The 72,089-nt window shown below is 40.5% G+C and overlaps 1 protein-coding gene across 1 annotated transcript; it reads right to left on the bottom strand.

Moving 5' to 3' along the window:
* Positions 1-57,084: 57,084 nt before the first annotated feature.
* Positions 57,085-62,616, bottom strand: LOC143187570 (uncharacterized). Its single transcript, XM_076391799.1, has 5 exons — positions 62,417-62,616; positions 62,350-62,371; positions 57,996-62,304; positions 57,736-57,893; positions 57,085-57,681 (listed from the first exon to the last, which is right to left on the bottom strand). The coding sequence occupies exons 1-5, from the start codon at positions 62,614-62,616 to the stop codon at positions 57,085-57,087; spliced, it is 5,286 nt and encodes a 1,761-aa protein (XP_076247914.1).
* Between the last annotated feature and the right edge of the window lie 9,473 nt (positions 62,617-72,089).

Below are 72,089 nucleotides of genomic sequence, written 5' to 3'. Positions count from 1 at the left end.
AATCCTCAATCTTCAATCCTCAATAATCAATCTCCTATCCTAGATCCTCAATCCCCAATACTCTATCCTTAATCCTCAATATTCAATCCTCTATCCCCAGTCCACAACCTTCAGTCCCCAAAGCTCAATAATCAATCCTCAATCCACAGTCCTCAATCCTCAATCCTCAATCACCAATCCTCAACCTTCAGTACCCAATCCTCAATCCTCAATCCTCAATCCTCAATCCTCAATACACTATCTTCAATCCACAATCCTCAATCCTCAATCCGCAATCCTTAATCCTCAGTCATCAATCCTCAATCCTCAATACTCAATCGTCAATCCTCAGTCCTCAATTCTCAATCCTCAATCCTCGTTCCTCAAACCTCAATCCTCAACCCTCAGTCCTCATCCTCAATTCTCAATCCTCAATCCTCAAACCTCAACCTGCAATCCTCAATACTGAATCCTCGAACCTCAATCTTCAATCCTCAATACTCAATCTTCGATCCTCAATCCTCAACCCTCAATCCTCATTCCTCAATCCTCAATCCTCAATAGTCAATCTCCAATCCTAGATCCTCAATCCCCAATCCGCAATACTTAGTCCTCAATCTTCAATCCTCAATCCTATAATTCTCAATCCTCAATACTCAATCCTCAATCCTCAATCGTCAATCCACAATCCTCAATCTTCAATCCTCAATCCTCAATCCTCAAGCCTCAATCCTCAATCCTCAATCTTCAATCCTGAATACTCAATCTTCAATCCTCAATACTCAATCTTCAATCCTCAAACCTCAGTCCTCAGTCCACAATACACAATCCTCACTCATCAACCTTCAATCCTCAATACTCCATCTTCAATCCTCAATTCTCAATCCTGAATCGTCAATCCTCATTCTTCAATCCTCAATACCCAATCCCCAATCCTCAATCCTCAATCCTCAATCCTCAATACTCAATCTTCAATCCTCAATCCTCAATCCTCAATCCGCAATCCTCAATCCTCAGTCATCAATCCTCAATCGTCAATACTCAATCGTCAATCCTCAGTCCTCAATTCTCAATCCTCAATCCTCGTTCCTCAGACCTCAATCCTCAACCCTCAGTCCTCATCCTCAATTCTCAATCCTCAATCCTCAAACCTCAATCTTCAATCCTCAATACTCAATACTCAATCCTCAATAATCAACCATCAATACTCAATTCCCAATACTCAATAGAATATCCTGAATTCTCAGTATTCAATAATCAAACCTCAATCCTCAACCCTCAGCCCTCATCCTCCATCCTCAATCCTCAATCCTCAAACCTCAATCTTCAATACTCAATACTCAACCTTCGTTTCTCAATTATCAATCCTCAATCCTCAATCCCCAATCCTCAATCTTCAATCCTCAATCCTCAACCCTAAATCCTCAATCCTCAATTCTCAAACCTCAAACCTCGTTCCTCAAACCTCAATCCTCAACACTCAGTCCGCATCCTCAATTCTCAATTCTCAATCCTCAAACCTCAATCTTCAATCCTCAATACTCAATCCTCAATCTTCAACACTCAATCCTCAATCCTCAATCCTCAATCATCAATCCTCAATCTTCGATACTCAATCCTCAATCCTCAATCCTCATTCCTCAAACCTCAATCCTCAACCCTCACTCCTCAACCCTCACTCCTTATACTCAATTCTCAATTCTCAATCCTCAATCCTCAATTCTCAATCTTCAATCCTCAATAATCAATCTCCAATCCTAGATCCTCAATCCCCAATCCTCAATCGTTAATCCTCAATCTTCAATCCTCAATCCACAGTCCTCAATCCTCAATACTCAATCTTCAATCCTCATTCCTCAATTCTCAATCTTCAATACTCAATCCTCAATAGTCAATCCTCAATCGTCAACACTCAATCCCCAATCCTGAATCTTCAATCCTCAATCCTCAACCCTCAATCCTCAATCCTCAATATTCAATCCTTAATACACAATCTTCAATCCTCAATTCTCAATCCTCAATCCTCAATACTCAATCTTCGATCCTCAACCCTCAACCCTCAATCCTCAATCCTCAACCTCAGTCACGAATACTCAATCCTAAATCCTCAATCATCAATCTTCAATCCTCAATACTCAGTCTTCAATCCTCAATCCTCAATCCTCAAACCTCAATCCTCAATCCTCAATCCTGAATCCTCAATCCTCAATCCTCAGTCATCAATCCTCAATCTTCAATACCCAATCGTCAATCCGCAGTCCTCAATCCTCAATCCTCGTTCCTCAAACCTCAATCCTCAACCCTCAGCCATCATCCTCAATCCTCAATCCTCGTTCCTCAATCCTCAATCCTCAATCCTCAATCCTCAATCCTCAATAGTCAATCTCCGATCCTAGATCCTCAATCCCCAATCCTCAATACTTAGTCCTCAATCTTCAATCCTCAATCCTATAATTCTCAATCCTCAATACTCAATCCTCAATCCTCAATCGTCAATCCACAATCCTCAATCTTCAATCCTCAATCCTCAATCCTCAATCCTCAATCCTCAATCTTCAATCCTCAATAATCAATCTCCTATCCTAGATCCTCAATCCCCAATACTCTATCCTTAATCCTCAATATTCAATCCTCTATCCCCAGTCCACAACCTTCAGTCCCCAAAGCTCAATCTTCAATACCCAATCCTCAATCCTCAATCCTCAATCCTCAATCCTCAATACACAATCTTCAATCCACAATCCTCAATCCTCAATCCGCAATCCTCAATCCTCAGCCATCAACCCTCAATCCTCAATACTCAATCGTCAATCCTCAGTCCTCAATTCTCAATCCTCAATCCCCGTTCCTCAAACCTCAATCCTCAACCCTCAGTCCTCATCCTCAATTCTCAATCCTCAATCCTCAAACCTCAACCTTCAATCCTCAATACTGAATCCTCGATCCTCAATACTAAACCATCAATCCTCAATTCTCAATACTCAATAGAATATCCTGAATTCTCAGTATTCAATACTCAAACCTCAATCGTCAACCCTCAGCCCTCATCCTCCATCATCAATCCTCAATCCTCAAACCTCAATCATCAATCCTCAGTACTCAATCTTCGATTCTCAATTCTCAATCCTCAATCCTCAATCCCCAATCCTCAAACTTCAATCCTCAGTCCTCAATCCTCAATCCTCAACCCTCGTTCCTCAATCCTCAATCTTCAATCCTGAATACTCAATCTTCAATCCTGAATACTCAATCTTCAATCCTGAATACTCAATCTTCAATCCTCAACCCTCAATCCTCAATCTACAATCCTCAATCCTCAATCATCAACATTCAATCCTCAATACTCAATCTTCAATCCTCAATCCTCAATCCTCAATTGTCAATCCTCAGTCACGAATACTCAATCCTAAATCCTCAATCATCAATCTTCAATCCTCAATACTCAGTCTTCAATCCTCAATCATCAATCCTCAATCCTCAATCCTCAATCCTCAATCATCAATCCTCAATCTTCAATACTCAATCTTCAATCCTCGATCATCAATCCTCAATACTCAATCTTCAATCCTCAATCCTCAATCCTCAAACCTCAATCCTCAATCCTCAGTCATCAATCCTCAATCCTCAATACTCAATCGTCAATACTCAATCGTCAATCCTCAATCTTCAATCCTCAATCCTCAATCCTCAATTCTCAATCTTCAATCCTCAATAATCAATCTCCAATCCTAGATCCTCAATCCCCAATCCTCAATCGTTAATCCTCAATCTTCAATCCTCAATCCACAGTCCTCAATCCTCAATCCTCAATCCTCAATCCTCATTCCTCAAACCTCAATCCTCAACCCTCACTCCTTATCCTCAATTCTCAATTCTCAATCCTCAATCCTCAATTCTCAATCTTCAATCCTCAATAAACAATCTCCAATCCTAAATCCTCAATCCCCAATCCTCAATCGTTAATCCTCAATCTTCAATCCTCAATCCACAGTGCTCAATCCTCAATACTCAATCTTCAATCCTCATTCCTCAATCTTCAATACTCAATACTCAATAGTCAATCCTCAATCGTCAACACTCAATCCCCAATCCTGAATCTTCAATCCTCAATCCTCAACCCTCAATCCTCAATCCTCAATCTTCAATCCTTAATACACAATCTTCAATCCTCAATTCTCAATCCTCAATCCTCAGTCCTCAATCCTCAATCCTCAATCATCAATCCTCTGCCGTCAGTCCTAGTCCTCAATCCTCAATCCTCAATCCTCAATCCTCAATCCTCATTCCTCAAACCTCAATCCTCAACCCTCACTCCTTATCCTCAATTCTCAATTCTCAATCCTCAATTCTCAATCTTCAATCCTCAATAATCAATCTCCAATCCTAGATCCTCAATCCCCAATCCTCAATCGTTAATCCTCAATCTTCAATCCTCAATCCACAGTCCTCAATCCTCAATACTCAATCTTCAATCCTCATTCCTCAATTCTCAATCCTCAATACTCAACCCTCAATAGTCAATCCTCAACCGTCAATCCTCAATCCCCAATCCTGAATCTTCAATCCTCAATCCTCAACCCTCAATCCTCAATCCTCAATCTTCAATCCTTAATACACAATCTTCAATCCACAATTCTCAATCCTCAATCCTCAATCCTCAATCCTCAATCATCAATCCTCTACCGTCATTCCTCGTCCTCAATCCGCAACCCTCAATCCTCAATCCTCAACCTTCTATCATCAATAATGAATCTTCAATCCTCAATTCTCAATCCTCAATACTCAATCCTCAATCCTCAATCCTCAATATTCAACAGACAACCATCAATTCTCAATACTCAACCATCAATCCTCAATTCTTAATACTCAATAGAATATCCTGAATTCTCATGATTCAATACTCAATCCACAATATTCAGTAATCAAATCTCGATCCTCAAACATCAATCCTCAACACTCAATCCTCAACACTCGGTCCTCTCTCTTTATTCCTCCATCCTCAATCTTCTATCCTCAAGCGTCAATCCTCAACCCTCTATCCTCAACCCTCAATCCTCTGTCCTCAAACCTCAATTCCGAATCCTCAATCCTGAATGCTCAATATTCTTCCCTCAGTCCGCAACAACCAATTGTCAATCCTCAATCCTCAATAGAATATCCTCAATTCACAGTTTTCAATACTCAATCCCCAATCTTCAATCTTCAAATCTCAATCAACAGACATCAATTCTCATTACTCAACCCTCAGCACTCAGTCCTCAATCTTCAATCCTCAATCATCAATCCTCAATCTTCAATCCTCCATACTCAATCTTCAATCCTCAATCCTCAATCATCAATCCTCAATCCTCAATTGTCAATCCTCAATCCTCAATCCTCAAACCTCAATCCTCAACCCTCAGTCCTCATCCTCAATTCTCAATTCTCAATCCTCAATCCTCAATCCTCAATCTTCAATCCTCAATAATCAATCTCCTATCCTAGATCCTCAATCCCCAATACTCTATCCTTAATCCTCAATATTCAATCCTCTATCCCCAGTCCACAACATTCAGTCCCCAAAGCTCAATAATCAATCCTCAATCCACAGTCCTCAATCCTCAATCCTCAATCACCAATCCTCAACCTTCAGTACCCAATCCTCAATCCTCAATCCTCAATCCTCAATCCTCAATACACTATCTTCAATCCACAATCCTCAATCCTCAATCCGCAATCCTTAATCCTCAGTCATCAATCCTCAATCCTCAGTACTCAATCGTCAATCCTCAGTCCTCAATTCTCAATCCTCAATCCTCGTTCCTCAAACCTCAATCCTCAACCCTCAGTCCTCATCCTCAATTCTCAATCCTCAATCCTCAAACCTCAACCTGCAATCCTCAATACTGAATCCTCGAACCTCAATCTTCAATCCTCAATACTCAATCTTCGATCCTCAATCCTCAACCCTCAATCCTCATTCCTCAATCCTCAATCCTCAATAGTCAATCTCCAATCCTAGATCCTCAATCCCCAATCCGCAATACTTAGTCCTCAATCTTCAATCCTCAATCCTATAATTCTCAATCCTCAATACTCAATCCTCAATCCTCAATCGTCAATCCACAATCCTCAATCTTCAATCCTCAATCCTCAATCCTCAAGCCTCAATCCTCAATCCTCAATCTTCAATCCTGAATACTCAATCTTCAATCCTCAATACTCAATCTTCAATCCTCAAACCTCAGTCCTCAGTCCACAATACTCAATCCTCACTCATCAACCTTCAATCCTCAATACTCCATCTTCAATCCTCAATTCTCAATCCTGAATCGTCAATCCTCATTCTTCGATCCTCAATACCCAATCCCCAATCCTCAATCCTCAATCCTCAATCCTCAATACTCAATCTTCAATCCTCAATCCTCAATCCTCAATCCGCAATCCTCAATCCTCAGTCATCAATCCTCAATCGTCAATACTCAATCGTCAATCCTCAGTCCTCAATTCTCAATCCTCAATCCTCGTTCCTCAGACCTCAATCCTCAACCCTCAGTCCTCATCCTCAATTCTCAATCCTCAATCCTCAAACCTCAATCTTCAATCCTCAATACTCAATACTCAATCCTCAATAATCAACCATCAATACTCAATTCCCAATACTCAATAGAATATCCTGAATTCTCAGTATTCAATAATCAAACCTCAATCCTCAACCCTCAGCCCTCATCCTCCATCCTCAATCCTCAATCCTCAAACCTCAATCTTCAATACTCAATACTCAACCTTCGTTTCTCAATTATCAATCCTCAATCCTCAATCCCCAATCCTCAATCTTCAATCCTCAATCCTCAACCCTAAATCCTCAATCCTCAATTCTCAAACCTCAAACCTCGTTCCTCAAACCTCAATCCTCAACACTCAGTCCGCATCCTCAATTCTCAATTCTCAATCCTCAAACCTCAATCTTCAATCCTCAATACTCAATCCTCAATCTTCAACACTCAATCCTCAATCCTCAATCCTCAATCCTCAATCATCAATCCTCAATCTTCGATACTCAATCCTCAATCCTCAATCCTCATTCCTCAAACCTCAATCCTCAACCCTCACTCCTCAACCCTCACTCCTTATACTCAATTCTCAATTCTCAATCCTCAATCCTCAATTCTCAATCTTCAATCCTCAATAATCAATCTCCAATCCTAGATCCTCAATCCCCAATCCTCAATCGTTAATCCTCAATCTTCAATCCTCAATCCACAGTCCTCAATCCTCAATACTCAATCTTCAATCCTCATTCCTCAATTCTCAATCTTCAATACTCAATCCTCAATAGTCAATCCTCAATCGTCAACACTCAATCCCCAATCCTGAATCTTCAATCCTCAATCCTCAACCCTCAATCCTCAATCCTCAATATTCAATCCTTAATACACAATCTTCAATCCTCAATTCTCAATCCTCAATCCTCAATACTCAATCTTCGATCCTCAACCCTCAACCCTCAATCCTCAATCCTCAACCTCAGTCACGAATACTCAATCCTAAATCCTCAATCATCAATCTTCAATCCTCAATACTCAGTCTTCAATCCTCAATCCTCAATCCTCAAACCTCAATCCTCAATCCTCAATCCTGAATCCTCAATCCTCAATCCTCAGTCATCAATCCTCAATCTTCAATACCCAATCGTCAATCCGCAGTCCTCAATCCTCAATCCTCGTTCCTCAAACCTCAATCCTCAACCCTCAGCCATCATCCTCAATCCTCAATCCTCGTTCCTCAATCCTCAATCCTCAATCCTCAATCCTCAATCCTCAATAGTCAATCTCCGATCCTAGATCCTCAATCCCCAATCCTCAATACTTAGTCCTCAATCTTCAATCCTCAATCCTATAATTCTCAATCCTCAATACTCAATCCTCAATCCTCAATCGTCAATCCACAATCCTCAATCTTCAATCCTCAATCCTCAATCCTCAAGCCTCAACCCTCAATCCTCAATCTTCAATCCTGAATACTCAATCTTCAATCCTCAATACTCAATCTTCAATCCTCAAACCTCAATCCTCAATCCACAATACTCAATCCTCAATCATCAACATTCAATCCTCAATACTCCATCGTCAATCCTCAATTCTCAATCCTGAATCGTCAATCCTCATTCTTCAATCCTCAATATCCAATCCCCAATCCTCAATCCTCAATCCTCAATCCTCAATACTCAATCTTCAATCCTCAATCCTCAATCCTCAATCCGCAATCCTCAATCCTCAGCCATCAATCCTCAATCGTCAATACTCAATCGTCAACCCTCAGTCCTCATCCTCAATTCTCAATCCTCAATCATCAAACCTCAATCTTCAATCCTCAATACTCAATCCTCAATCCTCAATAATCAACCATCAATACTCAATTCCCAATACTCAATAGAATATCCTGAATTCTCAGTATTCAATACTCAAACCTCAATCCTCAACCCTCAGCCCTCATCCTCCATCCTCAATCCTCAATCCTCAAACCTCAATCTTCAATACTCAATACTCAACCTTCGTTTCTCAATTAATCAATCCTCAATCCTCAATCCCCAATCCTCAATCTTCAATCCTCAATCCTCAATCCTAAATCCTCAATCCTCAATTCTCAATCCTCAAACCTCGTTCCTCAAACCTCAATCCTCAGCCCTCAGTCCGCATCCTCAATTCTCAATTCTCAATCCTCAAACCTCAATCTTCAATCCTCAATACTCAATCCTCAATCTTCAACACTCAATCCTCAATCCTCAATCCTCAATCCTCAATCATCAATCCTCAATCTTCGATACTCAATCCTCAATCCTCAATCCTCAATCCTCAATACTCAACCATCAATCCTCAATTCCAAATACTCAATATAGTATCCTGAATTCTCAGTATTCAATACTCAAACCTCAATCCTCAACCACCACCCCTCATCCTCCATCCACAATCCTCAATCCTCAAACCTCAATCTTCAATCCTCAATACTCAATCTTCGATCCTCAATCCTCAGTCACGAATACTCAATCCTAAATCCTCAATCATCAATCTTCAATCCTCAATACTCAGTCTTCAATCCTCAATCCTCAATCCTCAATCCTCAATCCTCAATCCTCAATCATCAATCCTCAATCTTCAATACTCAATCCTCAATCCTCGATCCTCAATCCTCAATACTCAATGTTCAATCCTCAATCCTCAATCCTCAAACCTCAATCCTCAATCCTCAGTCATCAATCCTCAATCCTCAATGCTCAATCGTCAATACTCAATCGTCAATCCTGAGTCCTCAATTCTCAATCCTCAATCCTCGTTCCTCAAACCTCAATCCTCAACCCTCAGCCCTCATCCTCCATCCTCAATCCTCAATCCTCAATCCTCAATCTTCAATCCTCAATACTCAATCTTCAATCTTCAATCCTCAATCCTCAATCCTGAATCCTCAATCCTCAATACTCAGTCATCAATCCTCAACATTCAATACTGAATCGTCAATCCGCAGTCCTCAATCCTCAATCCTCGTTCCTCAAACCTCAATCTTCAACCCTCAGCCATCATCCTCAATCCTCAATCCTCGTTCCTCAATCCTCAATCCTCAATCCTCAATCCTCAATCCTCAATAGTCAATCTCCAATCCTAGATCGTCAATCCCCAATCCTCAATTCTTAGTCCTCAATCTTCTATCCTCAATCCTATAATTCTCAATCCTCAATACTCAATCCTCCATCCTCAATCGTCAATCCACAATCCTCAATCTTCAATCCTCAATCCTCAATCCTCAAGCCTCAATACTCAATCCTCAATCTTCAATCCTGAATACTCAATCTTCAATCCTCAATAGTCAACCTTCAATCCTCAAACCTCAATCCTCAATCCACAATCCTCAATCCTCAATCATCAACCTTCAATCCTCAATACTCTATCTTCAATCCTCAATTCTCAATCCTGAATAGTCAATCCTCATTCTTCAATCCTCAATACCCAATCCCCAATCCTCAATCCTCAATCCTCAATCCTCAATACCCAATCTTCAATCCTCAATCCTCAATCCTCAATCCGCAATCCTCAATCCTCAGTCATCTATCCTCAATCCTCAATACTCAATCGTCAATCCTCAGTCCTCAATCCTCAACCCTCAGTCCTCATCCTCAATTCTCAATCCTCAATCATCAAACCTCAATCTTCAATCCTCAATACTCAATCCTCAATCCTCAATAATCAACCATCAATACTCAATTCCCAATACTCAATAGAATATCCTGAATTCTCAGTATTCAATACTCAAACCTCAATCCTCAACCCTCAGCCCTCATCCTCCATCCTCAATCCTCAATCCTCAATCCTCAATCATCAATCCTCAATCTTCGATACTCAATCCTCAATCCTCAATCCTCAATCCTCAATACTCAACCATCGATACTCAATTCCAAATACTCAATAGAGTATCCTGAATTCTCAGTATTCAATACTCAAACCTCAATCCTCAACCACCAGCCCTCATCCTCCATCCACAATCCTGAATCCTCAAACCTCAATCTTCAATCCTCAATACTCAATCTTCGATCCTCAATCCTCAACCCTCAATCCTCAATCCTCAATCCTCAGTCACGAATACTCAATCCTAAATCCTCAATCATCAATCTTCAATCCTCAATACTCAGTCCTCAATCCTCAATCCTCAATCCTCAAACCTCAATCCTCAATCCTCAGTCATCAATCGTCAATCCTCAATACTCAATCGTCAATACTCAATCGGCAATCCTCAGTCCTCAATTCTCAATTCTCAATCCTCAATCCTCGTTCCTCAAACCTCAATCCTCAACCCTCAGTCCTCATCCTCAATTCTCAATCCTCAATCCTCAAACCTCAATCTTCAATCCTCAACACTCAATCCTCAGTCCTCAATACTCAACTATCAATACTCAATTCTCAATACTCAATAGAATATCCTGAATTCTCAGTATTCAATACTCAAATCTCAATCCTCAACCCTCAGCCCTCATCCTCCATCCTCAATCCTCAATCCTCAATCCTCAATCTTCAATCCTCAATACTCAATCTTCAATGTTCAATCCTCAATCCTCAATCCTGAATCCTCAATCCTCAATCCTCAGTCATCAATCCTCAATCTTCAATACCCAATCGTCAATCCGCAGTCCTCAATCCTCAATCCTCGTTCCTCAAACCTCAATCCTCAACCCTCAGCCATCATCCTCAATCCTCAATCCTCGTTCCTCAATCCTCAATCCTCAATCCTCAATCCTCAATCCTCAATAGTCAATCTCCAATCCTAGATCCTCAATCCCCAATCCTCAATACTTAGTCCTCAATCTTCAATCCTCAATCCTATAATTCTCAATCCTCAATACTCAATCCTCAATCCTCAATCGTCAATCCACAATCCTCAATCTTCAATCCTCAATCCTCAATCCTCAAGCCTCAACCCTCAATCCTCAGTCTTCAATCCTGAATACTCAATCTTCAATCCTCAATACTCAATCTTCAATCCTCAAACCTCAATCCTCAATCCACAATACTCAATCCTCAATCATCAACATTCAATCCTCAATACTCCATCGTCAATCCTCAATTCTCAATCCTGAATCGTCAATCCTCATTCTTCAATCCTCAATATCCAATTCCCAATCCTCAATCCTCAATCCTCAATCCTCAATACTCAATCTTCAATCCTCAATCCTCAATCCTCAATCCGCAATCCTCAATCCTCAGTCATCAATCCTCAATCGTCAATACTCAATCGTCAACCCTCAGTCCTCATCCTCAATTCTCAATCCTCAATCATCAAACCTCAATCTTCAATCCTCAATACTCAATCCTCAATCCTCAATAATCAACCATCAATACTCAATTCCCAATACTCAATAGAATATCCTGAATTCTCAGTATTCAATACTCAAACCTCAATCCTCAACCCTCAGCCCTCATCCTCCATCCTCAATCCTCAAACCTCAATCTTCAATACTCAATACTCAACCTTCGTTTCTCAATTATCAATCCTCAATCCTCAATCCCCAATCCTCAATCTTCAATCCTCAATCCTCAATCCTAAATCCTCAATCCTCAATTCTCAATCCTCAAACCTCGTTCCTCAAACCTCAATCCTCAACCCTCAGTCCGCATCCTCAATTCTCAATTCTCAATCCTCAAACCTCAATCTTCAATCCTCAATACTCAATCCTCAATCTTCAACACTCAATCCTCGATCCTCAATCCTCAATCCTCAATCATCAATCCTCAATCTTCGATACTCAATCCTCAATCCTCAATCCTCAATCCTCAATACTCAACCATCAATCCTCAATTCCAAATACTCAATATAGTATCCTGAATTCTCAGTATTCAATACTCAAACCTCAATCCTCAACCACCACCCCTCATCCTCCATCCACAATCCTCAATCCTCAAACCTCAACCTTCAATCCTCAATACTCAATCTTCGATCCTCAATCCTCAACCCTCAATCCTCAATCCTCAATCCTCAGTCACGAATACTCAATCCTAAATCCTCAATCATCAATCTTCAATCCTCAATACTCAGTCTTCAATCCTCAATCCTCAATCCTCAATCCTCAATCCTCAATCCTCAATCATCAATCCTCAATCTTCAATACTCAATCCTCAATCCTCGATCCTCAATCCTCAATACTCAATCTTCAATCCTCAATCCTCAATCCTCAAACCTCAATCCTCAATCCTCAGTCATCAATCCTCAATCCTCAATGCTCAATCGTCAATACTCAATCGTCAATCCTGAGTCCTCAATTCTCAATCCTCAATCCTCGTTCCTCAAACCTCAATCCTCAACCCTCAGTCCTCATCCTCAATTCTCAATCCTCAATCCTCAAACCTCAATCTTCAATCCTCAATACTCAATCCTCAATCCTCAATACTCTACTATCAATACTCTATTCTCAATACTCAATAGAATATCCTGAATTCTCAGTATTCAATACTCAAACCTCAATCCTCAACCCTCAGCCCTCATCCTCCATCCTCAATCCTCAATCCTCAATCCTCAATCTTCAATCCTCAATACTCAATCTTCAATCTTCAATCCTCAATCCTCAATCCTGAATCCTCAATCCTCAATACTCAGTCATCAATCCTCAACATTCAATACTGAATCGTCAATCCGCAGTCCTGAATCCTCAATCCTCGTTCCTCAAACCTCAATCTTCAACCCTCAGCCATCATCCTCAATCCTCAATCCTCGTTCCTCAATCCTCAATCCTCAATCCTCAATCCTCAATCCTCAATAGTCAATCTCCAATCCTAGATCGTCAATCCCCAATCCTCAATTCTTAGTCCTCAATCTTCTATCCTCAATCCTATAATTCTCAATCCTCAATACTCAATCCTCCATCCTCAATCGTCAATCCACAATCCTCAATCTTCAATCCTCAATCCTCAATCCTCAAGCCTCAATACTCAATCCTCAATCTTCAATCCTGAATACTCAATCTTCAATCCTCAATAGTCAACCTTCAATCCTCAATCCTCAATCCTCAATCATCAATCCTCAATCCTCAATTCTCAATCCTTAATCCTCAATCCTCAGACGTCAAACAGCAATACTCAACCCTCCGTCCTCGTCCTCAATCCACAACCCTCAATCCTCAATCCTCAATCATCAATCATCAATATTCAATCTTCAGTCCTCAATCCGCAATCCTCAATCCTCAATCCTCAATCCTCAATGTTCAATCCGAAATACCCAATCCTCAATCTTCAATCCTCAATCCTCAATCCTCAATCCTCAACTCTCAATCCTCAATCCTCAATCGTCAGACCTCACACATCAATACTCAACCCTCAGCCCTTGTCCTCAATCCACAACCCTCAATCTTCAATCCTCAATCCTCAATCCTCAATCCTCAATCCTCATTCTTCAATACTCAATACCCAATCCTCAATCTTGAATACTCAATCCTCAATCCTCAATTTTCAATCCTCAATCCTCAGTCCTCTGTCCTCAATCCTCAATCCTCAACCCTCAGCCCTCATCCTCCATCCTCAATCCTCAATCATCAATCCTCAATCTTGTAACCTCAATATTCAATCTTCAATCCTCAATCCTCAATCCTTAGTGATCAATACTCAATCTTCAATACTCAATCCTCAATCCTCAATCCTCAATCCTCAATCCTCAAACATCAATCCTCAATCCTCAATCCCCATTTCCCAAACCTCAATCCTCAACCCTCAGATCTCATCCTCAATTCTCAATTCTCAATCCTCAATCATCAATCCTCAATCTTCAATCCTCGATCCTCAATCCTCAATCCTCAATCCTCAGTACTCAATCCTCAATCCTCAACCTTCAATCCTGAATACTCAATCTTCAATCCTCAATCCTCAATCCTCAATCCTCAATCCTCAATCCTCAATCTTCAATCCTCAATCCTCAATCATCAATCTTCAATCCTCAATACTCAATCTGCAATCCTCAATCCTCAAACCTCAATCCTCAATCCTCATTCTTCAATCCTCAATACCCAATCCTCAATCTTCAATCCTCAATCCTCAATCCTCAATTCTCAACCCTCAATCCTTAATCCTCAATCCTCAATACTCAATCCTCAATCTTCAATCCTCAATACTCAACACTCAATAGAATATTCTGAATACTCCCGTTTCAATACTCAGTCCACAATATTCAATAATCAAATCTCAATCCTCAATCTTCAATCCTCAATACTCAATTTCAATCCTCAATCCTCAATCCTCAATCCCCAATACTCAATCCTCAATCGTCAATCCTCAATCCCCAATCCTCAATCTTCAATCCCCAACCTCAATCCTCAAACCTCAATCCTCAATCCTCAATCTTCAATCCTCAATCCTCAATCCTCAATCCTCAATCCTCAATCCTCAATCCTCAATCCTCAATCCTCAATCCTCAATCCTCAATATTCAAGACACAACCCTCAGCCATCAATCCTCAATACTCAACCATCAATCCTCAATTCTCAATACTCCATAGAATATTCTGAATACTCATGGTTCAATACTCAATCCACAATATTCAGTAATCAAGTCTCAATCCTGAATCTTCAATCGTCAATACTCAATTTCAATCCTCAATCCTCAATTCTCAATCCCCAATACTCAACCCTCAATCGTCAACCCTCAATCCCCAATCCTCAATCTTCAATCCTCGACCTCAATCCTCAATCCTCAATCCTCAATCCTCAATCCTCAATCTTCAATCCTCAATACTCAATCTTCAATCCCAATCCTCAATCCTCAATCCTCAATCCTCAATCCTCAATCCTCAATCCTCAATCCTCAATCCTCAATCCTCAATCCTCAATACTCAATCTGCAATCCTCAATGCTCAATCCTCAATCCTCAATCCTCAATCCTCATTCCCCAACCCTCAACACTCATTCCTCAAACCTCAATCCTCAACCCTCAGTCCTCATACTCAATTCTCAATTCTCAATCCTCAATCCTCAATCCTCAATCTTCAATCCTCAATAATCAATCTCCAATCCTGAATCCTCAATCCTCGGTCCTCAATCCTCAGGCATCAATACTCAATCTTCAATACTCAATCCTCAATCCTCAATCCTCAATCCTCAATCCTCAACCCTCAATACTCAATCCTCAATTCTCAGTCCTCAAACCTCAATCCTGAATCCACAATCCTGAATCCTCAATCTTCAGACCTCAGTCCTCAACAGTCATTCGTCAGTTCTCAATCCTCAATAGAATATCGTCAATTCACACTTTTCAATACTCAATACTCAGTCTGCAATCTTAAAATCTCTATCCACAAACTTCAATTACCATCACTCAACCCTCAACGCTCAGTCCCCCATCCTCAATCTTCAATCCTCAATCCTCAATCCTCAATTCTCAATCCTCAATCCTCAGTCCTCTGACCGCAAACCTCAATCCTCAATAATCGATTACCAATCCTAGATCCTCAATCCTCAATCCTCAATCCCCAATCATCAATCCTCAATAATCAATCTCCAATCCTAGGTCCTCAATCCGCAATCCTCAATCCTCAATCCTCAATCCTCATTCTTCAATCCTCAATACCCAATCCTCAATCTTCAATCCTCAATCATCAGTCCTCAATTGTCAATCCTCAATCCTCAGTCCTCAGTCGTCAAACCTCAGTCTCCGACCCACAGCCCTCATCCTCAATCCTCAGTCCTCAATCCTCAATCCTCAAACCTCAATCCTCTACCGTCAGTCCTCGTCCTCAATCCTCAATCCTCAATCCTCAATCCTCAATCTTCAGTACTCATTCCTGAATCCTCAATCCCCAATCCTCAATCCTCAATCATCAATCCTCTATCTTCAATACTCAATCCTCAATCCTCAATCCTCAATCCTCCATCCTCAGACCTCAAGTATCAATACTCAACCCTCAGTCCTCGTCCTCAATACACAACCCTCGATCATCAATCCTCAATCTTCATTCATCAATATTCAACCTTCAGTTCTCAATCCTTAATCCTCAATGCTCAATCCTCAATACCCAGTCATCAATCTTCAATCCTCAATCCTCATGCGTCAATCCTCAAGCCTGAACCCTCAACCCTCAATCCTCAGTCCTCAATCCTCAATCCTCAATCCTCAGTCCTCAAACCTCAATCCTCAACCCTCAATTCTCAATCCTCAATCTTCAATCCTCAGTCCCCAATCCTGAATCTTCAATCCTCAGTCCTCAATCCTCAATCCTCAATCCTCAATACTCAGTCCTCAGTCCTCAAACCTCAATGCTCAATCCTCAATACTCAGTCCTCAGTCCTCAAACCTCAATGCTCAATCCTCAATCCTCTATCATCAATCCTCAATCTTCAATACTCAATACTCAATCCTCAATCCTCAATCCTCAATCCCCAACCCTCAATCCTCATTCCTCAAACCTCAATCCTCAACCCTCAGTCCTCATCCTCAATTCTCAATACTCAACCATCAATCCTCAATTCTTAATACTCAATAGAATATCCTGAATTCTCATGATTCAATACTCAATCCACAATATTCAGTAATCAAATCTCGATCCTCAAACATCAATCCTCAACACTCAATCCTCAACACTCGGTCCTCTCTCTTTATTCCTCCATCCTCAATCTTCTATCCTCAAGCGTCAATCCTCAACCCTCTATCCTCAACCCTCAATCCTCTGTCCTCAAACCTCAATTCCGAATCCTCAATCCTGAATGCTCAATATTCTTCCCTCAGTCCGCAACAACCAATTGTCAATCCTCAATCCTCAATAGAATATCCTCAATTCACAGCTTTCAATACTCAATCCCCAATCTTCAATCTTCAAATCTCAATCAACAGACATCAATTCTCATCACTCAACCCTCAGCACTCAGTCCTCAATCTTCAATCCTCAATCCTCAATCCTCAATCTTCAATCCTCCATACTCAATCTTCAATCCTCAATCCTCAATCATCAATCCTCAATCCTCAATTGTCAATCCTCAATCCTCATTCCTCAAACCTCAATCCTCAACCCTCAGTCCTCATCCTCAATTCTCAATTCTCGATCCTCAATCCTCAATCCTCAATCTTCAATCCTCAATAATCAATCTCCGATCCTAGATCCTCAATCCCCAATACTCTATCCTTAATCCTCAATATTCAATCCTCTATCCCCAGTCCACAACCTTCAGTCCCCAAAGCTCAATAATCAATCCTCAATCCTCAGTCCTCAATCCTCAATCCTCAATCACCAATCCTCAATCTTCAGTACCCAATCCTCAATCCTCAATCCTCAATCCTCAATCCTCAATACACTATCTTCAATCCACAATCCTCAATCCTCAATCCGCAATCCTTAATCCTCAGTCATCAATCCTCAATCCTCAATACTCAATCGTCAATCCTCAGCCCTCAATTCTCAATCCTCAATCCTCGTTCCTCAAACCTCAATCCTCAACCCTCAGTCCTCATCCTCAGTTCTCAATCCTCAATCCTCAAACCTCAATCTTCGATCCTCAATACTCAATCCTCAATCTTCAACACTCAAGCCTCAATCCTCAATCCTCAGTCCTCAATCATCAATCCTCAATCTTCGATACTCAATCCTCCATCCTCAACCCTCAATCCTCAATACTCAACCATCAATCCTCAATTCAAGATACTCAATAGAATATCCTGAATTCTCAGTATTCAATACTCAGACCTCAATCCTCAACCACCAGCCCTCATCCTCGATCCTCAATCCTCAATCCTCGAACCTCAATCTTCAATCCTCAATACTCAATCTTCGATCCTCAATCCTCAACCCTCAATCCTCGATCCTCAATCCTCAGTCACGAATACTCAATCTTCAATACTCAATCCTCAATCCTCAATCCTCAATCCTCAATCCTCAATCGTCAATCCTCAATCCTCATTCCTCAAACCTCAATCCTCAACCCTCACTCCTTATCCTCAATTCTCAATTCTCAATCCTCAATCCTCAATTCTCAATCTTCAATCCTCAATAATCAATCTCCAATCCTAGATCCTCAATCCCCAATCCTCAATCGTTAATCCTCAATCTTCAATCCTCAATCCACAGCCCTCAATCCTCAATACTCAATCTTCAATCCTCATTCCTCAATTCTCAATCTTCAATACTCAATCCTCAATAGTCAATCCTCAATCGTCAACACTCAATCCCCAATCCTGAATCTTCAATCCTCAATCCTCAACCCTCAACCCTCAATCCTCAATCTTCAATCCTTAATACACAATCTTCAATCCTCAATTCTCAATCCTCAACCCTCAATCCTCAATCCTCAATCCTCAATCATCAATCCTCTACCGTCAGTCCTCGTCCTCAATCCTCAATCCTCAATCCTCAATCCTCAATCCTCATTCCTCAAACCTCAATCCTCAACCCTCACTCCTTATCCTCAATTCTCAATTCTCAATCCTCAATCCTCAATTCTCAATCTTCAATCCTCAATAATCAATCTCCAATCCTAGATCCTCAATCCCCAATCCTCAATCGTTAATCCTCAATCTTCAATCCTCAATCCACAGTCCTCAATCCTCATTACTCAATCTTCAATCCTCATTCCTCAATTCTCAATCCTCAATACTCAATCCTCAATAGTCAATCCTCAATCGTCAACCCTCAATCCCCAATCCTGAATCTTCAATCCTCAATCCTCAACACTCAATCCTCAATCCTCAATCTTCAATCCTTAATACACAATCTTCAATCCTCAATTCTCAATCCTCAATCCTCAATCCTCAATCCTCAATCCTCAATCCTCAATCCTCAACCTTCTATCATCAATACTCAATCTTCAATCCTCAATTCTCAATCCGCAATCCTCAATCCTCAATCCTCAATATTCAACACACAACCATCAACCATCAATTCTCAATACTCAACCACCAATCCTCAATTCTTAATACTCAATAGAATATCCTGAATTCTCATGATTCAATACTCAATCCACAATATTCAATAATCAAATCTCGATCCTCAAACATCAATTCTCAACACTCAATCCTCAACACTCGGTCCTCTCTCTTTATTCCTCCACCCTCAATCCTCTATCCTCAAGCGTCAATCCTCAACCCTCTATCCTCAACCCTCATTCCTCTGTCCTCAAACCTCAATTCCGAATCCTCAATCCTGAATGCTCAATATTCTTCCCTCAGTCCGCAACAACCAATTGTCAATCCTCAATCCTCAACAGAATATCCTCAATTCACAGTTTTCAATACTCAATCCCCAATCTTCAATCTTCAAATCTCAATCAACAGACATCAATTCTCATCACTCAACCATCAACACTCAGTCCTCAATCTTCAATCCTCAATCCTCAATCCTCAATCTTCAATCCTCCATACTCAATCTTCAATCCTCAATCCTCAATCATCAATCCTCAATCCTCAATTGTCAATCCTCAATCCTCATTCCTCAAACCTCATTCCTCAACCCTCAGTCCTCATCCTCAATTCTCAATTCTCAATCCTCAATCCTCAATCCTCAATCTTCAATCCTCAATAATCAATGTCCTATCCTAGATCCTCAATCCCCAATACTCTATCCTTAATCCTCAATATTCAATCCTCTATCCCCAGTCCACAACCTTCAGTCCCCAAAGCTCAATAATCAATCCTCAATCCTCAGTCCTCAATCCTCAATCCTCAATCACCAATCCTCAATCTTCAATACCCAATCCTCAATCCTCAATCCTCAATCCTCAATCCTCAATACACAATCTTCAATCCACAATCCTCAATCCTCAATCCGCAATCCTCAATCCTCAGCCATCAACCCTCAATCCTCAATACTCAATCGTCAATCCTCAGTCCTCAATTCTCAATCCTCAATCCTCGTTCCTCAAACCTCAATCCTCAACCCTCAGTCCTCATCCTCAATTCTCAATCCTCAATCCTCAAACCTCAACCTTCAATCCTCAATACTGAATCCTCGATCCTCAATACTAAACCATCAATCCTCAATTCTCAATACTCAATAGAATATCCTGAATTCTCAGTATTCAATACTCAAACCTCAATCGTCAACCCTCAGCCCTCATCCTCCATCATCAATCCTCAATCCTCAAACCTCAATCATCAATCCTCAGTACTCAATCTTCGATTCTCAATTCTCAATCCTCAATCCTCAATCCCCAATCCTCAAACTTCAATCCTCAGTCCTCAATCCTCAATCCTCAACCCTCGTTCCTCAATCCTCAATCTTCAATCCTGAATACTCAATCTTCAATCCTGAATACTCAATCTTCAATCCTCAACCCTCAATCCTCAATCTACAATCCTCAATCCTCAATCATCAACATTCAATCCTCAATACTCAATCTTCAATCCTCAATCCTCAATCCTCAATTGTCAATCCTCAGTCACGAATACTCAATCCTAAATCCTCAATCATCAATCTTCAATCCTCAATACTCAGTCTTCAATCCTCAATCATCAATCCTCAATCCTCAATCCTCAATCCTCAATCATTAATCCTCAATCTTCAATACTCAATCTTCAATCCTCGATCATCAATCCTCAATACTCAATCTTCAATCCTCAATCCTCAATCCTCAAACCTCAATCCTCAATCCTCAGTCATCAATCCTCAATCCTCAATACTCAATCGTCAATACTCAATCGTCAATCCTCAATCTTCAATCCTCAATCCTCAATCCTCAATTCTCAATCTTCAATCCTCAATAATCAATCTCCAATCCTAGATCCTCAATCCCCAATCCTCAATCGTTAATCCTCAATCTTCAATCCTCAATCCACAGTCCTCAATCCTCAATCCTCAATCCTCAATCCTCATTCCTCAAACCTCAATCCTCAACCCTCACTCCTTATCCTCAATTCTCAATTCTCAATCCTCAATCCTCAATTCTCAATCTTCAATCCTCAATAAACAATCTCCAATCCTAAATCCTCAATCCCCAATCCTCAATCGTTAATCCTCAATCTTCAATCCTCAATCCACAGTGCTCAATCCTCAATACTCAATCTTCAATCCTCATTCCTCAATCTTCAATACTCAATACTCAATAGTCAATCCTCAATCGTCAACACTCAATCCCCAATCCTGAATCTTCAATCCTCAATCCTCAACCCTCAATCCTCAATCCTCAATCTTCAATCCTTAATACACAATCTTCAATCCTCAATTCTCAATCCTCAATCCTCAGTCCTCAATCCTCAATCCTCAATCATCAATCCTCTGCCGTCAGTCCTAGTCCTCAATCCTCAATCCTCAATCCTCAATCCTCAATCCTCATTCCTCAAACCTCAATCCTCAACCCTCACTCCTTATCCTCAATTCTCAATTCTCAATCCTCAATCCTCAATTCTCAATCTTCAATCCTCAATAATCAATCTCCAATCCTAGATCCTCAATCCCCAATCCTCAATCGTTAATCCTCAATCTTCAATCCTCAATCCACAGTCCTCAATCCTCAATACTCAATCTTCAATCCTCATTCCTCAATTCTCAATCCTCAATACTCAACCCTCAATAGTCAATCCTCAATCGTCAATCCTCAATCCCCAATCCTGAATCTTCAATCCTCAATCCTCAACCCTCAATCCTCAATCCTCAATCTTCAATCCTTAATACACAATCTTCAATCCTCAATTCTCAATCCTCAATCCTCAATCCTCAATCCTCAATCATCAATCCTCTACCGTCATTCCTCGTCCTCAATCCGCAACCCTCAATCCTCAATCCTCAACCTTCTATCATCAATAATGAATCTTCAATCCTCAATTCTCAATCCTCAATACTCAATCCTCAATCCTCAATCCTCAATATTCAACACACAACCATCAATTCTCAATACTCAACCATCAATCCTCAATTCTTAATACTCAATAGAATATCCTGAATTCTCATGATTCAATACTCAATCCACAATATTCAGTAATCAAATCTCGATCCTCAAACATCAATCCTCAACACTCAATCCTCAACACTCGGTCCTCTCTCTTTATTCCTCCATCCTCAATCTTCTATCCTCAAGCGTCAATCCTCAACCCTCTATCCTCAACCCTCAATCCTCTGTCCTCAAACCTCAATTCCGAATCCTCAATCCTGAATGCTCAATATTCTTCCCTCAGTCCGCAACAACCAATTGTCAATCCTCAATCCTCAATAGAATATCCTCAATTCACAGTTTTCAATACTCAATCCCCAATCTTCAATCTTCAAATCTCAATCAACAGACATCAATTCTCATTACTCAACCCTCAGCACTCAGTCCTCAATCTTCAATCCTCAATCATCAATCCTCAATCTTCAATCCTCCATACTCAATCTTCAATCCTCAATCCTCAATCATCAATCCTCAATCCTCAATTGTCAATCCTCAATCCTCAATCCTCAAACCTCAATCCTCAACCCTCAGTCCTCATCCTCAATTCTCAATTCTCAATCCTCAATCCTCAATCCTCAATCTTCAATCCTCAATAATCAATCTCCTATCCTAGATCCTCAATCCCCAATACTCTATCCTTAATCCTCAATATTCAATCCTCTATCCCCAGTCCACAACCTTCAGTCCCCAAAGCTCAATAATCAATCCTCAATCCACAGTCCTCAATCCTCAATCCTCAATCACCAATCCTCAACCTTCAGTACCCAATCCTCAATCCTCAATCCTCAATCCTCAATCCTCAATACACTATCTTCAATCCACAATCCTCAATCCTCAATCCGCAATCCTTAATCCTCAGTCATCAATCCTCAATCCTCAATACTCAATCGTCAATCCTCAGTCCTCAATTCTCAATCCTCAATCCTCGTTCCTCAAACCTCAATCCTCAACCCTCAGTCCTCATCCTCAATTCTCAATCCTCAATCCTCAAACCTCAACCTGCAATCCTCAACACTGAATCCTCGAACCTCAATCTTCAATCCTCAATACTCAATCTTCGATCCTCAATCCTCAACCCTCAATCCTCATTCCTCAATCCTCAATCCTCAATAGTCAATCTCCAATCCTAGATCCTCAATCCCCAATCCGCAATACTTAGTCCTCAATCTTCAATCCTCAATCCTATAATTCTCAATCCTCAATACTCAATCCTCAATCCTCAATCGTCAATCCACAATCCTCAATCTTCAATCCTCAATCCTCAATCCTCAAGCCTCAATCCTCAATCCTCAATCTTCAATCCTGAATACTCAATCTTCAATCCTCAATACTCAATCTTCAATCCTCAAACCTCAGTCCTCAGTCCACAATACTCAATCCTCACTCATCAACCTTCAATCCTCAATACTCCATCTTCAATCCTCAATTCTCAATCCTGAATCGTCAATCCTCATTCTTCAATCCTCAATACCCAATCCCCAATCCTCAATCCTCAATCCTCAATCCTCAATACTCAATCTTCAATCCTCAATCCTCAATCCTCAATCCGCAATCCTCAATCCTCAGTCATCAATCCTCAATCGTCAATACTCAATCGTCAATCCTCAGTCCTCAATTCTCAATCCTCAATCCTCGTTCCTCAGACCTCAATCCTCAACCCTCAGTCCTCATCCTCAATTCTCAATCCTCAATCCTCAAACCTCAATCTTCAATCCTCAATACTCAATACTCAATCCTCAATAATCAACCATCAATACTCAATTCCCAATACTCAATAGAATATCCTGAATTCTCAGTATTCAATAATCAAACCTCAATCCTCAACCCTCAGCCCTCATCCTCCATCCTCAATCCTCAATCCTCAAACCTCAATCTTCAATACTCAATACTCAACCTTCGTTTCTCAATTATCAATCCTCAATCCTCAATCCCCAATCCTCAATCTTCAATCCTCAATCCTCAACCCTAAATCCTCAATCCTCAATTCTCAAACCTCAAACCTCGTTCCTCAAACCTCAATCCTCAACACTCAGTCCGCATCCTCAATTCTCAATACTCAATCCTCAAACCTCAATCTTCAATCCTCAATACTCAATCCTCAATCTTCAACACTCAATCCTCAATCCTCAATCCTCAATCCTCAATCATCAATCCTCAATCTTCGATAGTCAATCCTCAATCCTCAATCCTCATTCCTCAAACCTCAATCCTCAACCCTCACTCCTCAACCCTCACTCCTTATACTCAATTCTCAATTCTCAATCCTCAATCCTCAATTCTCAATCGTCAATCCTCAATAATCAATCTCCAATCCTAGATCCTCAATCCCCAATCCTCAATCGTTAATCCTCAATCTTCAATCCTCAATCCACAGTCCTCAATCCTCAATACTCAATCTTCAATCCTCATTCCTCAATTCTCAATCTTCAATACTCAATCCTCAATAGTCAATCCTCAATCGTCAACACTCAATCCCCAATCCTGAATCTTCAATCCTCAATCCTCAACCCTCAATCCTCAATCCTCAATATTCAATCCTTAATACACAATCTTCAATCCTCAATTCTCAATCCTCAATCCTCAATACTCAATCTTCGATCCTCAACCCTCAACCCTCAATCCTCAATCCTCAACCTCAGTCACGAATACTCAATCCTAAATCCTCAATCATCAATCTTCAATCCTCAATACTCAGTCTTCAATCCTCAATCCTCAATCCTCAAACCTCAATCCTCAATCCTCAATCCTGAATCCTCAATCCTCAATCCTCAGTCATCAATCCTCAATCTTCAATACCCAATCGTCAATCCGCAGTCCTCAATCCTCAATCCTCGTTCCTCAAACCTCAATCCTCAACCCTCAGCCATCATCCTCAATCCTCAATCCTCGTTCCTCAATCCTCAATCCTCAATCCTCAATCCTCAATCCTCAATAGTCAATCTCCGATCCTAGATCCTCAATCCTCAATCCTCAATACTTAGTCCTCAATCTTCAATCCTCAATCCTATAATTCTCAATCCTCAATACTCAATCCTCAATCCTCAATCGTCAATCCACAATCCTCAATCTTCAATCCTCAATCCTCAATCCTCAAGCCTCAACCCTCAATCCTCAATCTTCAATCCTGAATACTCAATCTTCAATCCTCAATACTCAATCTTCAATCCACAAACCTCAATCCTCAATCCACAATACTCAATCCTCAATCATCAACATTCAATCCTCAATACTCCATCGTCAATCCTCAATTCTCAATCCTGAATCGTCAATCCTCATTCTTCAATCCTCAATATCCAATCCCCAATCCTCAATCCTCAATCCTCAATCCTCAATACTCAATCTTCAATCCTCAATCCTCAATCCTCAATCCGCAATCCTCAATCCTCAGTCATCAATCCTCAATCGTCAATACTCAATCGTCAACCCTCAGTCCTCATCCTCAATTCTCAATCCTCAATCATCAAACCTCAATCTTCAATCCTCAATACTCAATCCTCAATCCTCAATAATCAACCATCAATACTCAATTCCCAATACTCAATAGAATATCCTGAATTCTCAGTATTCAATACTCAAACCTCAATCCTCAACCCTCAGCCCTCATCCTCCATCCTCAATCCTCAATCCTCAAACCTCAATCTTCAATCCTCAATACTCAATCTTCGATCCTCAATCCTCAGTCACGAATACTCAATCCTAAATCCTCAATCATCAATCTTCAATCCTCAATACTCAGTCTTCAATCCTCAATCCTCAATCCTCAATCCTCAATCCTCAATCCTCAATCATCAATCCTCAATCTTCAATACTCAATCCTCAATCCTCGATCCTCAATCCTCAATACTCAATGTTCAATCCTCAATCCTCAATCCTCAAACCTCAATCCTCAATCCTCAGTCATCAATCCTCAATCCTCAATGATCAATCGTCAATACTCAATCGTCAATCCTGAGTCCTCAATTCTCAATCCTCAATCCTCGTTCCTCAAACCTCAATCCTCAACCCTCAGCCCTCATCCTCCATCCTCGATCCTCAATCCTCAATCCTCAATGTTCAATCCTCAATACTCAATCTTCAATCTTCAATCCTCAATCCTCAATCCTGAATCCTCAATCCTCAATACTCAGTCATCAATCCTCAACATTCAATACTGAATCGTCAATCCGCAGTCCTCAATCCTCAATCCTCGTTCCTCAAACCTCAATCTTCAACCCTCAGCCATCATCCTCAATCCTCAATCCTCGTTCCTCAATCCTCAATCCTCAATCCTCAATCCTCAATCCTCAATAGTCAATCTCCAATCCTAGATCGTCAATCCCCAATCCTCAATTCTTAGTCCTCAATCTTCTATCCTCAATCCTATAATTCTCAATCCTCAATACTCAATCCTCCATCCTCAATCGTCAATCCACAATCCTCAATCTTCAATCCTCAATCCTCAATCCTCAAGCCTCAATACTCAATCCTCAATCTTCAATCCTGAATACTCAATCTTCAATCCTCAATAGTCAACCTTCAATCCTCAAACCTCAATCCTCAATCCACAATCCTCAATCCTCAATCATCAACCTTCAATCCTCAATACTCTATCTTCAATCCTCAATTCTCAATCCTGAATAGTCAATCCTCATTCTTCAATCCTCAATACCCAATCCCCAATCCTCAATCCTCAATCCTCAATCCTCAATACCCAATCTTCAATCCTCAATCCTCAATCCTCAATCCGCAATCCTCAATCCTCAGTCATCTATCCTCAATCCTCAATACTCAATCGTCAATCCTCAGTCCTCAATCCTCAACCCTCAGTCCTCATCCTCAATTCTCAATCCTCAATCATCAAACCTCAATCTTCAATCCTCAATACTCAATCCTCAATCCTCAATAATCAACCATCAATACTCAATTCCCAATACTCAATAGAATATCCTGAATTCTCAGTATTCAATACTCAAACCTCAATCCTCAACCCTCAGCCCTCATCCTCCATCCTCAATCCTCAATCCTCAATCCTCAATCATCAATCCTCAATCTTCGATACTCAATCCTCAATCCTCAATCCTCAATCCTCAATACTCAACCATCGATACTCAATTCCAAATACTCAATAGAGTATCCTGAATTCTCAGTATTCAATACTCAAACCTCAATCCTCAACCACCAGCCCTCATCCTCCATCCACAATCCTGAATCCTCAAACCTCAATCTTCAATCCTCAATACTCAATCTTCGATCCTCAATCCTCAACCCTCAATCCTCAATCCTCAATCCTCAGTCACGAATACTCAATCCTAAATCCTCAATCATCAATCTTCAATCCTCAATACTCAGTCCTCAATCCTCAATCCTCAATCCTCAAACCTCAATCCTCAATCCTCAGTCATCAATCGTCAATCCTCAATACTCAATCGTCAATACTCAATCGGCAATCCTCAGTCCTCAATTCTCAATTCTCAATCCTCAATCCTCGTTCCTCAAACCTCAATCCTCAACCCTCAGTCCTCATCCTCAATTCTCCATCCTCAATCCTCAAACCTCAATCTTCAATCCTCAACACTCAATCCTCAGTCCTCAATACTCAACTATCAATACTCAATTCTCAATACTCAATAGAATATCCTGAATTCTCAGTATTCAATACTCAAATCTCAATCCTCAACCCTCAGCCCTCATCCTCCATCCTCAATCCTCAATCCTCAATCCTCAATCTTCAATCCTCAATACTCAATCTTCAATCTTCAGTCCTCAATCCTCAATCCTGAATCCTCAATCCTCAATCCTCAGTCATCAATCCTCAATCTTCAATACCCAATCGTCAATCCGCAGTCCTCAATCCTCAATCCTCGTTCCTCAAACCTCAATCCTCAACCCTCAGCCATCATCCTCAATCCTCAATCCTCGTTCCTCAATCCTCAATCCTCAATCCTCAATCCTCAATCCTCAATAGTCAATCTCCAATCCTAGATCCTCAATCCCCAATCCTCAATACTTAGTCCTCAATCTTCAATCCTCAATCCTATAATTCTCAATCCTCAATACTCAATCCTCAATCCTCAATCGTCAATCCACAATCCTCAATCTTCAATCCTCAATCCTCAATCCTCAAGCCTCAACCCTCAATCCTCAATCTTCAATCCTGAATACTCAATCTTCAATCCTCAATACTCAATCTTCAATCCTCAAACCTCAATCCTCAATCCACAATACTCAATCCTCAATCATCAACATTCAATCCTCAATACTCCATCGTCAATCCTCAATTCTCAATCCTGAATCGTCAATCCTCATTCTTCAATCCTCAATATCCAATCCCCAATCCTCAATCCTCAATCCTCAATCCTCAATACTCAATCTTCAATCCTCAATCCTCAATCCTCAATCCGCAATCCTCAATCCTCAGTCATCAATCCTCAATCGTCAATACTCAATCGTCAACCCTCAGTCCTCATCCTCAATTCTCAATCCTCAATCATCAAACCTCAATCTTCAATCCTCAATACTCAATCCTCAATCCTCAATAATCAACCATCAATACTCAATTCCCAATACTCAATAGAATATCCTGAATTCTCAGTATTCAATACTCAAACCTCAATCCTCAACCCTCAGCCCTCATCCTCCATCCTCAATCCTCAATCCTCAAACCTCAATCTTCAATACTCAATACTCAACCTTCGTTTCTCAATTATCAATCCTCAATCCTCAATCCCCAATCCTCAATCTTCAATCCTCAATCCTCAATCCTAAATCCTCAATCCTCAATTCTCAATCCTCAAACCTCGTTCCTCAAACCTCAATCCTCAACCCTCAGTCCGCATCCTCAATTCTCAATTCTCAATCCTCAAACCTCAATCTTCAATCCTCAATACTCAATCCTCAATCTTCAACACTCAATCCTCAATCCTCAATCCTCAATCCTCAATCATCAATCCTCAATCTTCGATACTCAATCCTCAATCCTCAATCCTCAATCCTCAATACTCAACCATCAATCCTCAATTCCAAATACTCAATATAGTATCCTGAATTCTCAGTATTCAATACTCAAACCTCAATCCTCAACCACCACCCCTCATCCTCCATCCACAATCCTCAATCCTCAAACCTCAATCTTCAATCCTCAATACTCAATCTTCGATCCTCAATCCTCAACCCTCAATCCTCAATCCTCAATCCTCAGTCACGAATACTCAATCCTAAATCCTCAATCATCAATCTTCAATCCTCAATACTCAGTCTTCAATCCTCAATCCTCAATCCTCAATCCTCAATCCTCAATCCTCAATCATCAATCCTCAATCTTCAATACTCAATCCTCAATCCTCGATCCTCAATCCTCAATACTCAATCTTCAATCCTCAATCCTCAATCCTCAAACCTCAATCCTCAATCCTCAGTCATCAATCCTCAATCCTCAATGCTCAATCGTCAATACTCAATCGTCAATCCTGAGTCCTCAATTCTCAATCCTCAATCCTCGTTCCTCAAACCTCAATCCTCAACCCTCAGTCCTCATCCTCAATTCTCAATCCTCAATCCTCAAACCTCAATCTTCAATCCTCAATACTCAATCCTCAATCCTCAATACTCTACTATCAATACTCTATTCTCAATACTCAATAGAATATCCTGAATTCTCAGTATTCAATACTCAAACCTCAATCCTCAACCCTCAGCCCTCATCCTCCATCCTCAATCCTCAATCCTCAATCCTCAATCTTCAATCCTCAATACTCAATCTTCAATCTTCAATCCTCAATCCTCAATCCTGAATCCTCAATCCTCAATACTCAGTCATCAATCCTCAACATTCAATACTGAATCGTCAATCCGCAGTCCTCAATCCTCAATCCTCGTTCCTCAAACCTCAATCTTCAACCCTCAGCCATCATCCTCAATCCTCAATCCTCGTTCCTCAATCCTCAATCCTCAATCCTCAATCCTCAATCCTCAATAGTCAATCTCCAATCCTAGATCGTCAATCCCCAATCCTCAATTCTTAGTCCTCAATCTTCTATCCTCAATCCTATAATTCTCAATCCTCAATACTCAATCCTCCATCCTCAATCGTCAATCCACAATCCTCAATCTTCAATCCTCAATCCTCAATCCTCAAGCCTCAATACTCAATCCTCAATCTTCAATCCTGAATACTCAATCTTCAATCCTCAATAGTCAACCTTCAATCCTCAAACCTCAATCCTCAATCCACAATCCTCAATCCTCAATCATCAACCTTCAATCCTCAATACTCTATCTTCAATCCTCAATTCTCAATCCTGAATAGTCAATCCTCATTCTTCAATCCTCAATACCCAATCCCCAATCCTCAATCCTCAATCCTCAATCCTCAATACCCAATCTTCAATCCTCAATCCTCAATCCTCAATCCGCAATCCTCAATCCTCAGTCATCTATCCTCAATCCTCAATACTCAATCGTCAATCCTCAGTCCTCAATTCTCAATCCTCAATCCTCGTTCCTCAAACCTCAATCCTCAACCCTCAGTCCTCATCTTCAATCCTCAATCCTCAATCCTCAATCCTCAATCCTCAATCCTCATTCCTCAAACCTCAATCCTCAACCCTCACTCCTTATCCTCAATTCTCAATTCTCAATCCTCAATCCTCAATTCTCAATCTTCAATCCTCAATAATCAATTTCCAATCCTAGATCCTCAATCCCCAATCCTCAATCGTTAATCCTCAATCTTCAATCCTCAATCCACAGTCCTCAATCCTCAATACTCAATCTTCATTCCTCATTCCTCAATTCTCAATCTTCAATCCTCAATCCTCAATCCTCAATCCTCAATCCTGAATTCTCAATCCTCAAACCTCGTTCCTCATACCTCAATCCTCAACCCTCAGTCCGCATCCTCAATTCTCAATTCTCAATCCTCAAACCTCAATCTTCGATCCTCAATACTCAATCCTCAATCTTCAACACTCAAGCCTAAATCCTCAATCCTCAGTCCTCAATCACCAATCCACAATCTTCGATACTCAATCCTCAATCCTCAACCCTCAATCCTCAATACTCAAACATCAATCCTCAATTCAAAGTACTCAATAGAATATCCTGAATTCTCAGTATTCAATACTCAGACCTCAATCCTCAACCACCAGCCCTCATCCTCCATCCTCAATCCTCAATCCTCGAACCTCAATCTTCAATCCTCAATACTGAATCTTCGATCCTCAATCCTCAACCCTCAATCCTCAATCCTCAATCCTCAGTCACGAATACTCAATCTTCAATACTCAATCCTCAATCCTCAATCCTCAATCCTCAATCGTCAATCCTCAATCCTCATTCCTCAAACCTCAATCCTCAACCCTCACTCCTTATCCTCAATTCTCAATTCTCAATCCTCAATCCTCAATTCTCAATCTTCAATCCTCAATAATCAATCTCCAATCCTAGATCCTCAATCCCCAATCCTCAATCGTTAATCCTCAATCTTCAATCCTCAATCCACCGCCCTCAATCCTCAATACTCAATCTTCAATCCTCATTCCTCAATTCTCAATCTTCAATACTCAATCCTCAATAGTCAGTCCTCAATCGTCAACACTCAATCCCCAATCCTGAATCTTCAATCCTCAATCCTCAAACCTCAATCCTCAATCCTCAATCTTCAATCCTTAATACACAATCTTCAATCCTCAATTCTCAATCCTCAATCCTCAATCCTCAATCCTCAATCCTCAATCATCAATCCTCTACCGTCAGTCCTCGTCCTCAATCCTCAATCCTCAATCCTCAATCCTCAATCCTCATTCCTCAAAACTCAATCCTCAACCCTCACTCCTTATCCTCAATTCTCAATTCTCAATCCTCAATCCTCAATTCTCAATCTTCAATCCTCAATAATCAACCTCCAATCCTAGATCCTCAATCCCCAATCCTCAATCGTTAATCCTCAATCTTCAATCCTCAATCCACAGTCCTCAATCCTCAATACTCAATCTTCAATCCTCATTCCTCAATTCTCAATCCTCAATACTCAATCCTCAATAGTCAATCCTCAATCGTCAACCCTCAATCCCCAATCCTGAATCTTCAATCCTCAATCCTCAACCCTCAATCCTCAATCCTCAATCTTCAATCCTTAATACACAATTTTCAATCCTCAATTCTCAATCCTCAATCCTCAATCCTCAATCCTCAATCCTCAATCATCAATCCTCTACCGTCAGTCCTCGTCATCAATCCTCAACCCTCAATCCTCAATCCTCAACCTTCTATCATCAATACTCAATCTTCAATCCTCAATTCTCAATCCTCAATCCTCTATCCTCAATCCTCAATCCTCAATATTCAACACACAACCATCAACCATCAATTCTCAATACTCAACCATCAATCCTCAATTCTTAATACTCAATAGAATATCCTGAATTCTCATGATTCAATACTCAATCCACAATATTCAGTAATCAAATCTCGATCCTCAAACATCAATCCTCAATCCTCAATACACTATCTTCAATCCACAATCCTCAATCCTCAATCCGCAATCCTCAATCCTCAGTCATCAATCCTCAATCCTCAATACTCAATCGTCAATCCTCAGTCCTCAATTCTCAATCCTCAATCCTCGTTCCTCAAACCTCAATCCTCAACCCTCAGTCCTCATCCTCAATTCTCAATCCTCAATCCTCAAACCTCAACATTCAATCCTCAATACTGAATCCTCGAACCTCAATCTTCAATCCTCAATACTCAATCTTCGATCCTCAATCCTCAACCCTCAATCCTGAATCCTCAATCCTCAGTCACGAATACTCAATCTTCAATACTCAATCCTCAATCCTCAATCCTCAATCCTCAATCCTCAATCCTCAATCCTCATTCCTCAAACCTCAATCCTCAACCCTCACTCCTTATCCTCAATTCTCAATTCTCAATCCTCAATCCTCAATTCTCAATCTTCAATCCTCAATAATCAATTTCCAATCCTAGATCCTCAATCCCCAATCCTCAATCGTTAATCCTCAATCTTCAATCCTCAATCCACAGTCCTCAATCCTCAATACTCAATCTTCATTCCTCATTCCTCAATTCTCAATCTTCAATCCTCAATCCTCAATCCTCAATCCTCAATCCTGAATTCTCAATCCTCAAACCTCGTTCCTCATACCTCAATCCTCAACCCTCAGTCCGCATCCTCAATTCTCAATCCTCAATCCTCAAACCTCAACCTTCAATCCTCAATACTGAATCCTCGATCCTCAATACTCAACCATCAATCCTCAATTCTCAATACTCAATAGAATATCCTGAATTCTCAGTATTCAATACTCAAACCTCAATCGTCAACCCTCAGCCCTCATCCTCCATCATCAATCCTCAATCCTCAAACCTCAATCTTCAATCCTCAGTACTCAATCTTCGATTCTCAATTCTCAATCCTCAATCCTCAATCCCCAATCCTCAAACTTCAATCCTCAATCCTCAATCCTCAATCCTCAACCCTCGTTCCTCAATCCTCAATCTTCAATCCTGAATACTCAATCTTCAATCCTCAATACTCAATCTTCAATCCTCAACCCTCAATCCTCAATCTACAATCCTCAATCCTCAATCATCAACATTCAATCCTCAATACTGAATCTTCAATCCTCAATCCTCAATCCTCAATTGTCAATCCTCATTCTTTAATCCTCAATACCCAATCCTCAAGCCTTAATCCTCAATCCTCCATCCTCAATTCTCAATCCTCAATCCTCAGTCCTCGGTCCTCAAACCTCAACCCTCAACCCTCAGCCCTCATCCTCAATCCTCAATCCTAAATCCTCAATCATCAATCTTCAATCCTCAATACTCAGCCTTCAATCCTCAATCCTCAATCCTCAATCCTCAATCCTCAATCCTCAATCATCAATCCTCAATCTTCAGTACTCAATCCTCAATCCTCGATCCTCAATCCTCAATACTCAATCTTCAATCCTCAATCCTCAATCCTCAAACCTCAATCCTCAATCCTCAGTCATCAATCCTCAATCCTCAATACTCAATCGTCAATACTCAATCGTCAATCCTCAGTCCTCAATTCTCAATCCTCAATCCTCGTTCCTCAAACCTCAATCCTCAACCCTCAGTCCTCATCCTCAATTCTCAATCCTCAATCCTCAAACCTCAATCTTCAATCCTCAATACTCAATCCTCAATCCTCAATAATCAACCATCAATACTCAATTCCCAATACTCAGTAGAATATCCTGAATTCTCAGTATTCAATACTCAAACCTCAATCCTCAACCCTCAGCCCTCATCCTCCGTCCTCAATCCTCAATCCTCAAACCTCAATCTTCAATACTCAATACTCAACCTTCGTTTCTCAATTATCAATCCTCAATCCTCAATCCCCAATCCTCAATCTTCAATCCTCAATCCTCAATCCTAAATCCTCAATCCTCAATTCTCAATCCTCAAACCTCGTTACTCAAACCTCAATCCTCAACCCTCAGTCCGCATCCTCAATTCTCAATTCTCAATCCTCAAACCTCAATCTTCAATCCTCAATACTCAATCCTCAATCTTCAACACTCAATCCTCAATCCTCAATCCTCAATCCTCAATCATCAATCCTCAATCTTCGATACTCAATCCTTAATCCTCAATCCTCAATCCTCAATACTCAACCATCAATCCTCAATTCCAAATACTCAATATAGTATCCTGAATTCTCAGTATTCAATACTCAAACCTCAATACTCAACCACCACCCCTCATCCTCCATCCACAATCCTCAATCCTCAAACCTCAATCTTCAATCCTCAATACTCAATCGTCAATACTCAATCGGCAATCCTCAGTCCTCAATTCTCAATTCTCAATCCTCAATCCTCGTTCCTCAAACCTCAATCCTCAACCCTCAGTCCTCATCCTCAATTCTCCATCCTCAATCCTCAAACCTCAATCTTCAATCCTCAACACTCAATCCTCAGTCCTCAATACTCAACTATCAATACTCAATTCTCAATACTCAATAGAATATCCTGAATTCTCAGTATTCAATACTCAAATCTCAATCCTCAACCCTCAGCCCTCATCCTCCATCCTCAATCCTCAATCCTCAATCCTCAATCTTCAATCCTCAATACTCAATCTTCAATCTTCAGTCCTCAATCCTCAATCCTGAATCCTCAATCCTCAATCCTCAGTCATCAATCCTCAATCTTCAATACCCAATCGTCAATCCGCAGTCCTCAATCCTCAATCCTCGTTCCTCAAACCTCAATCCTCAACCCTCAGCCATCATCCTCAATCCTCAATCCTCGTTCCTCAATCCTCAATCCTCAATCCTCAATCCTCAATCCTCAATAGTCAATCTCCAATCCTAGATCCTCAATCCCCAATCCTCAATACTTAGTCCTCAATCTTCAATCCTCAATCCTATAATTCTCAATCCTCAATACTCAATCCTCAATCCTCAATCGTCAATCCACAATCCTCAATCTTCAATCCTCAATCCTCAATCCTCAAGCCTCAACCCTCAATCCTCAATCTTCAATCCTGAATACTCAATCTTCAATCCTCAATACTCAATCTTCAATCCTCAAACCTCAATCCTCAATCCACAATACTCAATCCTCAATCATCAACATTCAATCCTCAATACTCCATCGTCAATCCTCAATTCTCAATCCTGAATCGTCAATCCTCATTCTTCAATCCTCAATATCCAATCCCCAATCCTCAATCCTCAATCCTCAATCCTCAATACTCAATCTTCAATCCTCAATCCTCAATCCTCAATCCGCAATCCTCAATCCTCAGTCATCAATCCTCAATCGTCAATACTCAATCGTCAACCCTCAGTCCTCATCCTCAATTCTCAATCCTCAATCATCAAACCTCAATCTTCAATCCTCAATACTCAATCCTCAATCCTCAATAATCAACCATCAATACTCAATTCCCAATACTCAATAGAATATCCTGAATTCTCAGTATTCAATACTCAAACCTCAATCCTCAACCCTCAGCCCTCATCCTCCATCCTCAATCCTCAATCCTCAAACCTCAATCTTCAATACTCAATACTCAACCTTCGTTTCTCAATTATCAATCCTCAATCCTCAATCCCCAATCCTCAATCTTCAATCCTCAATCCTCAATCCTAAATCCTCAATCCTCAATTCTCAATCCTCAAACCTCGTTCCTCAAACCTCAATCCTCAACCCTCAGTCCGCATCCTCAATTCTCAATTCTCAATCCTCAAACCTCAATCTTCAATCCTCAATACTCAATCCTCAATCTTCAACACTCAATCCTCAATCCTCAATCCTCAATCCTCAATCATCAATCCTCAATCTTCGATACTCAATCCTCAATCCTCAATCCTCAATCCTCAATACTCAACCATCAATCCTCAATTCCAAATACTCAATATAGTATCCTGAATTCTCAGTATTCAATACTCAAACCTCAATCCTCAACCACCACCCCTCATCCTCCATCCACAATCCTCAATCCTCAAACCTCAATCTTCAATCCTCAATACTCAATCTTCGATCCTCAATCCTCAACCCTCAATCCTCAATCCTCAATCCTCAGTCACGAATACTCAATCCTAAATCCTCAATCATCAATCTTCAATCCTCAATACTCAGTCTTCAATCCTCAATCCTCAATCCTCAATCCTCAATCCTCAATCCTCAATCATCAATCCTCAATCTTCAATACTCAATCCTCAATCCTCGATCCTCAATCCTCAATACTCAATCTTCAATCCTCAATCCTCAATCCTCAAACCTCAATCCTCAATCCTCAGTCATCAATCCTCAATCCTCAATGCTCAATCGTCAATACTCAATCGTCAATCCTGAGTCCTCAATTCTCAATCCTCAATCCTCGTTCCTCAAACCTCAATCCTCAACCCTCAGTCCTCATCCTCAATTCTCAATCCTCAATCCTCAAACCTCAATCTTCAATCCTCAATACTCAATCCTCAATCCTCAATACTCTACTATCAATACTCTATTCTCAATACTCAATAGAATATCCTGAATTCTCAGTATTCAATACTCAAACCTCAATCCTCAACCCTCAGCCCTCATCCTCCATCCTCAATCCTCAATCCTCAATCCTCAATCTTCAATCCTCAATACTCAATCTTCAATCTTCAATCCTCAATCCTCAATCCTGAATCCTCAATCCTCAATACTCAGTCATCAATCCTCAACATTCAATACTGAATCGTCAATCCGCAGTCCTCAATCCTCAATCCTCGTTCCTCAAACCTCAATCTTCAACCCTCAGCCATCATCCTCAATCCTCAATCCTCGTTCCTCAATCCTCAATCCTCAATCCTCAATCCTCAATCCTCAATAGTCAATCTCCAATCCTAGATCGTCAATCCCCAATCCTCAATTCTTAGTCCTCAATCTTCTATCCTCAATCCTATAATTCTCAATCCTCAATACTCAATCCTCCATCCTCAATCGTCAATCCACAATCCTCAATCTTCAATCCTCAATCCTCAATCCTCAAGCCTCAATACTCAATCCTCAATCTTCAATCCTGAATACTCAATCTTCAATCCTCAATAGTCAACCTTCAATCCTCAAACCTCAATCCTCAATCCACAATCCTCAATCCTCAATCATCAACCTTCAATCCTCAATACTCTATCTTCAATCCTCAATTCTCAATCCTGAATAGTCAATCCTCATTCTTCAATCCTCAATACCCAATCCCCAATCCTCAATCCTCAATCCTCAATCCTCAATACCCAATCTTCAATCCTCAATCCTCAATCCTCAATCCGCAATCCTCAATCCTCAGTCATCTATCCTCAATCCTCAATACTCAATCGTCAATCCTCAGTCCTCAATTCTCAATCCTCAATCCTCGTTCCTCAAACCTCAATCCTCAACCCTCAGTCCTCATCTTCAATCCTCAATCCTCAATCCTCAATCCTCAATCCTCAATCCTCATTCCTCAAACCTCAATCCTCAACCCTCACTCCTTATCCTCAATTCTCAATTCTCAATCCTCAATCCTCAATTCTCAATCTTCAATCCTCAATAATCAATTTCCAATCCTAGATCCTCAATCCCCAATCCTCAATCGTTAATCCTCAATCTTCAATCCTCAATCCACAGTCCTCAATCCTCAATACTCAATCTTCATTCCTCATTCCTCAATTCTCAATCTTCAATCCTCAATCCTCAATCCTCAATCCTCAATCCTGAATTCTCAATCCTCAAACCTCGTTCCTCATACCTCAATCCTCAACCCTCAGTCCGCATCCTCAATTCTCAATTCTCAATCCTCAAACCTCAATCTTCGATCCTCAATACTCAATCCTCAATCTTCAACACTCAAGCCTAAATCCTCAATCCTCAGTCCTCAATCACCAATCCACAATCTTCGATACTCAATCCTCAATCCTCAACCCTCAATCCTCAATACTCAAACATCAATCCTCAATTCAAAGTACTCAATAGAATATCCTGAATTCTCAGTATTCAATACTCAGACCTCAATCCTCAACCACCAGCCCTCATCCTCCATCCTCAATCCTCAATCCTCGAACCTCAATCTTCAATCCTCAATACTGAATCTTCGATCCTCAATCCTCAACCCTCAATCCTCAATCCTCAATCCTCAGTCACGAATACTCAATCTTCAATACTCAATCCTCAATCCTCAATCCTCAATCCTCAATCGTCAATCCTCAATCCTCATTCCTCAAACCTCAATCCTCAACCCTCACTCCTTATCCTCAATTCTCAATTCTCAATCCTCAATCCTCAATTCTCAATCTTCAATCCTCAATAATCAATCTCCAATCCTAGATCCTCAATCCCCAATCCTCAATCGTTAATCCTCAATCTTCAATCCTCAATCCACCGCCCTCAATCCTCAATACTCAATCTTCAATCCTCATTCCTCAATTCTCAATCTTCAATACTCAATCCTCAATAGTCAGTCCTCAATCGTCAACACTCAATCCCCAATCCTGAATCTTCAATCCTCAATCCTCAAACCTCAATCCTCAATCCTCAATCTTCAATCCTTAATACACAATCTTCAATCCTCAATTCTCAATCCTCAATCCTCAATCCTCAATCCTCAATCCTCAATCATCAATCCTCTACCGTCAGTCCTCGTCCTCAATCCTCAATCCTCAATCCTCAATCCTCAATCCTCATTCCTCAAAACTCAATCCTCAACCCTCACTCCTTATCCTCAATTCTCAATTCTCAATCCTCAATCCTCAATTCTCAATCTTCAATCCTCAATAATCAACCTCCAATCCTAGATCCTCAATCCCCAATCCTCAATCGTTAATCCTCAATCTTCAATCCTCAATCCACAGTCCTCAATCCTCAATACTCAATCTTCAATCCTCATTCCTCAATTCTCAATCCTCAATACTCAATCCTCAATAGTCAATCCTCAATCGTCAACCCTCAATCCCCAATCCTGAATCTTCAATCCTCAATCCTCAACCCTCAATCCTCAATCCTCAATCTTCAATCCTTAATACACAATTTTCAATCCTCAATTCTCAATCCTCAATCCTCAATCCTCAATCCTCAATCCTCAATCATCAATCCTCTACCGTCAGTCCTCGTCATCAATCCTCAACCCTCAATCCTCAATCCTCAACCTTCTATCATCAATACTCAATCTTCAATCCTCAATTCTCAATCCTCAATCCTCTATCCTCAATCCTCAATCCTCAATATTCAACACACAACCATCAACCATCAATTCTCAATACTCAACCATCAATCCTCAATTCTTAATACTCAATAGAATATCCTGAATTCTCATGATTCAATACTCAATCCACAATATTCAGTAATCAAATCTCGATCCTCAAACATCAATCCTCAATCCTCAATACACTATCTTCAATCCACAATCCTCAATCCTCAATCCGCAATCCTCAATCCTCAGTCATCAATCCTCAATCCTCAATACTCAATCGTCAATCCTCAGTCCTCAATTCTCAATCCTCAATCCTCGTTCCTCAAACCTCAATCCTCAACCCTCAGTCCTCATCCTCAATTCTCAATCCTCAATCCTCAAACCTCAACATTCAATCCTCAATACTGAATCCTCGAACCTCAATCTTCAATCCTCAATACTCAATCTTCGATCCTCAATCCTCAACCCTCAATCCTGAATCCTCAATCCTCAGTCACGAATACTCAATCTTCAATACTCAATCCTCAATCCTCAATCCTCAATCCTCAATCCTCAATCCTCAATCCTCATTCCTCAAACCTCAATCCTCAACCCTCACTCCTTATCCTCAATTCTCAATTCTCAATCCTCAATCCTCAATTCTCAATCTTCAATCCTCAATAATCAATTTCCAATCCTAGATCCTCAATCCCCAATCCTCAATCGTTAATCCTCAATCTTCAATCCTCAATCCACAGTCCTCAATCCTCAATACTCAATCTTCATTCCTCATTCCTCAATTCTCAATCTTCAATCCTCAATCCTCAATCCTCAATCCTCAATCCTGAATTCTCAATCCTCAAACCTCGTTCCTCATACCTCAATCCTCAACCCTCAGTCCGCATCCTCAATTCTCAATCCTCAATCCTCAAACCTCAACCTTCAATCCTCAATACTGAATCCTCGATCCTCAATACTCAACCATCAATCCTCAATTCTCAATACTCAATAGAATATCCTGAATTCTCAGTATTCAATACTCAAACCTCAATCGTCAACCCTCAGCCCTCATCCTCCATCATCAATCCTCAATCCTCAAACCTCAATCTTCAATCCTCAGTACTCAATCTTCGATTCTCAATTCTCAATCCTCAATCCTCAATCCCCAATCCTCAAACTTCAATCCTCAATCCTCAATCCTCAATCCTCAACCCTCGTTCCTCAATCCTCAATCTTCAATCCTGAATACTCAATCTTCAATCCTCAATACTCAATCTTCAATCCTCAACCCTCAATCCTCAATCTACAATCCTCAATCCTCAATCATCAACATTCAATCCTCAATACTGAATCTTCAATCCTCAATCCTCAATCCTCAATTGTCAATCCTCATTCTTTAATCCTCAATACCCAATCCTCAAGCCTTAATCCTCAATCCTCCATCCTCAATTCTCAATCCTCAATCCTCAGTCCTCGGTCCTCAAACCTCAACCCTCAACCCTCAGCCCTCATCCTCAATCCTCAATCCTAAATCCTCAATCATCAATCTTCAATCCTCAATACTCAGCCTTCAATCCTCAATCCTCAATCCTCAATCCTCAATCCTCAATCCTCAATCATCAATCCTCAATCTTCAGTACTCAATCCTCAATCCTCGATCCTCAATCCTCAATACTCAATCTTCAATCCTCAATCCTCAATCCTCAAACCTCAATCCTCAATCCTCAGTCATCAATCCTCAATCCTCAATACTCAATCGTCAATACTCAATCGTCAATCCTCAGTCCTCAATTCTCAATCCTCAATCCTCGTTCCTCAAACCTCAATCCTCAACCCTCAGTCCTCATCCTCAATTCTCAATCCTCAATCCTCAAACCTCAATCTTCAATCCTCAATACTCAATCCTCAATCCTCAATAATCAACCATCAATACTCAATTCCCAATACTCAGTAGAATATCCTGAATTCTCAGTATTCAATACTCAAACCTCAATCCTCAACCCTCAGCCCTCATCCTCCGTCCTCAATCCTCAATCCTCAAACCTCAATCTTCAATACTCAATACTCAACCTTCGTTTCTCAATTATCAATCCTCAATCCTCAATCCCCAATCCTCAATCTTCAATCCTCAATCCTCAATCCTAAATCCTCAATCCTCAATTCTCAATCCTCAAACCTCGTTACTCAAACCTCAATCCTCAACCCTCAGTCCGCATCCTCAATTCTCAATTCTCAATCCTCAAACCTCAATCTTCAATCCTCAATACTCAATCCTCAATCTTCAACACTCAATCCTCAATCCTCAATCCTCAATCCTCAATCATCAATCCTCAATCTTCGATACTCAATCCTTAATCCTCAATCCTCAATCCTCAATACTCAACCATCAATCCTCAATTCCAAATACTCAATATAGTATCCTGAATTCTCAGTATTCAATACTCAAACCTCAATACTCAACCACCACCCCTCATCCTCCATCCACAATCCTCAATCCTCAAACCTCAATCTTCAATCCTCAATACTCAATCTTCGATCCTCAATCCTCAACCCTCAATCCTCAATCCTCAATCCTCAGTCACGAATACTCAATCCTAAATCCTCAATCATCAATCATCAATCCTCAATACTCAGTCTTCAATCCTCAATCCTCAATCCTCAATCCTCAATCCTCAATCCTCAATCATCAATCCTCAATCTTCAATACTCAATCCTCAATCCTCGATCCTCAATCCTCAATACTCAATTTTCAATCCTCAATCCTCAATACTCAAACCTCAATCCTCAATCCTCAGTCATCAATCCTCAATCCTCAATGCTCAATCGTCAATACTCAATCGTCAATCCTGAGTCCTCAATTCTCAATCCTCAATCCTCGTTCCTCAAACCTCAATCCTCAACCCTCAGTCGTCATCCTCAATTCTCAATCCTCAATCCTCAAACCTCAATCTTCAATCCTCAATACTCAATCCTCAATCCTCAATACTCAACTATCAATACTCTATTCTCAATACTCAATAGAATATCCTGAATTCTCAGTATTCAATACTCAAACCTCAATACTCAACCCTCAGCCCTCATCCTCCATCCTCAATCCTCAATCCTCAATCCTCAATCCTCAATCCTCAATCCTCAATCTTCAATCCTCAATACTCAATCTTCAATCTTCAATCCTCAATCCTCAATCCTCAATCCTCAATCCTCAATCCTCAGTCACCAATCCTCAATCTTCAATACTCAATCGTCAATCCGCAGTCCTCAATCCTCAATCCTCGTTCCTCAAACCTCAATCCTCAACCCTCAGCCATCATCCTCAATCCTCAATCCTCGGTCCTCAATCCTCAATCCTCAATCCTCAATACTCAATCCTCAATCCTCAATAGTCAATCTCCAATCCTAGATCCTCAATCCCCAATCCTCAATCCTTAGTCCTCAATCTTCAATCCTCAACCCTCATTTCTCAATCCTCAATACTCAATCCTCAATCCTCAATCGTCAATCCACAATCCTCAAACTTCAATACTCAATACTCAATCCTCAAGCCTCAACCCTCAATCCTCAATCTTCAATCCTGAATACTCAATCTTCAATCCTCAATACTCAATCTTCAATCCTCAAACCTCAGTCCTCAATCCACAATCCTCAATCCTCAACCTTCAATCCTCAATACTCTATCTTCAATCCTCAATTCTCAATCCTGAATCGTCAATCCTCATTCTTCAATCCTCAATACCCAATCCTCAATCCTCAATCCTCAATCCTCAATCCTCAATACTCAATCTTCAATCCTCAATCCTCAATCCTCAATCCGCAATACACAATCCTCAGTCATCAATCCTCAATCCTCAATACTCAATCGTCAATCCTCAGTCCTCAATTCTCAATCCTCAATCCTCGTTCCTCAAACCTCAATCCTCAACCCTCAGTCCTCATCCTCAATTCTCAGTCCTCAATCCTCAAACCTCAATCTTCAATCCTGAATACTGAATCCTCAATCCTCAATACTCAACCATCAATCCTCAATTCCCAATACTCAATAGAATATCCTGAATTCTCAGTATTCAATACTCAAACCTCAATCCTCAACCCTCAGCCCTCATCCTCCATCCTCAATCCTCAATCCTCAAACCTCAATCTTCAATCCTCAATACGCAACCTTCGATTTTCAATTCTCAATCCTCAATCCTCAATCCCCAATCCTGAATCTTCAATCCTCAATCCTCAATCCTCAACCCTCAATCCTCAATCCTCAATCTTCAATCCTTAATACACAATATTCAATCCTCAATCCTCAATCCTCAATCCTCAATCCTCAATCTTCAATCCTCAACCGTCAGTCCTCGTACTCAATCCTCAACACTCAATCCTCAATCCTCAAACTTCACTCATTAATACTCAATCTTCAATCCTCAATTCTCATTCCTCAATCCTCAATCCTCAATCCTCAATATTCAACACACAACCATCAACCATCAATTCTCAATACTCAACCATCAATCCTCAATTCTTAATACTCAATGGAATATCCTGTATTCTCGTGATTCAATACTCAATCCACAATATTCAATAATCAGATCTCGATCCTCAAACATCAATTCTCAACACTCAATCCTCATCGTCAATTCCCAATCCTCAATCCTCAATCCTCAATCCTCAATCTTCAATCCTCAATAATCAATCTTCAATCCTCAATCCCCAGTCCTCAATCTTCAATCCTCAATGCTCAATCCTCAATCCTCAATCCTCAGGCCTCAATCCTCAACCCTCAATGCTCATACCTCAGTCCTCAACCGTCAGTCCTCGTCCTCAATCCTCAACTATCAATCCTCAAACCTCAGTATTCAATCCTCAATACTCAACCTTCGATCCTCAATCCTCAGTCCTAAATCCTCAAACATCAGTCCTCAGTCATGAATACTCCATCTTCAATACTCAATACACAATCCTCAATCGTCAACCCTCAATCCTCAATCCTCAATCCTCATTCTTCAAACATCAATCCTCAACCCTCAGACCTCATCCTCAATTCCCAATTCTCAATCCTCAATCCTCAATTCTCAATCCTAAAATCCTCAATAATCAATCTTCAATCCTCAATCCGCAGTCCTCGATCTTCAATCCTCAATGCTCAATCCTCAATCCTCAATCCTCAGTCCTCAATCCTCAATCCTCAATCCTCATACCTCAATACTCAACCGTCAGTCCTCGTTCTCAATCCTCAACTATCAATCCTCAAACCTCAATCCTCAATCCTCAATCCTCAATCATCAATCCTCAATCTTCAATACTCAATCCTCAATCCTCGATCCTCAATCCTCAATACTCAATCTTCAATCATCAATCCTCAATCCTCAATCCTCAATCCTCAATCCTAGGTCATCAATCCTCAATCCTCAATACTCAATCGTCAATACTCAATCGTCAATCCTCAGTCCTCAATTCTCAATCCTCAATCCTCGTTCCTCAAACATCAATCCTCAACCCTCAGTCCTCATCCTCAATTCTCAATCCTCAATCCTCAAACCTCAATCTTAGATACTCAATCCCCAGTCCTCAATCCTCAATACTCAATATTCAATCCTCAATCCTCAATCCTCAATATTCAACACACAACCATCAACCATCAATTCTCAATACTCAATCATCAATCCTCAATTCTTAATACTCAATAGAATATCCTGAATTCTCATGATTCAATACTCAATCCACAATATTCAATAATCAAATCTCGATCCTCAAGCATCAATTCTCAACACTCAATCCTCAACACTCGGCCCTCTCTCTTCAATCCTCCATCCTGAATCCTCTATCCTCAAGCGTCAATCCTCAATCCTCAATCCTCAACCCTCAATCCTCAGTCCTCAGCAATCAGTTGTCAAACCTCAATCCTCAATAGAATATCATCAATTCACAGTTTTCAATACTCAATACTCAATCTGCAATCTTCCAACCTCTATCCACAAACATCAATTCTCATCACTCAACCCTCAACACTCAGTCCTCAATGTTCAATACTCAATCCTCAATTCTCAATCTTCATTCCTCAATACTGAATCTTCAATCCTCAATACTCAATCTTCAATCCTCAATCCTCAATCCTCAATCCTCAATCCCCAATCCTCAATCATCAATCCTCAATCTTCAAAGCTCAATCCTCAATCCTCAATTCTCAATCCTCAATACTCAACCGTCAAGCCTCAATTCCCAATACACAGTACAATATCCTGAATTCTCAGGATTCAATACTCAAACCTCAATCCTCAACCCTCAGCCCTCATCCTCCATCCTCAATCCTCAATCCCCAATCCTCAATCTTCAATCCGCAATACTCAATCTTCAAACTTCAATCCTCAATCCTCAATCCTCAATCCTGAATCCTCAATCCTCAATCTTCAATCCTCAATACTCAATCCTCAATTCTCAATCCTCAATACTCAACCATCAATCCTCAATTCCCAATACTCAATAGAATATCATGAATTATCAGTATTCAGTACTCAAAACTCAATCCTCAACCATCTGTCCTCATCCTCCATCCTCAATCCTCAATCCTCAAACCTCAATCTTCAATCCTCAATACTATATCTTCGATCCTCAATCCTCAACACTCAATCCTCAATCCTCAATCCTCAGTCATGAATACTCAATCTTCAATACTCAATCCTCAATCCTCAATCCTCAATCCTCAATCCTCAATCCTCAATTCTCATTCCTCAATCCTCAATCCCCAATCCTCAATCATCAATCCTCAATCTTCAAAACTCAATCCTCAATCCTCAATTCTCAATCCTCAATACTCAACCATCAAGCCTCAATTCTCAATACTCAATACAATATCCTGAATTCTCAGGATTCAATACTCAAACCTCAATCCTCAACCCTTAGCCCTCATCCTCCATCCTCAATCCTCAATCCTCAATCCTCAATCCTCAATCTTCGAATCCTCAATACTCAACCTTCGATCCTCAATCCTAAGTCCTCAAACCTCAAACCTCAACCCTCAGTCCTCATCCTCAATTCCCAATTCTCAATCCTCAATCCTCAATTCTCAATCTTCAATCCTCAATAACCAATCTTCAATCCTCAATCCCCAGTCCTCAATCTTCAATCCGCAATGCTGAATCCTCAATCCTCAATCCTCAGTCCTCAATCCTCAATCCTCAATCCTCAATCCTCAATAGTCAATCTCCAATCCTAGATCCTCAATCCCCAATCGTCAATCCTCATTCTTCAATCCTCAACACCCAATCCTCAATCCTCAATCCTCAATCCTCCATCCTCAATTCTCAATCCTCAATCCTCAGTCCACAGTCCTCAAACCTCAACCCTCAACCCTCAGCCCTCATTCTCAATCCTCAATCCTAAATCCTCAATCATCAATCTTCAATCTTCAATCCTCAGTCCTCAATCCTCAATCCTCAATCCTCAATCCTAGGTCATCAATCCTCAATCCTCAATACTCAATCGTCAATCCTCAATACTCGATCCTCAATCCTCAATACTCAATCTTCAATCCTCAATCCTCAATCCTCAATCCTCAATCCTCAATCCTAGGTCATCAATCCTCAATCCTCAATACTCAATCGTCAATACTCAATCGTCAATCCTCAGTCCTCAATTCTCAATCCTCAATCCTCAATCCTCAATACTCAACCATCAATCCTCAATTCCCAATACTCAATAGAATATCCTGAATTCTCAGTATTCAATACTCAAAACTCTATCATCAACCATCAGTCCACATCCTCCATCCTCAATCCTCAATCCTCAAACCTCAATCTTCAATCCTCAATACTCAATCTTCGATCCTCAATCCTCAACACTCAATCCTCAATCCTCAATCCTCAGTCATGAATACACAATCTTCAATACTCAATCCTCAATCCTCAATCCTCAATCCTCAATCCTCAATCCTCAATCCACATTCCTCAATCCTCAACCCCCAATCCACAATCATCAATCCTCAATCTTCAAAACTCAATCCTCAATCCTCAATTCTCAATCCTCAATGCTCAACCATCAATCCTCAATTCCCAATACTCAACAGAATATCCTGAATTCTCAGTATTCAATACTCAAAACTCAATCCTCAACCATCAGTCCTTATCCTCCATCCTCAATCCTCAATCCTCAATCCACAAACCTCAATCTTCAATCCTCAATACTCAATCTTCGATCCTCAATCCTCAACACTCAATCCTCAATCCTCAGTCATGAATACTCAATCTTCAATACTCAATCCTCAATCCTCAATCCTCAATCCTCAATCCTCAGTCCTCAATCCTCATTCCTCAAACCTCAATCCACAACCCTCACTCCTTATCCTCAATTCTCAATTCTCAATCCCCAATCCTCAATTCTCAACCTTCAATACTCAATAATCAATCTCCAATCCTAGATCCTCAATCCCCAATCCTCAATCGTTAATCCTCAACCTTCAATCCTCAATCACCAGTCCTCAATCCTCAATACTCAATCTTCAATCCTCAATCCTCAATTATCAATCCTCAATACTCAATCCTCAATCGTCAATCTTCAAGCGTCAATCCTCAATCCCCAATCCTGAATCTTCAATCCTCAATCCTCAACCCTCAATCCTCAATACTCAATCCTCAATCCTCATTCCTCAAACCTCAATCCACTACCCTCACTCCTTATCCTCAATTCTCAATTCTCAATCCCCAATCCTCAATCCTCAACCCTCAGTCCTCATCCTCAATTCCCAATCCTCAATCCCCAATCCTCAATTCTCAATCTTCAATCCTCAATAATCAATCTTCAATCCTCAATCCCCAGTCCTCAATCTTCAATCCTCAATGCTCAATCCTCAATCCTCAATCCTCAGGCTTCAATCCTCAACCCTCAATCCTCATACCTCAATCCTCAACCGTCAGTCCACGTCCTCAATCCTCAACTATCAATCCTCAATCCTCAATATTCAATCCTCAATACTCAACCTTCGATCCTCAATCCTCAGTCCTAAATCCCCAAACCTCAGTCCTCAGTCATGAATACTCCATCTTCAATACTCAATACACAATCCTCAATCGTCAATCCTCAATCCTCAATCCTCAATCTTCATTCTTCAAACCTCAATCCTCAACCCTCAGACCTCATCCTCAATTCCCAATTCTCAATCCTCAATCCTCAACTCTCAATCTTAAAATCCTCAATAATCAATCTTCAATCCTCAATCCGCAGTCCTCGATCTTCAATCCTCAATGCTCAATCCTCAATCCTCAATCCTCAGTCCTCAATCCTCAATCCTCAATCCTCATACCTCAATACTCAACCGTCAGTCCTCGTTCTCAATCCTCAACTATCAATCCTCAATCCTCAATCCTCAATCCTCAATCCTCAATCATCAATCCTCAGTCTTCAATACTCAATCCTCAATCCTCGATCCTGAATCCTCAATACTCAATCTTCAATCCTCAATCCTCAATCCTCGATCCTCAATCCTCAATCCTAGGTCATCAATCCTCAATCCTCAATACTCAATCGACAATACTCAATCGTCAATCCTCAGTCCTCAATTCTCAATCCTCAATCCTCGTTCCTCAAACATCAATCCTCAACCCTCAGTCCTCATCCTCAATTCTCAATCCTCAATCCTCAAACCTCAATCTTCGATACTCAATCCCCAGTCCTCAATCCTCAATACTCAATATTCAATCCTCAATCCTCAATCCTCAATATTCAACACACAACCATCAACCATCAATTCTCAATACTCAATCATCTATCCTCAATTCTTAATACTCAATAGAATATCCTGAATTCTCATGATTCAATACTCAATCCACAATATTCAATAATCAAATCTCGATCCTCAAGCATCAATTCTCAACACTCAATCCTCAACACTCGGTCCTCTCTCTTCAATCCTCGATCCTGAATCCTCAATCCTCAGTCACCAATCCTCAATCTTCAATACTCAATCGTCAATCCGCAGTCCTCAATCCTCAATCCTCGTTCCTCAAACCTCAATCCTCAACCCTCAGCCATCATCCTCAATCCTCAATCCTCGGTCCTCAATCCTCAATCCTCAATCCTCAATACTCAATCCTCAATCCTCAATAGTCAATCTCCAATCCTAGATCCTCAATCCCCAATCCTCAATCCTTAGTCCTCAATCTTCAATCCTCAACCCTCATTTCTCAATCCTCAATACTCAATCCTCAATCCTCAATCGTCAATCCACAATCCTCAAACTTCAATACTCAATACTCAATCCTCAAGCCTCAACCCTCAATCCTCAATCTTCAATCCTGAATACTCAATCTTCAATCCTCAATACTCAATCTTCAATCCTCAAACCTCAGTCCTCAATCCACAATCCTCAATCCTCAACCTTCAATCCTCAATACTCTATCTTCAATCCTCAATTCTCAATCCTGAATCGTCAATCCTCATTCTTCAATCCTCAATACCCAATCCTCAATCCTCAATCCTCAATCCTCAATCCTCAATACTCAATCTTCAATCCTCAATCCTCAATCCTCAATCCGCAATACACAATCCTCAGTCATCAATCCTCAATCCTCAATACTCAATCGTCAATCCTCAGTCCTCAATTCTCAATCCTCAATCCTCGTTCCTCAAACCTCAATCCTCAACCCTCAGTCCTCATCCTCAATTCTCAGTCCTCAATCCTCAAACCTCAATCTTCAATCCTGAATACTGAATCCTCAATCCTCAATACTCAACCATCAATCCTCAATTCCCAATACTCAATAGAATATCCTGAATTCTCAGTATTCAATACTCAAACCTCAATCCTCAACCCTCAGCCCTCATCCTCCATCCTCAATCCTCAATCCTCAAACCTCAATCTTCAATCCTCAATACGCAACCTTCGATTTTCAATTCTCAATCCTCAATCCTCAATCCCCAATCCTGAATCTTCAATCCTCAATCCTCAATCCTCAACCCTCAATCCTCAATCCTCAATCTTCAATCCTTAATACACAATATTCAATCCTCAATCCTCAATCCTCAATCCTCAATCCTCAATCTTCAATCCTCAACCGTCAGTCCTCGTACTCAATCCTCAACACTCAATCCTCAATCCTCAAACTTCACTCATTAATACTCAATCTTCAATCCTCAATTCTCATTCCTCAATCCTCAATCCTCAATCCTCAATATTCAACACACAACCATCAACCATCAATTCTCAATACTCAACCATCAATCCTCAATTCTTAATACTCAATGGAATATCCTGTATTCTCGTGATTCAATACTCAATCCACAATATTCAATAATCAGATCTCGATCCTCAAACATCAATTCTCAACACTCAATCCTCATCGTCAATTCCCAATCCTCAATCCTCAATCCTCAATCCTCAATCTTCAATCCTCAATAATCAATCTTCAATCCTCAATCCCCAGTCCTCAATCTTCAATCCTCAATGCTCAATCCTCAATCCTCAATCCTCAGGCCTCAATCCTCAACCCTCAATGCTCATACCTCAGTCCTCAACCGTCAGTCCTCGTCCTCAATCCTCAACTATCAATCCTCAAACCTCAGTATTCAATCCTCAATACTCAACCTTCGATCCTCAATCCTCAGTCCTAAATCCTCAAACATCAGTCCTCAGTCATGAATACTCCATCTTCAATACTCAATACACAATCCTCAATCGTCAACCCTCAATCCTCAATCCTCAATCCTCATTCTTCAAACATCAATCCTCAACCCTCAGACCTCATCCTCAATTCCCAATTCTCAATCCTCAATCCTCAATTCTCAATCCTAAAATCCTCAATAATCAATCTTCAATCCTCAATCCGCAGTCCTCGATCTTCAATCCTCAATGCTCAATCCTCAATCCTCAATCCTCAGTCCTCAATCCTCAATCCTCAATCCTCATACCTCAATACTCAACCGTCAGTCCTCGTTCTCAATCCTCAACTATCAATCCTCAAACCTCAATCCTCAATCCTCAATCCTCAATCATCAATCCTCAATCTTCAATACTCAATCCTCAATCCTCGATCCTCAATCCTCAATACTCAATCTTCAATCATCAATCCTCAATCCTCAATCCTCAATCCTCAATCCTAGGTCATCAATCCTCAATCCTCAATACTCAATCGTCAATACTCAATCGTCAATCCTCAGTCCTCAATTCTCAATCCTCAATCCTCGTTCCTCAAACATCAATCCTCAACCCTCAGTCCTCATCCTCAATTCTCAATCCTCAATCCTCAAACCTCAATCTTAGATACTCAATCCCCAGTCCTCAATCCTCAATACTCAATATTCAATCCTCAATCCTCAATCCTCAATATTCAACACACAACCATCAACCATCAATTCTCAATACTCAATCATCAATCCTCAATTCTTAATACTCAATAGAATATCCTGAATTCTCATGATTCAATACTCAATCCACAATATTCAATAATCAAATCTCGATCCTCAAGCATCAATTCTCAACACTCAATCCTCAACACTCGGCCCTCTCTCTTCAATCCTCCATCCTGAATCCTCTATCCTCAAGCGTCAATCCTCAATCCTCAATCCTCAACCCTCAATCCTCAGTCCTCAGCAATCAGTTGTCAAACCTCAATCCTCAATAGAATATCATCAATTCACAGTTTTCAATACTCAATACTCAATCTGCAATCTTCCAACCTCTATCCACAAACATCAATTCTCATCACTCAACCCTCAACACTCAGTCCTCAATGTTCAATACTCAATCCTCAATTCTCAATCTTCATTCCTCAATACTGAATCTTCAATCCTCAATACTCAATCTTCAATCCTCAATCCTCAATCCTCAATCCTCAATCCCCAATCCTCAATCATCAATCCTCAATCTTCAAAGCTCAATCCTCAATCCTCAATTCTCAATCCTCAATACTCAACCGTCAAGCCTCAATTCCCAATACACAGTACAATATCCTGAATTCTCAGGATTCAATACTCAAACCTCAATCCTCAACCCTCAGCCCTCATCCTCCATCCTCAATCCTCAATCCCCAATCCTCAATCTTCAATCCGCAATACTCAATCTTCAAACTTCAATCCTCAATCCTCAATCCTCAATCCTGAATCCTCAATCCTCAATCTTCAATCCTCAATACTCAATCCTCAATTCTCAATCCTCAATACTCAACCATCAATCCTCAATTCCCAATACTCAATAGAATATCATGAATTATCAGTATTCAGTACTCAAAACTCAATCCTCAACCATCTGTCCTCATCCTCCATCCTCAATCCTCAATCCTCAAACCTCAATCTTCAATCCTCAATACTATATCTTCGATCCTCAATCCTCAACACTCAATCCTCAATCCTCAATCCTCAGTCATGAATACTCAATCTTCAATACTCAATCCTCAATCCTCAATCCTCAATCCTCAATCCTCAATCCTCAATTCTCATTCCTCAATCCTCAATCCCCAATCCTCAATCATCAATCCTCAATCTTCAAAACTCAATCCTCAATCCTCAATTCTCAATCCTCAATACTCAACCATCAAGCCTCAATTCTCAATACTCAATACAATATCCTGAATTCTCAGGATTCAATACTCAAACCTCAATCCTCAACCCTTAGCCCTCATCCTCCATCCTCAATCCTCAATCCTCAATCCTCAATCCTCAATCTTCGAATCCTCAATACTCAACCTTCGATCCTCAATCCTAAGTCCTCAAACCTCAAACCTCAACCCTCAGTCCTCATCCTCAATTCCCAATTCTCAATCCTCAATCCTCAATTCTCAATCTTCAATCCTCAATAACCAATCTTCAATCCTCAATCCCCAGTCCTCAATCTTCAATCCGCAATGCTGAATCCTCAATCCTCAATCCTCAGTCCTCAATCCTCAATCCTCAATCCTCAATCCTCAATAGTCAATCTCCAATCCTAGATCCTCAATCCCCAATCGTCAATCCTCATTCTTCAATCCTCAACACCCAATCCTCAATCCTCATTCCTCAATCCTCCATCCTCAATTCTCAATCCTCAATCCTCAGTCCACAGTCCTCAAACCTCAACCCTCAACCCTCAGCCCTCATTCTCAATCCTCAATCCTAAATCCTCAATCATCAATCTTCAATCTTCAATCCTCAGTCCTCAATCCTCAATCCTCAATCCTCAATCCTAGGTCATCAATCCTCAATCCTCAATACTCAATCGTCAATCCTCAATACTCGATCCTCAATCCTCAATACTCAATCTTCAATCCTCAATCCTCAATCCTCAATCCTCAATCCTCAATCCTAGGTCATCAATCCTCAATCCTCAATACTCAATCGTCAATACTCAATCGTCAATCCTCAGTCCTCAATTCTCAATCCTCAATCCTCAATCCTCAATACTCAACCATCAATCCTCAATTCCCAATACTCAATAGAATATCCTGAATTCTCAGTATTCAATACTCAAAACTCTATCATCAACCATCAGTCCACATCCTCCATCCTCAATCCTCAATCCTCAAACCTCAATCTTCAATCCTCAATACTCAATCTTCGATCCTCAATCCTCAACACTCAATCCTCAATCCTCAATCCTCAGTCATGAATACACAATCTTCAATACTCAATCCTCAATCCTCAATCCTCAATCCTCAATCCTCAATCCTCAATCCACATTCCTCAATCCTCAACCCCCAATCCACAATCATCAATCCTCAATCTTCAAAACTCAATCCTCAATCCTCAATTCTCAATCCTCAATGCTCAACCATCAATCCTCAATTCCCAATACTCAACAGAATATCCTGAATTCTCAGTATTCAATACTCAAAACTCAATCCTCAACCATCAGTCCTTATCCTCCATCCTCAATCCTCAATCCTCAATCCACAAACCTCAATCTTCAATCCTCAATACTCAATCTTCGATCCTCAATCCTCAACACTCAATCCTCAATCCTCAGTCATGAATACTCAATCTTCAATACTCAATCCTCAATCCTCAATCCTCAATCCTCAATCCTCAGTCCTCAATCCTCATTCCTCAAACCTCAATCCACAACCCTCACTCCTTATCCTCAATTCTCAATTCTCAATCCCCAATCCTCAATTCTCAACCTTCAATACTCAATAATCAATCTCCAATCCTAGATCCTCAATCCCCAATCCTCAATCGTTAATCCTCAACCTTCAATCCTCAATCACCAGTCCTCAATCCTCAATACTCAATCTTCAATCCTCAATCCTCAATTATCAATCCTCAATACTCAATCCTCAATCGTCAATCTTCAAGCGTCAATCCTCAATCCCCAATCCTGAATCTTCAATCCTCAATCCTCAACCCTCAATCCTCAATACTCAATCCTCAATCCTCATTCCTCAAACCTCAATCCACTACCCTCACTCCTTATCCTCAATTCTCAATTCTCAATCCCCAATCCTCAATCCTCAACCCTCAGTCCTCATCCTCAATTCCCAATCCTCAATCCCCAATCCTCAATTCTCAATCTTCAATCCTCAATAATCAATCTTCAATCCTCAATCCCCAGTCCTCAATCTTCAATCCTCAATGCTCAATCCTCAATCCTCAATCCTCAGGCTTCAATCCTCAACCCTCAATCCTCATACCTCAATCCTCAACCGTCAGTCCACGTCCTCAATCCTCAACTATCAATCCTCAATCCTCAATATTCAATCCTCAATACTCAACCTTCGATCCTCAATCCTCAGTCCTAAATCCCCAAACCTCAGTCCTCAGTCATGAATACTCCATCTTCAATACTCAATACACAATCCTCAATCGTCAATCCTCAATCCTCAATCCTCAATCTTCATTCTTCAAACCTCAATCCTCAACCCTCAGACCTCATCCTCAATTCCCAATTCTCAATCCTCAATCCTCAACTCTCAATCTTAAAATCCTCAATAATCAATCTTCAATCCTCAATCCGCAGTCCTCGATCTTCAATCCTCAATGCTCAATCCTCAATCCTCAATCCTCAGTCCTCAATCCTCAATCCTCAATCCTCATACCTCAATACTCAACCGTCAGTCCTCGTTCTCAATCCTCAACTATCAATCCTCAATCCTCAATCCTCAATCCTCAATCCTCAATCATCAATCCTCAGTCTTCAATACTCAATCCTCAATCCTCGATCCTCAATCCTCAATACTCAATCTTCAATCCTCAATCCTCAATCCTCAATCCTCAATCCTCAATCCTAGGTCATCAATCCTCAATCCTCAATACTCAATCGACAATACTCAATCGTCAATCCTCAGTCCTCAATTCTCAATCCTCAATCCTCGTTCCTCAAACATCAATCCTCTACCCTCAGTCCTCATCCTCAATTCTCAATCTGTTTGTGTGCGTTTTCTATCTTATGAGATAGATGAACTTACACTTCGCACGCCGAATTAACCTTGTGCGAATACTTTTAGCTCGATAGTGGACTGTATAAATTGTTGTTTGTAGAGATTCAAAACCTTTTCTCTAATGAACTTTATTCTCGTTTGTCGGACAAATACGAAGCAAAAATCACCAATTCTCGCGGCAGTCTTCATATTTATACGTTAGGTTGTGCTGTTTCAAATTAAGCGTACATCTCATTGGTCTTTGTAAAAAAGAGGGGGTAACAAGAAAACAGAGTTCAAACGGAGTGGGGTTGACAGAATTAAGCTAGAAGTGGGAATTTCTGGGTTTTTCCAACGGTCATCGGAAGTTACCGACTGCATCCCCGATGACCCACGCCGCTAATCCGACTAATGCTTTACAGCTAGCAATAAAAAACCAAGGAGCACCTCGACTTGGAGTGAACATATGGAAAACATAAAAATTATGACTAAATTCAAACCCTGGTACAACGTGTCGACAGCTAATAAACTAAATTTTGGCAAGTAACGGTTCCTTGGATATTTACTGCTGCTACGACAAATAATGTAAGAGGGTTCGCTACGCGACATACCGCCCCCCTTGAACGGTCATGTTCAAAAGATTTAAACAATGAATGGTTTGCGGAAAGTCAAAACGAAAATCTTAATACTACCTTACAGTATATACTTATAGCAACGCGGTCTTAAATTCACGTGTACAATGTTATAGAAACAACTACTCTCTAATACCGCCTTTGTAACAAATTATGAATTAGTTTCTTATTACATGTACTCTATTGGTAATGGCGCCAGTTTCTTAACACTTCTTTTATAAATTCCTAATGGTGTTCTCACAGACACTACACGGATGATCTTGTCTTCTCCTGGGTGTAGCTCCATGATTCTGCCTAACTTCCACTGCAACGGGGCTAGATTGTCCTCGCGTATTAGGACCAGCATCCCTTCCTTGATGTTGTTGTTGGCATCGACATGCCACTTGCTTCTAGTGTGTAACTCATGTAGGTATTCCCTGTGCCATCTGTTCCAAAAATGCTGTTTAATTTTTTGGGTATGCTGCCACAGTGACAGCCTATTGTTTCGGATATCTGAGATTTCGTATTCTGGCAGAGTTTGTAACGAACCACCAATTAGGAAATGGGCAGGTGTTAATGCGATACAATCGTTCGGATCAGAGGATAAGGGAGTTAGTGGACGGGAATTTAAAATAGCTTCGATCTCGATTATAATACTATTAAATTGTTCGTAGGTAAACACAGTTTCTCCAATAGTAGCTCTTAAATGCTTTTTAAAGGATTTAACCGCGGCTTCCCATAGGCCTCCGAAATGCGGTGAACGAGGCGGAGAAAACGACCAATTGACCTGTTCATTTGTCAAATATCTGTTTAAATTTCCCTTATATTCCTCAGAATTTACAAATGCTTGAATTTCTATGATTTCGTTCCTCGCACCAACAAAGTTGCTACCGTTGTCGGAATATAAATTTCGAGACTTTCCCCTTCTTGCGAAAAAACGTTTAATCGCGGCTATACATGTTTCTGTAGTCAGATCTGTGACTAGTTCCAAATGAGTGGCTTTTGTAGCAAAACATACAAATACAACGACATAACTCTTAATCCTTTTCACATTTCTATGTTTCCTTTCTTTTATTAAGAATGGTCCACAATAATCAATACCTGCATTCTCGAATGGACGTGCTTGGGTCACCCGATCCCTTGGTAAATTCCCCATAATATATTCGGGTACCTTGGGATTAGCCTTGAAGCAGTTAATGCAACGATGAATTATCTTACGCGTAAAATTTTTTCCATCGATTGGCCAATATTTGTGTCTAACCGCATTTAACGTAGCCTGTATACCTGCATGCCAATTCTTCAAATGTTCTTCTCTAATTATTAATTCTGTAATGTAGTGCCGACGCGGTAATACAATCGGGTGTTTGTGTGAGTAGCTAATATGCGCGTGTTTTAATCGCCCGCCTACTCTTAATAAGCCATTTCCATCAATAAATGGCGCTAGGTTGAGCAACTTACTTTTTTTGTTAATTGGAGTGTTGTTTTTCAAATCCCTTATTTCTTGCTCAAAAGTATGCGCTTGAACTAGTTTCAAAATATATATATGTGCATTTGTAATTTCTATGTTTGTTAGTTCACCCGTAATTCTTAGGTTACCCTTACAATTGTTATAGAACCGTAATATGTATGCTAACACTCTATTAAGCTTATTTATTGACGAAAATCTATCTATGAAAAACGCCGTATCAAGGCTTGCTACTAAAACCTTAAAATTACGCGTTTCCGGGATATCGATATCAGGAAGATCTACGGACGGCCACGCGTCTTCATGTTTTGAAAGCCAATGCGGACCCTTTAACCACAATTGATTATTTAGGATCTGCACTGGCGTTAAACCTCTGGATATAAAATCCGCAGGGTTTTCTGGACTCGAAATATGTCGCCAGGCTTGAACATCCGTCTGTTCCTGAATCTCGCTGACCCTATTTGCTATAAATGTCTTTAACAGATGAGGCGATGTTTTAATCCAATGCAAAGTGATTGTAGAATCTGACCATAATACAGTCCTTTCAACCCGAATATGACTCAATGCGCTACGGCTCTCCTTAAGCAAATTAGCTAACAACTTAGCCGCACACAGTTCTAAGCGAGGCAATGATATGCTTTTTACCGGGGCAACTCGTGATTTGGCACACAATAAACTAACTTTACAGCTGCCTTGCTTATTGACTGATCGTAGGTAGATGCAAGCCCCATACGCCGCTTCACTAGCATCGGCAAACCCATGCAATTGAACCGTCACTGGGTCATCAATAACAGTCTTTCTTGGTATCGAAAATTTATTTAGATGCGGTAATTCCTTTCTAAATTCCAGCCACATAGTCAAAATTGCTTGTGGTACTGAATCATCCCAATTTATATTTGCTTTCCACAGTTCTTGCATAATTATTTTGGCTCTAACTATTACCGGCCCTAATAAACCTAAGGGATCAAATAATTGGGCTATTTGTGATAATATTGTACGCTTTGTCGATCTAGAATTGTTTTCGCTGCTCTTTATAGTATATAAAATTTCATCTATTCTTGGCTTCCAACAAATGCCTAATGCCTTCCTAGTTTCGTCGATGTCTAAAGAAAGAGTCCGTTCATGGTTGCTTGTATCTAAATCCTTAATTAATTCTGCATCATTCGATGTCCACTGTCTTAAATTAAACCCTCCTACTCTTGCTAATGCTATTGCTTCGTCCCGTATCTTTAAAGCTAAGTCGCGAGTGGCGGCTCCAGTTAACAAATCGTCCATGTAAAAATCCCTTTTGAATATAGCTGCTGCTCTGGGAAATTTGTTCTGTTCATCGTTAGCCAGCTGCTGTAAACAACGTACCGCTAAAAACGGAGCTGATGCTGTTCCGTAGGTTACAGTATTTAGTTCATATGTTTTGACAGGTTGATCTTGCGAATTGCGCCATAGGATCCTTTGGTAACTCCTATCCTCAGCATGTACTTTAACTTGTCTAAACATTTTTTCAATATCTGCTGTCAAAACATATGAGTACGAACGAAATCGGAGTAATAATTTATATAAAGTGTCCTGCAAATTAGGCCCAATTAATAGCGTTTCATTAAGTGAAACCCCAGTTGAACTTTTTGCGGAAGCGTCGAATACTACACGTACTTTAGTTGTTTCACTGGACTCTTTTACCACCGCGTGGTGCGGCAGGTAAAAGCCCTTGCTTGTTTCCTTTACACTGACCTGTGTCATGTGTCCCAGTTGCTCATATTCCTTCAAAAATTCACTATAACTATCTAGTAATCCTTTATTCAAATGTAATTTGCGTTCCAATGCATAAAATCTCTTAAGTGCTACTTCTCGCGAATTCCCTAAGAGCTGTTTTCGCTCATTAAAGGGCAGCCTGACACAATATCTGCCGTCTGTATCCCTTACGGTGCTTTGTTTGAATAATTCTTCCGCAGCTCTTTCCTCTGCTGACAAAAACTGCTTATCTACGAATGACTCTACTTCCCAAAATTTATTTAATGTTTTGTCTAACGATGTTGCTATGTGAAATGAATTTACCAAGGTGGGTGCTCTATATTTTGGTTGGATGTTGGATTCGCCCGTAACAATCCATCCTAGTAATGTTTTTTGCAGGATTACTGCACTATTGCTTAATCTAATTTGGCCAATACTTAATAATTTAAAAAATAATGTATTCCCTAGCAATGCATCTATTTTTCCGGGTTTATGAAATTCTGGATCTGCTAATTTAATGTTTCGCGGTACTTGCATGTTCGAGCGGTCAACTTGTCGTGAAGGTAACAGTCCTGTAAGAAACGGCAGAGTTATAAATGATACCTGACTTGTAAAAGAACTATGACGCGCCTTAACTACAGTTTTTACTAAATATTGTGCCTTGGTCGCTTGTTGCCCCAGGCCTGCGAAAGTTAAATTAACAGCCTGTTTTTGTAACTGTAATTTTTCCGCTAATTCTTCTGTAATAAAATGAGTTTGTGACCCTCCGTCTAATAACACACGACAATCATGTTCCTTATTGAATCTATCTAGTATTTTTATTTGAGCAGTACCCAATAATACTTCCGAACCGCAAGTGACCGTTAATGCATTTGCATTCGATCCGGAATTTCCTGCTTGATCTACTGCTTGTGTACTATTATTATTAAGATTGACTCTATTTTCATTATTGAAATGTAACAAAGTATTATGTTTCTGCTTACATTTCCGGCAACCTGTGGCCTGACAATTCTTAACTACATGGTTAGATCGAAAACAATTGATACACAATCTACTTCTTCTTATAACCTCTAACCGATCGCGAACGGCTGCCTTTAAGAACTGATTACATTGATATATTTCGTGATTCCCTTCACACATAACGCACTTATTACTATTTGCCGTCGCTACATAAGAATGACCTCTGGAACCGACATTATTGCGTTGAGAACGCTCCTGATACACGTTTCGCCTGTGTGAGCTAAGAACTTCTATTTCAATTTCTTCACCGCGCGCTTGCTTATTTATAAAATTCAATAATTGTTCGAATGTGGGCATGTCCTCATTTTCTAAAGTACGCTCCCACCCGCGCCTTGTAATTTTGTCCAATTTTTTACCTATCATATAAACTAAAATTGCATCCCATTGGCCTGTGGGTAGACCTAGTGTCGCTAGTGCCTTCACATGCATTTGCGCTTGTTCTGCAAGAGACCTTAAATTCGCAGGTGCGTCGCGCATTACTTCTGGCAATTCAAACAAAACCTTTAAATGAGATTGAACTATTTGACGCGGTTTATTGCACCGCTTTTGCAGCAAATCCCAAGCTACCAGGTAATTAGGCTCTGACGCATTCAAAGCGGAAACGACCGACGCGATTTCCCCGCGTAAAGCATTTTTCAATAAGTGAAATTTCTGCACCGATGGTATGTCTAGATTATCATGGACTAATGTTTTAAAGGTGTCGTGAAAACTATGCCACTCAATTGGATTGCCGTCGTATGGTTTGATCTCTATTTTTGGTAGAAGCGTGTTCTCTTGTTTTATCATCACTGTATTTGGTGAATCCGCCTTTCTAACTGAACTTGTTGCTGCATTCGAAGGTCGCAATCCCTCAAGCTGTCTGTTAATTGTACTAACTATTTTGAAATAATTACGTTCAAACTGTTCTCTTTCGATGTCATGATTTGAAACTTCATCCTCTAGTTCTATACCCAGCTGAACTTCTTCAAACGATTTGCCCAACTCTACTACCCTTTCCTTACGAATTTGTAAGTCGTGTACCTCTACATGCTCGCCCTCCTTCAAATAGGTCTCTATACGTGTAAGCTGTCCCTTTATCGAAGCCCGCTGTCTCCTAAGACTCTTCAATTGCACTGATTCTTGCGTATTAGCCATGTTACACCGACAGTTAATATAACAAACGAAATCAAGATCGATGCTATTTATACGAAGGGAAATATGCTAAGGAAATGGTGATTCGTATACTAAACCTTCAGACTCTTGAACTTCTGGGACGGTTGCGATGTTGCTGCAGTTCCTCAACGACTTTGCGTTCTCTCGATGATGCTGTTACGATGCCTCGGTGATGCTTCGATGTGTCGCTCCTAAATGATCCGTTGTCCGGTGGCTGCTTCCCCGGTTAAGGTGTCCAAATAGACTGCTTCCTTGATTGAGGTGTCCTATAGGCTGCTTCCTTGGTTGAGGTGTCCTATAGGCTGCTTCCTTGGTTGAAGTATCCCATACGGTGATACTGCTGATCTGCCCTCTTTGCATAGAGGCTAAGATCCAGACGTATCAAGTTGAAGCTTCTTGTTCTAAGCCAAACTCCAACACTAATAAGCAACGCTTTCGATAACCAAAGCTGATGCACTCCTTAGTGTTCACTGCACTGCACAAGTTCCTTTGTCACCAAGTATCCGGCTCGAAGGACCAAATGTTTGTGTGCGTTTTCTATCTTATGAGATAGATGAACTTACACTTCGCACGCCGAATTAACCTTGTGCGAATACTTTTAGCTCGATAGTGGACTGTATAAATTGTTGTTTGTAGAGATTCAAAACCTTTTCTCTAATGAACTTTATTCTCGTTTGTCGGACAAATACGAAGCAAAAATCACCAATTCTCGCGGCAGTCTTCATATTTATACGTTAGGTTGTGCTGTTTCAAATTAAGCGTACATCTCATTGGTCTTTGTAAAAAAGAGGGGGTAACAAGAAAACAGAGTTCAAACGGAGTGGGGTTGACAGAATTAAGCTAGAAGTGGGAATTTCTGGGTTTTTCCAACGGTCATCGGAAGTTACCGACTGCATCCCCGATGACCCACGCCGCTAATCCGACTAATGCTTTACAGCTAGCAATAAAAAACCAAGGAGCACCTCGACTTGGAGTGAACATATGGAAAACATAAAAATTATGACTAAATTCAAACCCTGGTACAACGTGTCGACAGCTAATAAACTAAATTTTGGCAAGTAACGGTTCCTTGGATATTTACTGCTGCTACGACAAATAATGTAAGAGGGTTCGCTACGCGACACAATCCTCAATCCTCAAACCTCAATCTTCGATACTCAATCCCCAGTCCTCAATCCTCAATACTCAATATTCAATCCTCAATCCTCAATCCTCAATATTCAACACACAACCATCAACCATCAATTCTCAATACTCAATCATCTATCCTCAATTCTTAATACTCAATAGAATATCCTGAATTCTCATGATTCAATACTCAATCCACAATATTCAATAATCAAATCTCGATCCTCAAGCATCAATTCTCAACACTCAATCCTCAACACTCGGTCCTCTCTCTTCAATCCTCGATCCTGAATCCTCTATCCTCAAGCGTCAATCCTCAATCCTCAATCCTCAACCCTCAATCCTCAGTCCTCAACAATCAGTTGTCAAACCTCAGTCCTCAATAGAATATCATCAATTCACAGTTTTCAATACTCAATACTCAATCTGCAATCTTCCAACCTCTATCCACAAACATCAATTCTCATCACTCAACCCTCAACACTCAGTCCTCAATGTTCAATCCTCAATCCTCAATTCTCAATCTTCATTCCTCAATACTGAATCTTCAATACTCAATACTCAATATTCAATCCTCAATCCTCAATCCTCAATCCTCAATCCCCAATCCTCAATCATCAATCCTCAATCTTCAAAGCTCAATCCTCAATCCTCAATTCTCAATCCTCAATACTCAACCGTCAAGCCTCAATTCCCAATACACAATACAATATCCTGAATTCTCAGGATTCAATACTCAAACCTCAATCCTCAACCCTCAGCCCTCATCCTCCATCCTCAATCCTCAATCCCCAATCCTCAATCTTCAATCCGCAATACTCAATCTTCAAACTTCAATCCTCAATCCTCAATCCTCAATCCTCAATCCTCAATCCTCAATCTTCAATCCTCAATACTCAATCCTCAATTCTCAATCCTCAATACTCAACCATCAATCCTCAATTCCCAATACTCAATAGAATATCCTGAATTATCAGTATTCAGTACTCAAAACTCAATCCTCAACCATCAGTCCTCATCCTCCATCCTCAATCCTCAATCCTCAAACCTCAATCTTCAATCCTCAATACTCAATCTTCGATGCTCAATCCTCAACACTCAATCCTCAATCCTCAATCCTCAGTCATGGATACTCAATCTTCATTACTCAAACCTCAATCCTCAATCCTCAATCCTCAATCTTCAATACTCAATCCTCAATCCTCAATCCTCAATCCTCAATCCTCAATCCTCAATCCTCAATCCTCATTCCTCAATCCTCAATCCCCAATCCTCAATCATCAATCCTCAATCTTCAAAACTCAATCCTCAATCCTCAATTCTCAATCCTCAATACACAACCATCAAGCCTCAATTCTCAATACTCAATACAATATCCTGAATACTCAGGATTCAATACTCAAACCTCAATCCTCAACCCTCAGCCCTTATCCTCCATCCTCAATACTCAATCCTCAATCCTCAATCTTCAATCCTCAATACTCAAGCTTGAAACTTCAATCCTCAATCCTCAATTCTCAATCCTCAATCCTCAATCCTCAATCTTCAATCCTCAATACTCAATCCTCAATCATCAATCCTCAATACTCAACCATCAATCCTCAATTCCCTATACTCAATAGAATATCCTGAATTCTCAGTATTCAATACTCAAAACTCAATCCTCAACCATCAGTCCTCATCCTCCATCCTCAATCCTCAATCCTCAAACCTCAATCTTCAATCCTCAATCCTCAATTATCAATCCTCAATACTCAATCCTCAATCGTCAATTCTCAATCGTCAATCCTCAATCCCCAATCCTGAATCTTCAATCCTCAATCCTCAACACTCAATTCTCAATCCTCAATCTTCAATCCTTAATACTCAATCTTCAATCCTCAATTCTCAATCCTCAATCCTCAATCCTCAATCTTCAACCCTCAACCGTCAGTCCTCGTCCTCAATCCTCAACACTCAATCCTCAATCCTCAAACTTCAATCATTAATACTCAATCTTCAATCCTCAATTCTCAATCCTCAATCCTCAATCCTCAATCCTCAATATTCAACGCACAACCATCAACCATCAATTCTCAATACTCAACCATCAATCCTCAATTCTTAATACTCAATGGAATATCCTGAATTCTCGTGATTCAATACTCAATCCACAATATTCAATAATCAGATGTCGATCCTCAAACATCAATTCTCAACATTCAATCCTCAGTCCTCAATCCTCAATCCTCAATCCTCGTAGCTCAATCCTCAACCGTCAGTCCTCGTCCTCAATCCTCAACTATCAACCCTCAATCCTCAATATTCAATCATCAATACTCAATCTTCAATCCTCAATCCTCAATCCTCAATCCTCATTCCTCAATCCACAATCCTCAGTCCTCAAACCTCAATCCTGAATATTCAATCCTGAATCCTCAATATTCAGACCTCAGTCCTCAACAATCAGTTGTCAATTCTAAATCCTTAATACAATATCATCAATTCACAGTTTTCAATACTCAATACTCAATCTGCAATCTTCAAATCTCTAACCAAAAACATCAATTCTCATCACTGAACCCTCAACACTCAGTCCTCAATCCTCAATCCTCAGTCATGAATACTCAATCTTCAATACTCAATCCTCAATCCTCAATCCTCAATCCTCAATCTTCAATCCTCAATCCTCATTCCTCAAACCTCAATCCTCAACCCTCACTCCTTATCCTCAATTCTCAATTCTCAACCCTCAATCCTCAATTCTCAACCTTCAATACTCAATAATCAATCTCCAATCCTAGATCCTCAATCCCCAATCCTCAATCGTTAATCCTCAACCTTCAATCCTCAATCCCCAGTCCTCAATCCTCAATACTCAATCTTCAATCCTCAATCCTCAATTATCAATCCTCAATACTCAATCCTCAATCGTCAATCCTCAATCGTCAATCCTCAATCCCCAATCCTGAATCTTCAATCCTCAATCCTCAACCCTCAATCCTCAATCCTCAATCTTCAATCCTTAATACTCAATCTTCAATCCTCAATTCTCAATCCTCAATCCTCAATCCTCAATCTTCAATCCTCAATACTCAATCTTCAAACTTCAATCCTCAATCCTCAATCCTCAATCCTCAATCCTCAATCCTCAATCTTCAATCCTCAATACTCAATCCTCAATCCTCAATCCTCAATACTCAACCATCAATCCTCAATTCCCAATACTCAATAGAATATCCTGAATTCTCAGTATTCAATACTCAAAACTCAATCCTCAACCATCAGTCCTCATCCTCCATCCTCAATCCTCAATCCTGAATCCTCAATCCTGAATCTTCAATCCTCAATCCTCAACCCTCAATCCTAAATTCTCAATCTTCAATCCTCAATCATCTATCCGCAATCCTCATTCCTCAAGCCTCAATCCTCATCCCTCAGTCCTCTTCCTCAATTCTCAATTCTCAATTCTCAATCCTCAATCCTCAATCCTCAATCTTCAATCCTCAATAATCAATCTCCTATCCTAGATCCTCAATCCCCAATACTCTATGCTTAATCCTCAATATTCAATCCTCTATCCCCAGTCCACAATCTTCAATCCCCAAAGCTCAATAATCAATCCTCAATCCTCAGTCCTCAATCGTCAAACATCAATCCACAATCTTCAATACTCAATCCTCAATCCTCAATCCTCAATCCTCAATCCCCAATCTTCAATCCTCAATACTCAACCTTCGATCCTCAATCCTCAGTCCTCAAACCTCAATCCTGAATATTCAATCCTGAATCCTCAATATTCAGACCTCAGTCCTCAACAATCAGTTGTCAATTCTCAATCCTCAATACAATATCATCAATTCACAGTTTTCAATACTCAATACTCAATCTGCAATCTTCAAATCTCTAACCACAAACATCAATTCTCATCACTGAACCCTGAACACTCAGTCCCCAATCCCCAATCTTCAATCCTCAATCCTCAATCCTCAATCTTCAATCCTCAATACTCAATCTTCAACCCTCAATCCTCAATCCCCAACCCTCAGTCCTCTTCCTCAATTCTCAATTCTCAATCCTCAATCCTCAATCCTCAATCCTCAATCTACAATCCTCAATAATCAATCCCCTATCCTAGATCCTCAATCCCCAATACTCTATCCTTAATCCTCAATATTCAATCCTCTATCCCCAGTCCACAATCTTCAATCCCCAAAGCTCAATAATCAATCCTCAATCCTCAGTCCTCAATCGTCAATCATCAATCCTCAATCTTCAATCCTCAATCCTCAATACTGAATCTTCAATCCTCAATACTCAATCTTCAATCCTCAATCCTCAATCCTCAATCCTCAATCCCCAATCCTCAATCATCAATCCTCAATCTTCAAAGCTCTATCCTCAATCCTCAATCCTCAATTCTCAATCCTCAATACTCAACCGTCAAGCCTCAATTCCCAATACACAATACAATATCCTGAATTCTCAGGATTCAATACTCAAACCTCAATCCTCAACCCTCAGCCCTCATCCTCCATCCTCAATCCTCAATCCCCAATCCTCAATCTTCAATCCGCAATACTCAATCTTCAAACTTCAATCCTCAATCCTCAATCCTCAATCCTCAATCCTCAATCCTCAATCTTCAATTCTCAATACTCAATCCTCAATTCTCAATCCTCAATACTCAACCATCAATCCTCAATTCCCAATACTCAATAGAATATCCTGAATTATCAGTATTCAGTACTCAAAACTCAATCCTCAACCATCAGTCCTCATCCTCCATCCTCAATCCTCAATCCTCAAACCTCAATCTTCAATCCTCAATACTATATCTTCGATCCTCAATCCTCAACACTCAATCCTCAATCCTCAATCCTCAGTCATGAATACTCAATCTTCAATACTCAATCCTCAATCCTCAATCCTCAATCCTCAATCCTCAATCCTCAATTCTCATTCCTCAATCCTCAATCCCCAATCCTCAATCATCAATCCTCAATCTTCAAAACTCAATCCTCAATCCTCAATTCTCGATCCTCAATACTCAACCATCAAGCCTCAATTCTCAATACTCAATACAATATCCTGAATTCTCAGGATTCAATACTCAAACCTCAATCCTCAACCCTTAGCCCTCATCCTCCATCCTCAATCCTCAATCCTCAATCCTCAATCCTCAATCTTCGAATCCTCAATACTCAACCTTCGATCCTCAATCCTAAGTCCTCAAACCTCAAACCTCAACCCTCAGTCCTCATCCTCAATTCCCAATTCTCAATCCTCAATCCTCAATTCTCAATCTTCAATCCTCAATAACCAATCTTCAATCCTCAATCCCCAGTCCTCAATCTTCAATCCGCAATGCTGAATCCTCAATCCTCAATCCTCAGTCCTCAATCCTCAATCCTCAATCCTCAATCCTAAATAGTCAATCTCCAATCCTAGATCCTCAATCCCCAATCGTCAATCCTCATTCTTCAATCCTCAACACCCAATCCTCAATCCTCAATCCTCAATCCTCCATCCTCAATTCTCAATCCTCAATCCTCAGTCCACAGTCCTCAAACCTCAACCCTCAACCCTCAGCCCTCATTCTCAATCCTCAATCCTAAATCCTCAATCATCAATCTTCAATCTTCAATCCTCAGTCCTCAATCCTCAATCCTCAATCCTCAATCCTAGGTCATCAATCCTCAATCCTCAATACTCAATCGTCAATCCTCAATACTCGATCCTCAATCCTCAATACTCAATCTTCAATCCTCAATCCTCAATCCTCAATCCTCAATCCTCAATCCTAGGTCATCAATCCTCAATCCTCAATACTCAATCGTCAATACTCAATCGTCAATCCTCAGTCCTCAATTCTCAATCCTCAATCCTCAATCCTCAATACACAACCATCAATCCTCAATTCCCAATACTCAATAGAATATCCTGAATTCTCAGTATTCAATACTCAAAACTCTATCATCAACCATCAGTCCACATCCTCCATCCTCAATCCTCAATCCTCAAACCTCAATCTTCAATCATCAATACTCAATCTTCGATCCTCAATCCTCAACACTCAATCCTCAATCCTCAATCCTCAGTCATGAATACACAATCTTCAATACTCAATCCTCAATCCTCAATCCTCAATCCTCAATCCTCAATCCTCAATCCGCATTCCTCAATCCTCAACCCCCAATCCACAATCATCAATCCTCAATCTTCAAAACTCAATCCTCAATCCTCAATTCTCAATCCTCAATGCTCAACCATCAATCCTCAATTCCCAATACTCAACAGAATATCCTGAATTCTCAGTATTCAATACTCAAAACTCAATCCTCAACCATCAGTCCTTATCCTCCATCCTCAATCCTCAATCCTCAATCCACAAACCTCAATCTTCAATCCTCAATACTCAATCTTCGATCCTCAATCCTCAACACTCAATCCTCAATCCTCAGTCATGAATACTCAATCTTCAATACTCAATCCTCAATCCTCAATCCTCAATCCTCAATCCTCAGTCCTCAATCCTCATTCCTCAAACCTCAATCCACAACCCTCACTCCTTATCCTCAATTCTCAATTCTCAATCCCCAATCCTCAATTCTCAACCTTCAATACTCAATAATCAATCTCCAATCCTAGATCCTCAATCCCCAATCCTCAATCGTTAATCCTCAACCTTCAATCCTCAATCACCAGTCCTCAATCCTCAATACTCAATCTTCAATCCTCAATCCTCAATTATCAATCCTCAATACTCAATCCTCAATCGTCAATCTTCAAGCGTCAATGCTCAATCCCCAATCCTGAATCTTCAATCCTCAATCCTCAACCCTCAATCCTCAATACTCAATCCTCAATCCTCATTCCTCAAACCTCAATCCACTACCCTCACTCCTTATCCTCAATTCTCAATTCTCAATCCCCAATCCTCAATCCTCAACCCTCAGTCCTCATCCTCAATTCCCAATCCTCAATCCCCAATCCTCAATTCTCAATCTTCAATCCTCAATAATCAATCTTCAATCCTCAATCCCCAGTCCTCAATCTTCAATCCTCAATGCTCAATCCTCAATCCTCAATCCTCAGGCTTCAATCCTCAACCCTCAATCCTCATACCTCAATCCTCAACCGTCAGTCCACGTCCTCAATACTCAACTATCAATCCTCAATCCTCAATATTCAATCCTCAATACTCAACCTTCGATCCTCAATCCTCAGTCCTAAATCCCCAAACCTCAGTCCTCAGTCATGAATACTCCATCTTCAATACTCAATACACAATCCTCAATCGTCAATCCTCAATCCTCAATCCTCAATCTTCATTCTTCAAACCTCAATCCTCAACCCTCAGACCTCATCCTCAATTCCCAATTCTCAATCCTCAATCCTCAACTCTCAATCTTAAAATCCTCAATAATCAATCTTCAATCCTCAATCCGCAGTCCTCGATCTTCAATCCTCAATGCTCAATCCTCAATCCTCAATCCTCAGTCCTCAATCCTCAATCCTCAATCCTCATACCTCAATACTCAACCGTCAGTCCTCGTTCTCAATCCTCAACTATCAATCCTCAATCCTCAATCCTCAATCCTCAATCCTCAATCATCAATCCTCAGTCTTCAATACTCAATCCTCAATCCTCGATCCTCAATCCTCAATACTCAATCTTCAATCCTCAATCCTCAATCCTCAATCCTCAATCCTCAATCCTAGGTCATCAATCCTCAATCCTCAATACTCAATCGACAATACTCAATCGTCAATCCTCAGTCCTCAATTCTCAATCCTCAATCCTCGTTCCTCAAACATCAATCCTCAACCCTCAGTCCTCATCCTCAATTCTCAATCCTCAATCCTCAAACCTCAATCTTCGATACTCAATCCCCAGTCCTCAATCCTCAATACTCAATATTCAATCCTCAATCCTCAATCCTCAATATTCAACACACAACCATCAACCATCAATTCTCAATACTCAATCATCTATCCTCAATTCTTAATACTCAATAGAATATCCTGAATTCTCATGATTCAATACTCAATCCACAATATTCAATAATCAAATCTCGATCCTCAAGCATCAATTCTCAACACTCAATCCTCAACACTCGGTCCTCTCTCTTCAATCCTCCATCCTGAATCCTCTATCCTCAAGCGTCAATCCTCAATCCTCAATCCTCAACCCTCAATCCTCAGTCCTCAACAATCAGTTGTCAAACCTCAGTCCTCAATAGAATATCATCAATTCACAGTTTTCAATACTCAATACTCAATCTGCAATCTTCCAACCTCTATCCACAAACATCAATTCTCATCACTCAACCCTCAACACTCAGTCCTCAATGTTCAATCCTCAATCCTCAATTCTCAATCTTCATTCCTCAATACTGAATCTTCAATCCTCAATACTCAATCTTCAATCCTCAATCCTCAATCCTCAATCCTCAATCCCCAATCCTCAATCATCAATCCTCAATCTTCAAAGCTCAATCCTCAATCCTCAATTCTCAATCCTCAATACTCAACCGTCAAGCCTCAATTCCCAATACACAATACAATATCCTGAATTCTCAGGATTCAATACTCAAACCTCAATCCTCAACCCTCAGCCCTCATCCTCCATCCTCAATCCTCAATCCCCAATCCTCAATCTTCAATCCGCAATACTCAATCTTCAAACTTCAATCCTCAATCCTCAATCCTCAATCCTCAAT

The sequence above is a fragment of the Calliopsis andreniformis genome, unplaced genomic scaffold, assembly GCF_051401765.1.
Source record: "Calliopsis andreniformis isolate RMS-2024a unplaced genomic scaffold, iyCalAndr_principal scaffold0053, whole genome shotgun sequence".
NCBI lineage: Eukaryota > Metazoa > Arthropoda > Insecta > Hymenoptera > Andrenidae > Calliopsis > Calliopsis andreniformis.
This window is presented reverse-complemented; position numbering and strand designations above follow the sequence as displayed.

Bases quoted from the DNA above. Each gene is read 5' to 3' on its own strand.
- LOC143187570 (XM_076391799.1), bottom strand. From the start codon at position 62,616: ATGCAAAGAGGGCAGATCAGCAGTATCACCGTATGGGATACTTCAACC. The intron at 62,372-62,416 runs GTAACAGCATCA...GAGGAACTGCAG, and splicing joins CGAAGCATCACCGAGGCATC to CAACATCGCAACCGTCCCAG. The intron at 57,894-57,995 runs GTATTGATTATT...TTGCTACAAAAG, and splicing joins ACGTCCATTCGAGAATGCAG to CCACTCATTTGGAACTAGTC.